This window comes from Pseudophryne corroboree, unplaced genomic scaffold, assembly GCF_028390025.1.
Source record: "Pseudophryne corroboree isolate aPseCor3 unplaced genomic scaffold, aPseCor3.hap2 scaffold_2190, whole genome shotgun sequence".
NCBI classification, from domain to species: Eukaryota; Metazoa; Chordata; class Amphibia; order Anura; family Myobatrachidae; genus Pseudophryne; species Pseudophryne corroboree.
In genome coordinates, this window is record NW_026968837.1 from 1 (window position 1) to 66,782 (window position 66,782).

The window sequence follows — 66,782 nt, forward strand, 5'->3', positions numbered from 1 at the left end:
AGTGTCCACGCCAGTGCGCACACGGTCCACCCCCTACGGCCACGCTCCCCTTCATCAGCGGCCTCGTGATCCGGAAGGGTGGTGTGTGTGTGACTGACCTTAGGATGAAACCGGACCCTCCGCTGCAGTGACCCAGCAACCAGGGCACGGGAGTATACAGCGCCGCTGGGAGTGATGAAGCTGCAGTAAAGATGTCTATTAGACCTAGCCTGCTGCAGCCCTTGTAGATTCTCATAAAACAAGTTCTTCTTTTCTTGTCAAAATTTATAGCTAAGAATAGGCTGCCTGAGGCAGGCCCCTGTTAAGTGGCCTGCTACTGAAGGCACCAACTACAAACTGAGCTCCCTGTTCATGGAAGCGGGGTTATAGAGGAGAATGCACTGAGCATCTTGGGAACAGTCAAAAGCTTTGAGCCGGTTGGTGCCTCAGATCAAGATCCTACTCTACACCCCAATGTGAATCCTTGTGGAGTCCAGTGTACCCCACAGAAGAAATTAATGTGTCACACCCATTGGCAGCAACCTTAGAATAGCTGCTGACGGGCACAATTGAGAAAGGAAGGGGGGGGGGGGGGGGACATTTGAATCCAGCACATAAATGCAATTCAAATATGTAATTTGTACCTTCCTATTTTAAAATATAATGGATGAACCTCACCCTGTGATAACAATCTTCATGATCAAGAGATCTCATATGCAAAATAAGTATGAGTTGGGATAGGGCTGGGGAGGGTGGCTGCTCGGGCAGCCCCTCCCCCGTCAAGTTAAGGAGATTCAACTGAGGAAGCACAAGGGAACTCTCGTCTGGGGACAACAACTGCAGGGAGACCACATCTTTTCAGATGAACATGGGAGGGCGGAAGGCTGCCTAATACTGAAGCACCATCAAATATCAAACCATATGCAACATCTAGTACAAGCCTTCCTGGGGGAAGGTCTGCAGCAGACGGATTTGCATACAGTGATGTTATTCAAGCAGTGGGCCAAAGTTGGCTGGAACCCTCATCTGCATATGAAAAGAGAAAAGGGGCGTGCAGGGCATGGCGGCCTTTTGCAGTGCTTGGATGACCCCTAGTTCTCATTAAACACCCCCACCCTCCTTTGGTGTGGGGCTCATGTTGGCCATGCCCCATCCCCTGAAGCATTCAAGCTGATTTCTTGCAGCAGCTGGGCACTGTAACAGCTCCAGAGCTGTTCTGTAAGGCAAGTAAAAGGGTGTGGGCCCTGCAGCACCACCTGTAGTTTGCATTGTGCGTTGGAAGGCACAAAGTAAGCAGACGGGAGGAGAAGTCAGGATAGTGCGCAAGGGCATCCTTTTCTCTTAGTCCGTAGAGGATGCTGGGGTCACATTAAGAACCATGGGGTATAGACGGGATCCGCAAGAGACATGGGCACTTTAAGACTATCAAAGGGTGTGAACTGGCTCCTCCCTCTATGCCCCTCCTCCAGACTCCAGTTATAGGAACTGTGCCCATGGAGACGGACATTTCGAGGAAAGGATTTATTGTTAAACTAAGGTGAGCATCTTACCAGCTCACACCTTAAGCATGCCGCAGAACGTGGCATTCAACAGAACACAAGCCAACGGCATGAACAATTGCAGCAAAAAGCTGACCAGAACCATAACACAACATGTGTATAACCACAAGTAATAACTGCAGACACAGTATGGACTGGGACGGGTGCCCAGCATCCTCTACAGACTAAGAGAAAAGGATTTACCGGAAGGTATTAAAATCCTATTTTCTCATACGACCTAGAGGATGCTGGGGTCACATTAAGAACCATGGGGTTATACCAAAGCTCTTGAACGGGTGGAAGAGTGCGTACGACTCTGCAGCACCGAATGACCCAACTTGAAGTTATCATCGGCCAAGGTATCAAACTTGTAAAACTTAGCAAAAGTGTTTACTAAATAGCTGCTCGGCAAAGTTGCAATGCCGAGACTCCCCGACCAGCTGCCCAGGATGAACCCACCTTTCTAGTAGAATGGGTCTTCACCTAATTCAGTAACGGCAATCCTGCCATGGAATGAGCATGCTGAATCTTACCACAGATCCAGCGCATAATGGTCTACATGGAAGCAGGACACCCAATCCTGTTGGGAGCATACAGGACAAACAGAGCCTCTGTTTTCCTAATCTGAACCGTTCTGGTGACATAAATTTTCAAAGTTCTGACCACAGCCAGAGACTTTGACTCAACGAAGGTGTCAGTGGCCAAAGGCACCATGTGGAAAGATGAACCACCTTCGGCAGAAATTGTTGACGTGTCCTCAATTCTGCTCTATCTTCATGAAAGATCAAATAAAGGCTCTTGTGATACTGCATGGTTTGTACTGTTTTCCATGTGCTCCCAGATCTTTCAAGCAAGTAGCATGGTCAAGAAAGTTCTGTTTGAAAAGAAACAAACATTTACTGTCATTGTTATGCAAATAAACTTACATTAAAGCTAACAAGAAAGCAAACTCGTTCTGTCTTTAAACTGATAAAAGAAACCCCAATAATATGGGCATACCTCCCAACTTTGTCGGCTCGCAAAGAGGGACACACGCGCGGCGAAGTCGCGCGCGCTCCCAAAAAGGGTGTGGCCTAAGTAAAAGGGGGCGTGGCTTCGCGGGAGGACCCGCGATCGCGAGTCACGCCCCCGTTTTCGGCACTGAGCGGGCATGCCCAGCGCTCTGTGAGCCGCTGGCATGCCACCTCTCCCTCTGACTTCAGTGAATAGACGCTGTGCGCATGCGCACAGCGTCTATTCACCGCTGCTCTGCTAAGCAGGGCAGCGACAGACAGAGCCTCCCAATTGTCCTCCCCACCGCGGGACACTGCGGCCCGCAGGTGGGACAGCGGGACAGTCCCCAAAAAACGGGACTGTCCCGCGAAAATCGGGACAGTTGGGAGGTATGATATGGGGCATGCAAAAATTGAGATAAAACTCAGTTTTGCTCCTCTCCACGGAAATCTTTAGTAAAAGGCGAAAGATTTGTTCGTTCTGAAGAGAAACCAGAGCATGACCAAGATTCCACCTGTCGCCTGAGTGCCATGCCAGCAGTCCTCATTCAGCTCAAAGTGAGCACCCAATTTGAAAGAAAGAAAGCAGATTTCTCACCAGGCTTCCCCTTGCTATAAACATGGTTTGTACTCTTTTCCATGTGCTCCCAGATCTTTCAAGCAATTAGTATGGTCAAGAAAGTTCTGCTTGAAAAGAAACAGACATTTATTGTCATTGTTATGCAAATAAACTTACATTAAAGCTAACAAGAAAGCACACTCGTTCTGTCTTTAAACTGATAAAAGAAACCCCAATAATATGGGGCATGCAAAAATTGAGATAAAATTCAGTTTTGCTCCTCTCCACGGATAATCTTTAATAAAAGGCGAAAGATTTGTTCGTTCTGAAGAGAAACCAGAGCATGACCAAGATTCCACCTGTCGCCTGAGTGCTGTGCCAGCAGTCCTCATTCAGATCAAAGTGAGTGCCCAATTTGAAAGAAAGCAGATTTCTCACCTGGCTTCTCCTTGCTATAAGCATGGTTTGTACTGTATTCCATGTGCTCCCAGATCTTTAAAGCAAGTAGCATGGTCAAGAAAGTTCTGTTTGAACATAAATAAACATTTACTGTCATTTCTATGCAAATGAGCTTACATTAAAGCACACTCATTCTATCTTTAAACCGGTAAAAGAAACCCCAAAAAGATGGGGCATGCAAAAATTGAGATAAAACTCGGTTTTGCTCCTCTCCACGGAAATCTTTAGTAAGAGGCGAAAGATTTGTTCGTTCTGAAGAGAAACCAGAGCATGACCAAGATTTTTATATGAAAATATGTGTTCTCCCTGCAGTTGTTGTCCCCAGATGAGAGTTCCCTTGTGCTGCCTCAGCTGAATCTCCTTTACTTGACAGAGATGTGCCTGAGCAGCGGCCCTCCCCAGCCCTATCCCAAATCATACTTATTTTGCATAGGCGATACCATGGTCATGAAGATTGTTCTCCCAGGGTGAGGTTCATTCATTGCATTCTGGGTATGCTGACCCCTGTGATTTCCCCAAATGTGGGAAACTCGACTGCATTATTTGTGGTAGTGGGGGACTGTGTTTGTGCTTTCCTCTGGTCAGCTCTGGTAAAAGTCTGATTTATTTGTCTCAGATCTTCCTCTAGCCTTGTTCTTCTTTCGAGAGTTCCCTTGTGCTGCCTCAGTTGGATCTCTTTCACTTGACAGGGGGGTGCCCGAGTAGCGACCCTCCCCAGCTCTAGCCCAACTCCTACTTACCTGCCAGGTGAGATACTATGATCATGAAGGTGCTTCTCCCAGGGCAAGGCTCACCCATTGCACTCTGGGTGTGGTGCCCCTGCGATTTCCCCAAATGTGGGAAGCTTGACTGCATAATTTGTGTTTCCCCTGGTCGGCTCTCGTATAATTCAGATCTCTTTGTCTCAGGTCTCTCTCCAGCCTAGTTTGCTGTCTGTTTCCACTTCTTTTTTCATGAGCCCCTCCCTTTTATACCCTTGTGCACTATCCTGACTTCTCCTCTTGTCTGCTTACTTTGTGCCTTCCAATGCACAATGCAAACTACTGGTAGTGCTGCAGGGCCCACACCCTTTTACTTGCCGTACAGAGCAGCTCTGGAGCTGTTACAGTGCCCAGCTGCTGCAAGAAATCAGCTTGAATGCTTCAGGGGCTGGGGCATAGCCAACATGAGCCCCACACCGAAGGAGGGTGGAGGTGTTTAATGCGAACTAGGGGTCATCCAAGTGCCGCAAAAGGCCGCTATGCCCTGCACGCCCCTTTTCTCTTTTCATATGCAGACGAGGGTTGAAGCCAACTTTGACCCACTGCTTGGATGACATCACCGTATGCAAATCCATCTGCTGCAGGCCTTCCCCCAGGAATGCTTGCACTAGTTGTTGCATTTGGTTTGTTGTTTGGGGGTGCTTCATTATTAGGCAGCCTTCTGCCCTCCCATGTTCATCTGAAAATATGTGTTCTCCCTGCAGTTGTTGTCCCCAGATGAGAGTTCCCTTGTGCTGCCTCAGTTGAATCTCCTTTACTTGACAGAGATGTGCCTGAGCAGCGGCCCTCCCCAGCCCTTTCCCAAATCATACTTATTTTGCATAGGAGATACCATGGTCATGAAGATTGTTCTCCCAGGGTGAGGTTCATTCATTGCATTCTGGGTATGCTGACCCCTGTGATTTCCCCAAATGTGGGAAACTCGACTGCATTATTTGTGGTAGTGGGGGACTGTGTTTGTGCTTTCCTCTGGTCAGCTCTGGTAAAAGTCAGATTTATTTGTCTCAGATCTTCCTCTAGCCTTGTTCTTCTTTCGAGAGTTCCCTTGTGCTGCCTCAGTTGAATCTCCTTCACTTGACAGGGGGGTACCCGAGCAGCGACCCTCCCCAGCTCTAGCCCAACTTCTACTTACCTGGCAGGTGAGATACTATGATCATGTAGGTGCTTCTCCCAGGGCAAGGCTCACCCATTGCACTCTGGGTGTGCTGCTCCTGCGATTTCCCCAAATGTGGGAAACTTGACTGCATAATTTGTGTTTCCCCTGGTCTGCTCTCGTATAATTCAGATCTCTTTGTCTCAGGTCTCTCTCCAGCCTAGTTTGCTGTCTGTTTCAACTTCTCTTTTCTTGAGCCGCTCCCTTCTATGCCCTTGCGCACTATCCTGACTTCTCCCGTCTGCTTACTTTGTGCCTTCCAATGCACAATGCAAACTACAGGTAGTGCTGCAGGGCCCACACCCTTTTACTTGCCGTTCAGAGCAGCTCTGGAGCTGTTACAGTGCCCAGCTGCTGCAAGAAATCAGCTTGAATGCTTCAGGGGCTGGGGCATAGCCAACATGAGCCCCACACCGAAGGAGGGTGGAGGTGTTTAATGCGAACTAGGGGTCATCCAAGCGCCGCAAAAGGCCGCCATGCCCTGCACGCCCCTTTTCTCTTTTCATATGCAGACGAGGGTTGAAGCCAACTTTGACCCACTGCTTGGATGACATCACCATATGCAAATCCATCTGCTGCAGGCCTTCCCCCAGGAATGCTTGTACTAGTTGTTGCATTTGGTTTGTTGTTTGGGGGTGCTTCAGTATTAGGCTGCCTTCTGCCCTCCCATGTTTATCTGAAAATATGTGTTCTCCCTGCATTTGTTGTCCCCAGATGAGAGTTCCCTTGTGCTGCCTCAGTTGAATCTCCTTTACTTGACAGAGATGTGCCTGAGCAGCGGCCCTCCCCAGCCCTATCCCAAATCATACTTATTTTGCATAGGCGATACCATGGTCATGAAGATTGTTCTCCCAGGGTGAGGTTCATTCATTGCATTCTGGGTATGCTGACCCCTGTGATTTCCCCAAATGTGGGAAACTCAACTGCATTATTTGTGGTAGTGGGGGACTGTGTTTGTGCTTTCCTCTGGACAGCTCTGGTAAAAGTCAGATTTATTTGTCTCAGATCTTCCTCTAGCCTTGTTCTTCTTTCGAGAGTTCCCTTGTGCTGCCTCAGTTGGATCTCTTTCACTTGACAGGGGGGTGCCCGAGCAGCGACCCTCCCCAGCTCTAGCCCAACTCCTACTTACTTGCCAGGTGAGATACTATGATCATGAAGGTGCTTCTCCCAGGGCAAGGCTCACCCATTGCACTCTGGGTGTGGTGCCCCTGCGATTTCCCCAAATGTGGGAAGCTTGACTGCATAATTTGTGTTTCCCCTGGTCGGCTCTCGTATAATTCAGATCTCTTTGTCTCAGGTCTCTCTCCAGCCTAGTTTGCTGTCTGTTTCCACTTCTTTTTTCATGAGCCCCTCCCTTTTATACCCTTGTGCACTATCCTGACTTCTCCTCCTGTCTGCTTACTTTGTGCCTTCCAATGCACAATGCAAACTACAGGTAGTGCTGTAGGGCCCACACCCTTTTACTTGCCGTACAGAGCAGCTCTGGAGCTGTTACAGTGCCCAGCTACTGCAAGAAATCAGCTTGAATGCTTCAGGGGCTGGGGCACAGCCAACATGAGCCCCACACCGAAGGAGGGTGGAGGTGTTTAATGTGAACTAGGGGTCATCCAAGCGCCGCAAAAGGCCGCCATGCCCTGCACGCCCCTTTTCTCTTTTCATATGCAGACGAGGGTTGAAGCCAACTTTGACCCACTGCTTGGATGACATCACCGTATGCAAATCCATCTGCTGCAGGCCTTCCCCCAGGAATGCTTGCACTAGTTGTTGCATTTGGTTTGTTGTTTGGGGGTGCTTCAGTATTAGGCAGCCTTCTGCCCTCCCATGTTCATCTGAAAATATGTGTTCTCCCTGCAGTTGTTGTCCCCAGATGAGAGTTCCCTTGTGCTGCCTCAGTGGAATCTCCTTTACTTGACAGAGATGTGCCTGAGCAGCGGCCCTCCCCAGCCCTATCCCAAATCATACTTATTTTGCATAGGAGATACCATGGTCATGAAGATTGTTCTCCCAGGGTGAGGTTCATTCATTGCATTCTGGGTATGCTGACCCCTGTGATTTCCAAAATGTGGGAAACTCGACTGCATTATTTGTGGTAGTGGGGGACTGTGTTTGTGCTTTCCTCTGGTCAGCTCTGGTAAAAGTCAGATTTATTTGTCTCAGATCTTCCTCTAGCCTTGTTCTTCTTTCGAGAGTTTCCTTGTGCTGCCTCAGTTGGATCTCTTTCACTTGACAGAGGGGTGCCCGAGCAGCGACCCTCCCCAGCTCTAGCCCAACTCCTACTTACCTGCCAGGTGAGATACTATGATCATGAAGGTGCTTCTCCCAGGGCAAGGCTCACCCATTGCACTCTGATTTCCCCAAATGTGGGAAGCTTGACTGCATAATTTGTGTTTCCCCTGGTCGGCTCTCGTATAATTCAGATCTCTTTGTCTCAGGTCTCTCTCCAGCCTAGTTTGCTGTCTGTTTCCACTTCTTTTTTCATGAGCCCCTCCCTTTTATACCCTTGTGCACTATCCTGACTTCTCCTCCTGTCTGCTTACTTTGTGCCTTCCAATGCACAATGCAAACTACAGGTAGTGCTGCAGGGCCCACACCCTTTTACTTGCCGTACAGAGCAGCTCTGGAGCTGTTACAGTGCCCAGCTGCTGCAAGAAATCAGCTTGAATGCTTCAGGGGCTGGGGCATAGCCAACATGAGCCCCACACCGAAGGAGGGTGGAGGTGTTTAATGCGAACTAGGGGTCATCCAAGCGCCGCAAAAGGCCGCCATGCCCTGCACGCCCCTTTTCTCTTTTCATATGCAGACGAGGGTTGAAGCCAACTTTGACCCACTGCTTGGATGACATCACCGTATGCAAATCCATCTGCTGCAGGCCTTCCCCCAGGAATGCTTGCACTAGTTGTTGCATTTGGTTTGTTGTTTGGGGGTGCTTCAGTATTAGGCAGCCTTCTGCCCTCCCATGTTCATCTGAAAATATGTGTTCTCCCTGCAGTTGTTGTCCCCAGATGAGAGTTCCCTTGTGCTGCCTCAGTTGAATCTCCTTTACTTGACAGAGATGTGCCTGAGCAGCGGCCCTCCCCAGCCCTATCCCAAATCATGCTTATTTTGCATAGGAGATACCATGGTCATGAAGATTGTTCTCCCACGGTGAGGTTCATTCATTGCATTCTGGGTATGCTGACCCCTGTGATTTCCCCAAATGTGGGAAACTCGACTGCTTTATTTGTGGTAGTGGGGGACTGTGTTTGTGCTTTCCTCTGGTCAGCTCTGGTAAAAGTCAGATTTCTTTGTCTCAGATCTTCCTTTAGCCTTGTTCTTCTTTCGAGAGTTCCCTTGTGCTGCCTCAGTTGGATCTCCTTCACTTGACAGGGGGGTACCCGAGCAGCGACCCTCCCCAGCTCTAGCCCAACTTCTACTTACCTGGCAGGTGAGATACTATGATCATGTAGGTGCTTCTCCCAGGGCAAGGCTCACCCATTGCACTCTGGGTGTGCTGCTCCTGCGATTTCCCCAAATGTGGGAAACTTGACTGCATAATTTGTGTTTCCCCTGGTCGGCTCTCGTATAATTCAGATCTCTTTGTCTCAGGTCTCTCTCCAGCCTAGTTTGCTGTCTGTTTCAACTTCTCTTTTCTTGAGCCGCTCCCTTCTATGCCCTTGCGCACTATCCTGACTTCTCCCGTCTGCTTACTTTGTGCCTTCCAATGCACAATGCAAACTACAGGTAGTGCTGCAGGGCCCACACCCTTTTACTTGCCGTTCAGAGCAGCTCTGGAGCTGTTACAGTGCCCAGCTGCTGCAATAAATCAGCTTGAATGCTTCAGGGGATGGGGCATGGCCAACATGAGCCCCACACCAAAGGAGGGTGGGGTGTTTAATGCGAACTAGGGGTCATCCAAGCACCGCAAAAGGCCGCCATGCCCTGCACGCCCCTTTTCTCTTTTCATATGCAGATGAGGGTTGAAGCCAACTTTGACCCACTGCTTGGATGACATCACCGTATGCAAATCCGTCTTCTGCAGAACTTCCCCCAGGAATGCTTGCACTAGTTGTTGCATTTGGTTTGTTGTTTGGGGGTGCTTCAGTATTAGGCAGCCTTCTGCCCTCCCATGTTCATCTGAAAATATGTGTTCTCCCTGCAGTTGTTGTCCCCAGATGAGAGTTCCCTTGTGCTGCCTCAGTTGAATCTCCTTTACTTGACAGAGATGTGCATGAGCAGCGGCCCTCCCCAGCCCTATCCCAAATCATACTTATTTTGCATAGGAGATACCATGGTCATGAAGATTACTCTCCCAGGGTGAGGTTCATTCATTGCATTCTGGGTATGCTGACCCCTGTGATTTCCCCAAATGTGGGAAACGCGACTGCTTTATTTGTTGGTAGTGGGGGACTGTGTTTGTGTTTTCCTCTGATCTCTGGTAAAAGTCAGATTTCTTTGTTTCAGATCTTCCTCTAGCCTTGTTCTTCTTTCGAGAGTTTCCTTGTGCTGCCTCAGTTGGATCTCCTTCACTTGACAGGGGGGTGCCCGAGCAGCGACCCTCCCCAGCTCTAGCCCAACTCCTACTTACCTGCCAGGTGAGATACTATGATCATGAAGGTGCTTCTCCCAGGGCAAGGCTCACCCATTGCACTCTGGGTGTGCTGCCCCTGCGATTTCCCCAAATGTGGGAAACTTGACTGCATAATTTGTGTTTCCCCTGGTCAGGTCTCGTATAATTCAGATCTCTTTGTCTCTGGTCTCTCTCCAGCCTAGTTTGCTGTCTGTTTCCACTTCTCTTTTCTTGAGCCGCTCCCTTCTATGCCCTTGCGCACTATCCTGACTTCTCCTCCTTTCTGCTTACTTTGTGCCTTCCAACGCACAATGCGAACTACAGGTAGTGCTGCAGGGCCCACACCCTTTTACTTGCCTTACAGAGCAGCTCTGGAGCTGTTACAGTGCCCAGCTGCTGCAAGAAATCAGCTTGAATGCTTCAGGGGCTGGGGCATAGCCAACATGAGCCCTACACCGAAGGAGGGTGGAGGTGTTTAATGCAAACTAGGGGTCAGCCAAGTGCCACAAAAGGCCACCATGCCCTGCACGCCCCTTTTCTCTTTTCATATGCAGACGAGGGTTGAAGCCAACTTTGACCCACTGCTTGGATGACATCACCATATGCAAATCTATCTGCTGCAGGCCTTCCCCCAGGAATGCTTGCACTAGTTGTTGCATTTGGTTTGTTGTTTGGGGGTGCTTCAGTATTAGGCAGCCTTCTGCCCTCCCATGTTCATCTGAAAATATGTGTTCTCCCTGCAGTTGTTGTCCCCAGATGAGAGTTCCCTTGTGCTGCCTCAGTTGAATCTCCTTTACTTGACAGAGATGTGCCTGAGCAGCGGCCCTCCCCAGCCATATCCCAAATCATACTTATTTTGCATAGGAGATACCATTGTTATGAAGATTGTTCTCCCAGGGTGCGGTTCATTCATTGCACTCTGGGTATGCTGACCCCTGTGATTTCCCCAAATGTGGGAAACTCGACTGCATTATTTGTGGTAGTGGTGGACTGTGTTTGTGCTTTCCTCTGGTCAGCTCTGGTAAAAGTCAGATTTCTTTGTCTCAGATCTTCCTCTAGCCTTGTTCTTCTTTCGAGAGTTCCTTTGTGCTGCCTCAGTTGGATCTCCTTCACTTGACAGGGGGGTGCCCGAGCAGCGACCCTCCCCAGCTCTAGCCCAACTCCTACTTACCTGCCAGGTGAGATACTATGATCATGAAGGTGCTTCTCCCAGGGCAAGGCTCACCCATTGCACTCTGGGTGTGCTGCTCCTGCGATTTCCCCAAATGTGGGAAACTTGACTGCATAATTTGTGTTTCCCCTGGTCAGGTCTCGTATAATTCAGATCTCTTTGTCTCAGGTCTCTCTCCAGCCTAGTTTGCTGTCTGTTTCCACTTCTCTTTTCTTCAGCAGCTCCCTTCTATGCCCTTGCGCACTATCCTGACTTCTCCTCCTTTCTGCTTACTTTGTGCCTTCCAACGCACAATGCGAACTACAGGTAGTGCTGCAGGGCCCACAACCTTTTACTTGCCTTACAGAGCAGCTCTGGAGCTGTTACAGTGCCCAGCTGCTGCAAGAAATCAGCTTGAATGCTTCAGGGGCTGGGGCATAGCCAACATGAGCCCCACACCGAAGGAGGGTGGAGGTGTTTAATGCAAACTAGGGGTCAGCCAAGTGCCGCAAAAGGCCACCATGCCCTGCACGCCCCTTTTCTCTTTTCATATGCAGACGAGGGTTGAAGCCAACTTTGACCCACTGCTTGGATGACATCACCATATGCAAATCTATCTGCTGCAGGCCTTCCCCCAGGAATGCTTGCACTAGTTGTTGCATTTGGTTTGTTGTTTGGGGGTGCTTCAGTATTAGGCAGCCTTCTGCCCTCCCATGTTCATCTGAAAATATGTGTTCTCCCTGCAGTTGTTGTCCCCAGATGAGAGTTCCCTTGTGCTGCCTCAGTTGAATCTCCTTTACTTGACAGAGATGTGCCTGAGCAGCGGCCCTCCCCAGCCATATCCCAAATCATACTTATTTTGCATAGGAGATACCATTGTTATGAAGATTGTTCTCCCAGGGTGCGGTTCATTCATTGCACTCTGGGTATGCTGACCCCTGTGATTTCCCCAAATGTGGGAAACTCGACTGCATTATTTGTGGTAGTGGTGGACTGTGTTTGTGCTTTCCTCTGGTCAGCTCTGGTAAAAGTCAAATTTCTTTGTCTCAGATCTTCCTCTAGCCTTGTTCTTCTTTCGAGAGTTCCTTTGTGCTGCCTCAGTTGGATCTCCTTCACTTGACAGGGGGGTGTCCGAGCAGCGACCCTCCCCAGCTCTAGCCCAACTCCTACTTACCTGCCAGGTGAGATACTATGATCATGAAGGTGCTTCTCCCAGGGCAAGGCTCACCCATTGCACTCTGGGTGTGCTGCCCCTGCAATTTCCCCAAATGTGGGAAACTTGACTGCATAATTTGTGTTTCCCCTGGTCGGCTCTCGTATAATTCAGATCTCTTTGTCTCAGGTCTCTCTCCAGCCTAGTTTGCTGTCTGTTTCCACTTCTCTTTTCTTGAGCCCCTCCCTTCTATACCCTTGTGCACTATCCTGACTTCTCCTCCCGTCTGCTTACTTTGTGCCTTCCAATGCACAATGCAAACTACAGGTAGTGCTGCAGGGCCCACACCCTTTTACTTGCCTTACAGAGCAGCTCTGGAGCTGTTACAGTGCCCAGCTGCTGCAAGAAATCAGCTTGAATGCTTCATGGGATGGGGCATGGCCAACATGAGCCCCACACCAAAGGAGGGTGGGGGTGTTTAATGCGATCTAGGGGTCATCCAAGCAGCGCAAAAGGCCGCCATGCCCTGCACGCCCCTTTTCTCTTTTCATATGCAGATGAGGGTTGAAGCCAACTTTGACCCACTGCTTGGATAACATCACCATATGCAAATCCATCTGCTGCAGGCCTTCCCCCAGGAATGCTTGCACTAGTTGTTGCATTTGGTTTGTTGTTTGGGGGTGCTTCAGTATTAGGCAGCCTTCTGCCCTCCCATGTTCATCTGAAAATATGTGTTCTCCCTGCAGTTGTTGTCCCCAGATGAGAGTTCCCTTGTGCTGCCTCAGTTGAATTAACTTTACTTGACAGAGATGTGCCTGAGCAGCGGCCCTCCCCAGCCCTATCCCAAATCATACTTATTTTGCATAGGAGACACCATGGTCATGAAGATTGTTCACCCAGGGTGAGGTTCATTCATTGCATTCTGGGTATGCTGACCCCTGTGATTTCCCCAAATGTGGGAAACTCGCCTGCATTATTTGTGGTAGTGGGGGACTGTGTTTGTGTTTTCCGCTGGTCAGCTCTGGTAAAAGTCAGATTTCTTTGTCTCAGATCTTCCTCTAGCCTTGTTCTTCTTTCGAGAGTTCCATTGTGCTGCCTCAGTTGGATCTCCTTCACTTGACAGGGGGGTGCCCGAGCAGCGACCCTCCCCAGCTCTAGCCCAACTCCTACTTACCTGCCAGGTGAGATACTATGATCTTGAAGGTGCTTCTCCCAGGGCAAGGCTCACCCATTGCACTCTGGCTGTGCTGCCCCTGCGATTTCCCCAAATGTGGGAAACTTGACTGCATAATTTGTGTTTCCCCTGGTCGGCTCTCGTATAATTCAGATCTCTTTGTCTCTCTCCAGCCTAGTTTGCTGTCTGTTTCCACTTCTCTTTTCTTGAGCCGCTCCCTTCTATGCCCTTGCGCACTATCCTGACTTCTCCCGTCTGATTACTTTGTGCCTTCCAACGCACAATGCGAACTACAGGTAGTGCTGCAGGGCCCACACCCTTTTATTTGCCTTACAGAGCAGCTCTGGAGCTGTTACAGTGCCCAGCTGCTGCAAGAAATCAGCTTGAATGCTTCAGGGGCTGGGGCATAGTCAACATGAGCCCCACACCGAAGGAGGGTGGAGGTGTTTAATGCGAACTAGGGGTCATCCAAGCGCCGCAAAAGGCCGCCATGCCCTGCATAACCCTTTTCTCTTTTCATATGCAGATGAGGGTTCCAGCCAACTTTGGCCCACTGCTTGGATGACATCACCGTATGCAAATTCGTCTCCTGCAGACCTTCCCCCAGGAATGCTTGTACTAGTTATTGCATATGGTTTGATATTTGATGGTGCTTCAGTATTAGGCAGCCTTCCGCCCTCCCATGTTCATCTGAAAAGATGTGGTCTCCCTGCAGTTGTTGTCCCCAGACGAGAGTTCCCTTGTGCTTCCTCAGTTGAATCTCCTTAACTTGACGGGGGAGGGGCTGCCCGAGCAGCCACCCTCCCCAGCCCTATCCCAACTCATACTTATTTTGCATATGAGATCTCTATATCATGAAGATTGTTCTCACAGGGTGAGGTTCATCCATTATATTTTAAAATAGGAAGGTTCAAATTACATATTTGAATTGCATCTATGTGCTGGATTCAAATGTCCCCCCCCTTCCTTTCTCAATTGTGCCCGTCAGCAGCTATTCTAAGGTTGCTGCCAATGGGTGTGACACATTAATTTCTTCTGTGGGGTACACTGGACTCCACAAGGATTCACATTGGGGTGTAGAGTAGGATCTTGATCTGAGGCACCAACCGGCTCAAAGCTTTTGACTGTTCCCAAGATGCTCAGCGCATTCTCCTCTATAACCCCGCTTCCATGAACAGGGAGCTCAGTTTGTAGTTGTTGCCTTCAGTAGCAGGCCACTTAACAGGGGCCTGCCTCAAGCAGCCTATTCTTAGCTATTAATTTTGACAAGAAAAGAAGAACTTTTTTTATGAGAATCTACAAGGGCTGCAGCAGGCTAGGTCTAATAGACATCTTTACTGCAGCTTCATCACTCCCAGCGGCACTGTATACTCCCGTGCCCTGGTTGCTGGGTCACTGCAGCGGAGGCTCCGGTTTCTTCCTAAGGTCAGTCACACACAATGTAACACCCCGGTATAACAAGTGTGTAAACTATGTGGAACAGGTCAGGGATACCTTGATGGACTATTCCTCCTTCAGCAGCAGCTCTTCTCTATTCCTGGCAGAGAGGCAAGGTTTCCCCAGACACAAAGAAAGGCAGGCAGGGCTTTGTATGAAAGAATAAATGGTTTACCACATAACTCAGAAAAGGAACTGATTACAGTAGGGAAGGGAAAGATTTGATTCAAGCAACTTAAACACAGACACCATATACACTTTAAGTCATTACACAAATGGTAATATAACTAAATCTGAGATTAATACTATGTTGCTTAGTAATAGAAATCAACTTATGCAGACAATATTTAAGTCCCAGATAACATTGGTGTCACTGCAGGGAGTCTCTATGTGCACGTTGGGGCCCGGTTATGTTGTTACATAGTTATATGCAGCTATTGTCTCCTTTAGCTGTGAACAAAATATTGTAGCTCTGTGTAGTAAAGATGATTGTTTAAAACAAACTGGAGCTGCTTCCCATGTAAATCGCTGCATAGGTATAGTAAATATAGGATAATGTCCTTTGCAGTGGAGTAGGTTTCAGTATAAATATGGATTTATCTCACCCAGTCAATAGATGTTTCTGAGGCAGTTTCCCCTCAGATGTAGGCCAGTCAGCATTGGTATAAAGGCTTTATACTCTCCTGTCTCTGACACTTGCTGTGCACTCTCTTGGCTGAGAGTGTCATGGCGTTCTTACTTGTTAATTGCTGCACTTCCACTGCTGTATTTTGCACTACTGCTTACTCTCTCATGCAATTTTCAGCTTATTTGTCTCCCCTCTCTCAGCTGCTCATCTCTGCGTAATGGCGTCGCCAGCTCTTTCCTCACCATGGCTCCAACTGACTTCTCAAACTGCTGTTCAATTTTCTTTTAAATAAACTTTATTTAAAATGGCACAGGCAACTACACTGTTGTCAAAAATGTCCTTGTTGTTATGGGATATCACACGTGCCCCCCCCCCAAAACATGCGTGTCCTCACGCATTTTGGTTTTATCCCTATATAAACTTCTCACTATATCCAGTCACATTCATTAGTGAACACAGATTATGTCTGAAACATTAACATTTATCAACATTTTTAACATCAGTATCTGATAGGTATAATTCCTTTTGTGCTATAGTACATTAACACATGCTCCTGGAGCAATCGGTTGAAATCTGGACAGTATATGGTCTTGAAAAGTTTGTCTAGGAAACCTCAACCCCCCTGCCATGGATGAGTATTGAACTCTTTCTAAACTGTCTTTGGGACATGCTGTACAAAACTGCAGCTGACTATGGTGGTTTTCTGTTTTGCAAGCCCTAGTCTTCTTGCCTCCTTGTCGGTGACAAACCACCTTAGTCTGCTGTAAATACATTTTATGAGCCTCTTCCATTCCATCTTGGGATTCAGTATCACAGCTGGTTTGGGACAATGGATTCTGGAGAGAAAGAGGCAGCAAGGTTCTTCTTACAGAACAGGTTGGACAGTTTCGGCACCATCTCTTGATGTCTTCCCTCATTTCAACCCAAAAGAACTTTTTCCAGATGCTTGTTTCCATCCTTTTGCACCCAGGGTGACCTGACTTGTCGTGATATTCTTCAAGCACATAACAAGCACTTTGTCTTGGAATTACAAGTTGACTGATCCTATAATGAGTATTAGGATCCACACTACATCGAACCAACTGTCCTTTCTCTTCAAACAGCCTTTCTCGCTGTCTCAACAACTTCAGGAGTTCTGGCGAGGATTCTTGCCTTTGTCGCTTGGTCAGGTATTTCCCAATCTTCAGTAAGGCTTTGAGGTGTCTTATCATCTGACTTTTATCTTGCAGGTGGTCAAAACTGGTTCCTTGAATAGGTTGCTCACAGTTTCTAGAACTGGATGCTATATTATTCATGCCTAACATTGAAGCATTCTTTCGGATAATCTGGACACTGGAGATGGGCATTTCTATCATTATTTGGCTAGCCTTATTTTTTTCATGTTCCTCTCTTACAGATAATCCTGTTATCATTCTTCCCTTTTGTTTGGCTATCCCAGGTTGAAGGCCTTGTTTCTCCTGGAGCTTGTCAGTTTGAAACTCTCCTTGGAGTGCTGCTACGAGCTCCTCACAGCAGTTCCGCAACACATTCATGCCCACTATCACTGGAGGCAATCCATCATCTTGGGCAGTGGTGATGATGAAGCCTTGCTGTGGTAGCACTGTTCGTCCGATTTGAATTTCAGCTTCCGAGTATCCTTTGCAAGGGATGCAGTGCCCATTGCTTGCAATCGGGTTTATCAATGTGGAAGTTGACGGAAACATCTGTTCCTCAGTCCAATGCTGCTCAAACTGTGTTGCTTGTATTGTGGTCACTTGTGATCCAGTGTCTAAGAGAGCGGGCATTGAGACTCCATTGATGCAAACTTGAACCACCGGGCTTTGGCTAACATAACGGGTTAACCACATGAATTTGGAGTTTAAATGATCTGGCTGCTCAAATTCTCTCTTAATTTGTCCGCTTCCTTCACAGCTTTGAAAAATGGGTCGCCTTTGGGAGGCAAAGTGGTTGGAAAAAAGTGTCTCCCTGTTTCTATGTAGGTCCCATTGGGAACTGTTCAGTGGTCTCCTCTCCTGGCACCATTCCATTTCTTCATGGAGCAGTGCCTGCTGTCTCTTCAGAATCTGCAGGTCTCTGCGCATCTCTGTCACACCACGTGTCAGTTCAGCCAGCAGACTTCGTAACTCACTAGAAGAGTCAAATATGCATGTCTTTGAACATGGCACTGTCACTCCTTTTACTGTAGGTGGGTAAGTAGCTCCTTTAAAACTTGACTCCTGGGCATCAGAATTCTCTTGATACCGTGGCATCTCTGGAATAGACTCTTGTGGAACAGCCCCTGAAGTAAGACTGGAGCCTAGAACTTTAATCGCAGCCTCTTTAAAATCCAGGAATGTGCTTCCAGGCTTCTGCAATCTCAATAGTCGCAGCTGAGTTTTACAAATTCGCCCCTTGCACCTTCAGTGAACTGGTCCAATAACATTTTCTCTTTGTCATGCACTTGCTCAGGGTCTGCTTGCTGAACATCTCTGAGTGCTTCCTGCAAGCTGAGGGCATAGCCCCGTAGTGACTCTCCTGGTTGTTGCTTTCGAGCAAAGAAGTGCATTTTAAGTTCTGACACTGTCCTTGTGTCAAATGTGGTAGCAAGCCTGTTGAGGATCTGGTCCACAGTCTTCTTCTCTTCAGTAGGCCAGGAAGTAACCTCTCTAAGTGCAAGCCCTTTCAACTGTCCCATCAAGATCTCCACCTTTTGCTGCTCTTTCAGCGGGTACAGACGAAACAAAGACTGCAGTAGTATCCTCATCAGTTTATTTTTGTCAATTACCATTTTAATAATCAGGTAAAGAAAATTAAGTGGATTTTTGAAAGAAAACAATACTGTCAATATACTATTAAAACAAATTAAAATGGTAAAAGTTATTGTACTTTAAGTAAAAATAAAAGAGCAAAAATATCAATCCCAGTTTTGGATTACTTTAATTAACAAAAAAAAAATGCATATAGCAGAGGATAGTTTCAATCTGCCTACCTCTGGGCTATGGACCCAGCATGCTTCCATTACAGTACTCTGCTGCACATGTAATTGCAAGAGATCCTGAAGCACTCACTCATCATGGGAAAGTACCAATGTGTTTCTTCATTGGTTGATGGAAGAAACATCTTACAAAAACTCTCCAGATTATTGACTATTTAAAGTTTTTCTTGGAAACGTTCTAGATGAATGCTTATCAGCCTTTGTCAGTATGTACTTTTGCAAAGTGTCGCTGTGGCGCAATCAGTTAGTGTGTACGGCTATTAACCAAAAGGTTGGTGGTTCAATCCCACCCAGGGACGTAATTGACCTTGTTATCAGATTTTGGTGATCTTTAAGTAGACAAGTCAAAATTGCAAACCCCCTCTTATGGTGTAGGGTACCTGGCCTTCTCTGATGTAATCAGAGTTAGATTTAATTAAGTGATTTTATAAAAAAAACAGCTAGGAAGCACAATTTAGCAGTGGGTTGCAGAGAAAAAGAAAAATGCTGGCAGAAAAATCCAATTGAGTGATTAAACAGCTCTTCATTTTCTGGCTTTATTTTTATGATAACAAATTTGTTCTCTGAAAAGTGTCCACAAAGCCAAGTATCTGATTAACATCTTTGTAGGGATGGTTTTTCACCTATTACTAAATTAAACTTGCTTCATTGGAAAGGCAGCAAGATGTATCCTCATTTCAATATCTACGGAAATAATACAGGTTGACACCATGAAACATTAACGCCACTGCATCTTTGCTGTTTTCTCATGTGGAAGTCTGTTTAATGTGAAAACAAGGTGATCTCTAATTAGCACACAGGTAAGGAATTAAGAAAATCTTTATTTAAGGGTGAAGATGTTTCTCACAAAATCGTTGCCCCAATGCATCATTGAAATCCAAGCTGGAAAGATGATTTTAATATATTACTTGAACATTTTATATTGCTCTTCTGGTGATAATGTAGTTTGTTTTTGTCAATTACCATTTTAATAATCGGGTAAAGAAAATTAAGTGGATTTTTGAAAGAAAACAATACTGTCAATATACTATTAAAACAAATTAAAATGGTAAAAGTTATTGTACTTTAAGTAAAAATAAAAGAGCAAAAATATCAATCCCAGTTTTGGATTACTTTAATTAACAAAAAAAAAAATGCATATAGCAGAGGATAGTTTCAATCTGCCTACCTCTGGGTTATGGACCCAGCATGCTTCCATTACAGTACTCTGCTGCACATGTAAGTGCAAGAGATCCTGAAGCACTCACTCATCATGGGAAAGTACCAATGTGTTTCTTCATTGGTTGATGGAAGAAACATCTTACAAAAACTCTCCACATTATTGACTTTTTAAAATGTTTCTAGGAATCGTTCTAGATGAATGCTTATTAGCCTTTGTCAGTATGGACTTTTGCAAAGTGTTGCTGTGGTGCAATCAGTTACTGCGTAAGGCTATTAACCAAAAGGTTGGTGGTTCAATCCCACCCAGGGACGTAATTGACCTTGTTATCAGATTTTGGTGATCTTTATGTAGACAAGTCAAAATTTCGAAAACCCCTGTTATGGTGTAGGGTACCTGGCCTTCTCTGATGTAATCAGAGTTAGATTTGATTCAGTGATTTTATAAAAACAGCTAGGAAGCACAATTTAGCAGTGGGTTGCAGAGAAAAAGAAATATGCTGGCAAAAAAATCCAATTGAGTGATTAAATAGCTCTTCATTTTCTGGCTTTATTTTTATGCTAACAAATTTGTTCTCTGAAAAGTGTCCACAAAGCCAAGTATCTGATTAACATCTTTGTAGGGATGGTTTTTCACCTATTACTAAATTAAACTTGCTTCATTGGAAAGGCAGCAAGGTGCATCCTCATTTCAATATCTACTGAAATAATACAGGTTGACACCAGGAAACATTAACGCCACTGCATCCTTGCTGCTTTCTCATGTGGAAGTCTGTTTAATGTGAAAACAAGGTGATATCTAATTAGCACACAGGTAAGGAATTAAGAAAATCTTTATTTAAGGGTGAAGATGTTTCTCACAAAATCGTTGCCCCAATGCATCATTGAAATTCAAGCTGGAAAGATGATTTTAATATATCATTTGTACATTTTGTATTGCTCTTCTGGTGACAATGTAGTTTGTTTTTGTCAATTACCATTTTAATAATCGGGTAAAGAAAATTAATTGGATTTTTGAAAGAAAACAATACTGTCAATATACTATTAAAACAAATTAAAATGGTAAAAGTTATTGTACTTTAAGTAAAAATAAAAGAGCAAAAATATCAATCCCAGTTTTGGATTACTTTAATTAACAAAAAAAAATGCATATAGCAGAGGATAGTTTCAATCTGCCTACCTCTGGGTTATGGACCCAGCATGCTTCCATTACAGTACTCTGCTGCACATGTAAGTGCAAGAGATCCTGAAGCACTCACTCATCATGGGAAAGTACCAATGTGTTTCTTCATTGGTTGATGGAAGAAACATCTTACAAAAACTCTCCACATTATTGACTTTTTAAAATGTTTCTAGGAATCGTTCTAGATGAATGCTTATTAGCCTTTGTCAGTATGGACTTTTGCAAAGTGTTGCTGTGGCGCAATCAGTTACTGTGTAAGGCTAATAACCAAAAGGTTGGTGGTTCAATCCCACCCAGGGACGTAATTGACCTTGTTATCAGATTTTGGTGATCTTTATGTAGACAAGTCAAAATTTCAAACCCCCTCTTATGGTGTAGGGTACCTGGCCTTCTCTGATGTAATCAGAGTTAGATTTGATTCAGTGATTTTATAAAAACAGCTAGGAAGCACAATTTAGCAGTGGGTTGCAGAGAAAAAGAAATATGCTGGCAAAAAAATCCAATTGAGTGATTAAACAGCTCTTCATTTTCTGGCTTTATTTTTATGCTAACAAATTTGTTCTCTGAAAAGTGTCCACAAAGCCAAGTTTCTGATTAACACCTTTGTAGGGATGGTTTTTCACCTATTACTAAATTAAACTTGCTTCATTGGAAAGGCTGCAAGATGCATCCTCATTTGAATATCTACTGAAATAATACAGGTTGACACCAGGAAACATTAACGCCACTGCATCCTTGCTGCTTTCTCATGTGGAAGTCTGTTTAATGTGAAAACAAGGTGATATCTAATTAGCACACAGGTAAGGAATTAAGAAAATCTTTATTTAAGGGTGAAGATGTTTCTCACAAAATCGTTGCCCCAATGCATCATTGAAATTCAAGCTGGAAATATTATTTTAATATATCACTTGTACATTTTGTATTGCTCTTCTGGTGACAATGTAGTTTGTTTTTGTCAATTACCATTTTAATAATCGGGTAAAGAAAATTAAGTGGATTTTTGAAAGAAAACAATACTGTCAATATACTATTAAAACAAATGAAAATGGTAAAAGTTATTGTACTTTAAGTAAAAATAAAAGAGCAAAAATATCAATCCCAGTTTTGGATTACTTTAATTAACAAAAAAAAACGCATATAGCAGAGGATAGTTTCAATCTGCCTACCTCTGGGCTATGGACCCAGCATGCTTCCATTCCAGTACTCTGCTGCACATGTAATTGCAAGAGATCCTGAAGTACTCACTCATCATGGGAAAGTACCAATGTGTTTCTTCATTGGTTGATGGAAGAAACATCTTACAAAAACTCTCCAGATTATTGACTACTTAAAGTTTTTCTAGGAAACGTTCTAGATGAATGCTTATTAGCCTTTGTCAGTATGTACTTTTGCAAAGTGTCGCTGTGGCGCAATCAGTTAGTGTGTACGGCTATTAACCAAAAGGTTGGTAGTTCAATCCCACCCAGGGATGTAATTGACCTTGTTATCAGATTTTGGTGATCTTTAAGTAGACAAGTCAAAATTTCAAAAACCCCTGTTATGGTATTGGGTACCTGGCCTTCTCTGATGTAATCAGAGTTAGATTTGATTCAGTGATTTTATAAAAACAGCTAGGAAGCACAATTTAGCAGTGGTTTGCAGAGAAAAAGAAATATGCTGGCAAAAAAAATCCAATTGAGTGATTTAACAGCTCTTCATTTTCTGGCTTTATTTTTATGCTAACAAATTTGTTCTCTGAAAAGTGTCCACAAAGCCAAGTATCTGATTAACATCTTTGTAGGGATGGTTTTTCACCTATTACTAAATTAAACTTGCTTCATTGGAAAGGCAGCAAGATGCATCCTCATTTCAATATCTACTGAAATAATACAGGTTGACACCAGGAAACATTAACGCCACTGCATCCTTGCTGCTTTCTCATGTGGAAGTCTGTTTAATGTGAAAACAAGGTGATATCTAATTAGCACACAGGTAAGGAATTAAGAAAATCTTTATTTAAGGGTGAAGATGTTTCTCACAAAATCGTTGCCCCAATGCATCATTGAAATTCAAGCTGGAAAGATGATTTTAATATATCACTTGTACATTTTGTATTGCTCTTCTGGTGACAATGTAGTTTGTTTTTGTCAATTACCATTTTAATAATAGGGTAAAGAAAATTAAGTGGATTTTTGAAAGAAAACAATACTGTCAATATACTATTAAAACAAATTAAAATGGTAAAAGTTATTGTACTTTAAGTAAAAATAAAAGAGCAAAAATATCAATCCCAGTTTTGGATTACTTTAATTAACAAAAAAAAATGCATATAGCAGAGGATAGTTTCAATCTGCCTACCTCTGGGTTAAGGGGCCCAGCATGCTTCCATTGCAGTACTCTGCTGCACATGTAAGTGCAAGAGAACCTGAAGCACTCACTCATCATGGGAAAGTACCAATGCGTTTCTTCATTGGTTGATGGAAGAAACATCTTACAAAAACTCTCCAGATTATTGACTTTTTAAAGTTTTCTAGGAAACGTTCTAGATGAATGCTTATTAGCCTTTGTCAGTATGTACTTTTGCAAAGTGTCTCTGTGGTGCAATCGGTTAGTGTGTTTGGTTATTAACCAAAGGGTTGGTGGTTCAATCCCACCCAGGGATGTTATTGACCTTGTCATCAGATTTTGGTGATCTTTAAGTAGACAAGTCAAAATTTCAAACCCCCTCTTATGGTGTAGGGTACCTGGCCTACTCTGATGTAATCAGAGTTAGATTTGATTAAGTGATTTTATAAAAAAACAGCTAGGAAGCACAATTTAGCAGTGGTTTGCAGAGAAAATGAAATATGCTGGCAGAAAAATCCAATTGAGTGATTAAACAGCTCTTCATTTTCTGGCTTTATTTTTATGCTAACTAATTTGTTCTCTGAAAAGTGTCCACAAAGCCAAGTATCGGATTAACATCTTTGTAGGGATGGTTTTTCACCTATTACTAAATTAAACTTGCTTCATTGGAAAGGCAGCAAGATGCATCCTCATTTCAATATCTACTGAAATAATACAGGTTGACACCAGGAAACATTAACGCCACTGCATCCTTGCTGCTTTCTCATGTGGAAGTCTGTTTAATGTGAAAACAAGGTGATATCTAATTAGCACACAGGTAAGGAATTAAGAAAATCTTTATTTAAGGGTAAGATGTTTCTCACAAAATCGTTGCCCCAATGCATCATTGAAATTCAAGCTGGAAAGATGATTTTAATATATCATTTGTACATTTTGTATTGCTCTTCTGGTGACAATGTAGTTTGTTTTTGTCAATTACCATTTTAATAATCGGGTAAAGAAAATTAATTGGATTTTTGAAAGAAAACAATACTGTCAATATACTATTAAAACAAATTAAAATGGTAAAAGTTATTGTACTTTAAGTAAAAATAAAAGAGCAAAAATATCAATCCCTGTTTTGGATTACTTTAATTAACAAAAAAAAATGCATATAGCAGAGGATAGTTTCAATCTGCCTACCTCTGGGTTATGGACCCAGCATGCTTCCATTACAGTACTCTGCTGCACATGTAAGTGCAAGAGATCCTGAAGCACTCACTCATCATGGGAAAGTACCAATGTGTTTCTTCATTGGTTGATGGAAGAAACATCTTACAAAAACTCTCCACATTATTGACTTTTTAAAATGTTTCTAGGAATCGTTCTAGATGAATGCTTATTAGCCTTTGTCAGTATGGACTTTTGCAAAGTGTTGCTGTGGCGCAATCAGTTACTGTGTAAGGCTATTAACCAAAAGGTTGGTGGTTCAATCCCACCCAGGGACGTAATTGACCTTGTTATCAGATTTTGGTGATCTTTATGTAGACAAGTCAAAATTTCAAACCCACTCTTATGGTGTAGGGTACCTGGCCTTCTCTGATGTAATCAGAGTTAGATTTGATTCAGTGATTTTATAAAAACAGCTAGGAAGCACAATTTAGCAGTGGGTTGCAGAGAAAAAGAAATATGCTGGCAAAAAAATCCAATTGAGTGATTAAACAGCTCTTCATTTTCTGGCTTTATTTTTATGCTAACAAATTTGTTCTCTGAAAAGTGTCCACAAAGCCAAGTTTCTGATTAACACCTTTGTAGGGATGGTTTTTCACCTATTACTAAATTAAACTTGCTTCATTGGAAAGGCAGCAAGATGCATCCTCATTTGAATATCTACTGAAATAATACAGGTTGACACCAGGAAACATTAACGCCACTGCATCCTTGCTGCTTTCTCATGTGGAAGTCTGTTTAATGTGAAAACAAGGTGATATCTAATTAGCACACAGGTAAGGAATTAAGAAAATCTTTATTTAAGGGTGAAGATGTTTCTCACAAAATCGTTGCCCCAATGCATCATTGAAATTCAAGCTGGAAAGATGATTTTAATATATCACTTGTACATTTTGTATTGCTCTTCTGGTGACAATGTAGTTTGTTTTTGTCAATTACCATTTTAATAATCGGGTAAAGAAAATTAAGTGGATTTTTGAAAGAAAACAATACTGTCAATATACTATTAAAACAAATGAAAATGGTAAAAGTTATTGTACTTTAAGTAAAAATAAAAGAGCAAAAATATCAATCCCAGTTTTGGATAACTTTAATTAACAAAAAAAAACGCATATAGCAGAGGATAGTTTCAATCTGCCTACCTCTGGGCTATGGACCCAGCATGCTTCCATTACAGTACTCTGCTGCACATGTAATTGCAAGAGATCCTGAAGTACTCACTCATCATGGGAAAGTACCAATGTGTTTCTTCATTGGTTGATGGAAGAAACATCTTACAAAAACTCTCCAGATTATTGACTACTTAAAGTTTTTCTAGGAAACGTTCTAGATGAATGCTTATTAGCCTTTGTCAGTATGTACTTTTGCAAAGTGTCGCTGTGGCGCAATCAGTTAGTGTGTACGGCTATTAACCAAAAGGTTGGTGGTTCAATCCCACCCAGGGATGTAATTGACCTTGTTATCAGATTTTGGTGATCTTTAAGTAGACAAGTCAAAATTTCAAAAACCCCTGTTATGGTGTAGGGTACCTGGCCTTCTCTGATGTAATCAGAGTTAGATTTTATTCAGTGATTTTATAAAAACAGCTAGGAAGCACAATTTAGCAGTGGTTTGCAGAGAAAAAGAAATATGCTGGCAAAAAAATCCAATTGAGTGATTAAACAGCTCTTCATTTTCTGGCTTTATTTTTATGCTAACAAATTTGTTCTCTGAAAAGTGTCCACAAAGCCAAGTATCTGATTAACATCTTTGTAGGGATGGTTTTTCACCTATTACTAAATTAAACTTGCTTCATTGGAAAGGCAGCAAGATGCATCCTCATTTCAATATCTACTGAAATAATACAGGTTGACACCAGGAAACATTAACGCCACTGCATCCTTGCTGCTTTCTCATGTGGAAGTCTGTTTAATGTGAAAACAAGGTGATATCTAATTAGCACACAGGTAAGGAATTAAGAAAATCTTTATTTAAGGGTGAAGATGTTTCTCACAAAATCGTTGCCCCAATGCATCATTGAAATTCAAGCTGGAAAGATGATTTTAATATATCACTTGTACATTTTGTATTGCTCTTCTGGTGACAATGTAGTTTGTTTTTGTCAATTACCATTTTAATAATAGGGTAAAGAAAATTAAGTGGATTTTTGAAAGAAAACAATACTGTCAATATACTATTAAAACAAATTAAAATGGTAAAAGTTATTGTACTTTAAGTAAAAATAAAAGAGCAAAAATATCAATCCCAGTTTTGGATTACTTTAACAAAAAAAAAATGCATATAGCAGAGGATAGTTTCAATCTGCCTACCTCTGGGTTAAGGGGCCCAGCATGCTTCCATTGCAGTACTCTGCTGCACATGTAAGTGCAAGAGATCCTGAAGCACTCACTCATCATGGGAAAGTACCAATGCGTTTCTTCATTGGTTGATGGAAGAAACATCTTACAAAAACTCTCCAGATTATTGACTTTTTAAAGTTTTCTAGGAAACGTTCTAGATGAATGCTTATTAGCCTTTGTCAGTATGTACTTTTGCAAAGTGTCTCTGTGGTGCAATCGGTTAGTGTGTTTGGTTATTAACCAAAGGGTTGGTGGTTCAATCCCACCCAGGGATGTTATTGACCTTGTCATCAGATTTTGGTGATCTTTAAGTAGACAAGTCAAAATTTCAAACCCCCTCTTATGGTGTAGGGTACCTGGCCTACTCTGATGTAATCAGAGTTAGATTTGATTAAGTGATTTTATCAAAAAACAGCTAGGAAGCACAATTTAGCAGTGGTTTGCAGAGAAAATGAAATATGCTGGCAGAAAAATCCAATTGAGTGATTAAACAGCTCTTCATTTTCTGGCTTTATTTTTATGCTAACTAATTTGTTCTCTGAAAAGTGTCCACAAAGCCAAGTATCGGATTAACATCTTTGTAGGGATGGTTTTTCACCTATTACTAAATTAAACTTGCTTCATTGGAAAGGCAGCAAGATGCATCCTCATTTCAATATCTACTGAAATAATACAGGTTGACACCAGGAAACATTAACGCCACTGCATCCTTGCTGCTTTCTCATGTGGAAGTCTGTTTAATGTGAAAACAAGGTGATATCTAATTAGCACACAGGTAAGGAATTAAGAAAATCTTTATTTAAGGGTAAGATGTTTCTCACAAAATCGTTGCCCCAATGCATCATTGAAATTCAAGCTGGAAAGATGATTTTAATATATCACTTGTACATTTTGTATTGCTCTTCTGGTGACAATGTAGTTTGTTTTTGTCAATTACCATTTTAATAATCGGGTAAAGAAAATTAAGTGGATTTTTGAAAGAAAACAATACTGTCAATATACTATTAAAACAAATTAAAATGGTAAAAGTTATTGTACTTTAAGTAAAAATAAAAGAGCAAAAATATCAATACCAGTTTTGGATTACTTTAATTAACAAAAAAAATGCATATAGCAGAGGATAGTTTCAATCTGCCTACCTCTGGGTTATGGACCCAGCATGCTTCCATTACAGTCCTCTGCTGCACATGTAAGTGCAAGAGATCCTGAAGCACTCACTCATCATGGGAAAGTACCAATGTGTTTCTTCATTGGTTGATGGAAGAAACATCTTACAAAAACTCTCCACATTATTGACTTTTTAAAATGTTTCTAGGAATCGTTCTAGATGAATGCTTATTAGCCTTTGTCAGTATGGACTTTTGCAAAGTGTTGCTGTGGCGCAATCAGTTACTGTGTAAGGCTATTAACCAAAAGGTTGGTGGTTCAATCCCACCCAGGGATGTAATTGACCTTGTTATCAGATTTTGGTGATCTTTATGTAGACAAGTCAAAATTTCGAAAACCCCTGTTATGGTGTAGGGTACCTGGCCTTCTCTGATGTAATCAGAGTTAGATTTGATTCAGTGATTTTATAAAAACAGCTAGGAAGCACAATTTAGCAGTGGGTTGCAGAGAAAAAGAAATATGCTGGCAAAAAAATCCAATTGACTGATTAAACAGCTCTTCATTTTCTGGCTTTATTTTTATGCTAACAAATTTGTTCTCTGAAAAGTGTCCACAAAGCCAAGTATCTGATTAACATCTTTGTAGGGATGGTTTTTCACCTATTACTAAATTAAACTTGCTTCATTGGAAAGGCAGCAAGATGCATCCTCATTTCAATATCTACTGAAATAATACAGGTTGACACCAGGAAACATTAACGCCACTGCATCCTTGCTGCTTTCTCATGTGGAAGTCTGTTTAATGTGAAAACAAGGTGATATCTAATTAGCACACAGGTAAGGAATTAAGAAAATCTTTATTTAAGGGTAAGATGTTTCTCACAAAATCGTTGCCCCAATGCATCATTGAAATTCAAGCTGGAAAGATGATTTTAATATATCACTTGTACATTTTGTATTGCTCTTCTGGTGACAATGTAGTTTGTTTTTGTCAATTACCATTTTAATAATCGGGTAAAGAAAATTAAGTGGATTTTTGAAAGAAAACAATACTGTCAATATACTATTAAAACAAATTAAAATGGTAAAAGTTATTGTACTTTAAGTAAAAATAAAAGAGCAAAAATATCAATACCAGTTTTGGATTACTTTAATTAACAAAAAAAATGCATATAGCAGAGGATAGTTTCAATCTGCCTACCTCTGGGTTATGGACCCAGCATGCTTCCATTACAGTCCTCTGCTGCACATGTAAGTGCAAGAGATCCTGAAGCACTCACTCATCATGGGAAAGTACCAATGTGTTTCTTCATTGGTTGATGGAAGAAACATCTTACAAAAACTCTCCACATTATTGACTTTTTAAAATGTTTCTAGGAATCGTTCTAGATGAATGCTTATTAGCCTTTGTCAGTATGGACTTTTGCAAAGTGTTGCTGTGGCGCAATCAGTTACTGTGTAAGGCTATTAACCAAAAGGTTGGTGGTTCAATCCCACCCAGGGATGTAATTGACCTTGTTATCAGATTTTGGTGATCTTTATGTAGACAAGTCAAAATTTCGAAAACCCCTGTTATGGTGTAGGGTACCTGGCCTTCTCTGATGTAATCAGAGTTAGATTTGATTCAGTGATTTTATAAAAACAGCTAGGAAGCACAATTTAGCAGTGGGTTGCAGAGAAAAAGAAATATGCTGGCAAAAAAATCCAATTGAGTGATTAAATAGCTCTTCATTTTCTGGCTTTATTTTTATGCTAACAAATTTGTTCTCTGAAAAGTGTCCACAAAGCCAAGTATCTGATTAACATCTTTGTAGGGATGGTTTTTCACCTATTACTAAATTAAACTTGCTTCATTGGAAAGGCAGCAAGATGCATCCTCATTTCAATATCTACTGAAATAATACAGGTTGACACCAGGAAACATTAACGCCACTGCATCCTTGCTGCTTTCTCATGTGGAAGTCTGTTTAATGTGAAAACAAGGTGATATCTAATTAGCACACAGGTAAGGAATTAAGAAAATCTTTATTTAAGGGTGAAGATGTTTCTCACAAAATCGTTGCCCCAATGCATCATTGAAATTCAAGCTGGAAAGATGATTTTAATATATCATTTGTACATTTTGTATTGCTCTTCTGGTGACAATGTAGTTTGTTTTTGTCAATTACCATTTTAATAATCGGGTAAAGAAAATTAATTGGATTTTTGAAAGAAAACAATACTGTCAATATACTATTAAAACAAATTAAAATGGTAAAAGTTATTGTACTTTAAGTAAAAATAAAAGAGCAAAAATATCAATCCCAGTTTTGGATTACTTTAATTAACAAAAAAAATGCATATAGCAGAGGATAGTTTCAATCTGCCTACCTCTGGGTTATGGACCCAGCATGCTTCCATTACAGTACTCTGCTGCACATGTAAGTGCAAGAGATCCTGAAGCACTCACTCATCATGGGAAAGTACCAATGTGTTTCTTCATTGGTTGATGGAAGAAACATCTTACAAAAACTCTCCACATTATTGACTTTTTAAAATGTTTCTAGGAATCGTTCTAGATGAATGCTTATTAGCCTTTGTCAGTATGGACTTTCGCAAAGTGTTGCTGTGGCGCAATCAGTTACTGTGTAAGACTATTAACCAAAAGGTTGGTGGTTCAATCCCACCCAGGGACGTAATTGACCTTGTTATCAGATTTTGGTGATCTTTATGTAGACAAGTCAAAATTTCAAACCCCCTCTTATGGTGTAGGGTACCTGGCCTTCTCTGATGTAATCAGAGTTAGATTTGATTCAGTGATTTTATAAAAACAGCTAGGAAGCACAATTTAGCAGTGGTTTGCAGAGAAAAAGAAATATGCTGGCAAAAAAATCCAATTGAGTGATTAAACAGCTCTTAATTTTCTGGCTTTATTTTTATGCTAACAAATTTGTTCTCTGAAAAGTGTCCACAAAGCCAAGTTTCTGATTAACACCTTTGTAGGGATGGTTTTTCACCTATTACTAAATTAAACTTGCTTCATTGGAAAGGCAGCAAGATGCATCCTCATTTGAATATCTACTGAAATAATACAGGTTGACACCAGGAAACATTAACGCCACTGCATCCTTGCTGCTTTCTCATGTGGAAGTCTGTTTAATGTGAAAACAAGGTGATATCTAATTAGCACACAGGTAAGGAATTAAGAAAATCTTTATTTAAGGGTGAAGATGTTTCTCACAAAATCGTTGCCCCAATGCATCATTGAAATTCAAGCTGGAAAGATGATTTTAATATAACACTTGTACATTTTGTATTGCTCTTCTGGTGACAATGTAGTTTGTTTTTGTCAATTACCATTTTAATAATCGGGTAAAGAAAATTAAGTGGATTTTTGAAAGAAAACAATACTGTCAATATACTATTAAAACAAATGAAAATGGTAAAAGTTATTGTACTTTAAGTAAAAATAAAAGAGCAAAAATATCAATCCCAGTTTTGGATTACTTTAATTAACAAAAAAAAACGCATATAGCAGAGGATAGTTTCAATCTGCCTACCACTGGGCTATGGACCCAGCATGCTTCCATTACAGTACTCTGCTGCACATGTAATTGCAAGAGATCCTGAAGTACTTACTCATCATGGGAAAGTACCAATGTGTTTCTTCATTGGTTGATGGAAGAAACATCTTACAAAAACTCTCCAGATTATTGACTATTTAAAGTTTTTCTAGGAAACGTTCTAGATGAATGCTTATTAGCCTTTGTCAGTATGTACTTTTGCAAAGTGTCGCTGTGGCGCAATCAGTTAGTGTGTACGGCTATTAACCAAAAGGTTGGTGGTTCAATCCCACCCAGGGATGTAATTGACCTTGTTATCAGATTTTGGTGATCTTTAAGTAGACAAGTCAAAATTTCAAAAACCCCTGTTATGGTGTAGGGTACCTGGCCTTCTCTGATGTAATCAGAGTTAGATTTGATTCAGTGATTTTATAAAAACAGCTAGGAAGCACAATTTAGCAGTGGTTTGCAGAGAAAAAGAAATATGCTGGCAAAAAAATCCAATTGAGTGATTAAATAGCTCTTCATTTTCTGGCTTTATTTTTATGCTAACAAATTTGTTCTCTGAAAAGTGTCCACAAAGCCAAGTATCTGATTAACATCTTTGTAGGGATGGTTTTTCACCTATTACTAAATTAAACTTGCTTCATTGGAAAGGCAGCAAGATGCATCCTCATTTCAATATCTACTGAAATAATACAGGTTGACACCAGGAAACATTAACGCCACTGCATCCTTGCTGCTTTCTCATGTGGAAGTCTGTTTAATGTGAAAACAAGGTGATATCTAATTAGCACACAGGTAAGGAATTAAGAAAATCTTTATTTAAGGGTGAAGATGTTTCTCACAAAATCGTTGCCCCAATGCATCATTGAAATTCAAGCTGGAAAGATGATTTTAATATATCATTTGTACATTTTGTATTGCTCTTCTGGTGACAATGTAGTTTGTTTTTGTCAATTACCATTTTAATAATCGGGTAAAGAAAATTAATTGGATTTTTGAAAGAAAACAATACTGTCAATATACTATTAAAACAAATTAAAATGGTAAAAGTTATTGTACTTTAAGTAAAAATAAAAGAGCAAAAATATCAATCCCAGTTTTGGATTACTTTAATTAACAAAAAAAAATGCATATAGCAGAGGATAGTTTCAATCTGCCTACCTCTGGGTTATGGACCCAGCATGCTTCCATTACAGTACTCTGCTGCACATGTAAGTGCAAGAGATCCTGAAGCACTCACTCATCATGGGAAAGTACCAATGTGTTTCTTCATTGGTTGATGGAAGAAACATCTTACAAAAACTCTCCACATTATTGACTTTTTAAAATGTTTCTAGGAATCGTTCTAGATGAATGCTTATTAGCCTTTGTCAGTAAGGACTTTTGCAAAGTGTTGCTGTGGCGCAATCAGTTACTGTGTAAGGCTATTAACCAAAAGGTTGGTGGTTCAATCCCACCCAGGGACGTAATTGACCTTGTTATCAGATTTTGGTGATCTTTATGTAGACAAGTCAAAATTTCAAACCCCCTCTTATGGTGTAGGGTACCTGGCCTTCTCTGATGTAATCAGAGTTAGATTTGATTCAGTGATTTTATAAAAACAGCTAGGAAGCACAATTTAGCAGTGGGTTGCAGAGAAAAAGAAATATGCTGGCAAAAAAATCCAATTGAGTGATTAAACAGCTCTTCATTTTCTGGCTTTATTTTTATGCTAACAAATTTGTTCTCTGAAAAGTGTCCACAAAGCCAAGTTTCTGATTAACACCTTTGTAGGGATGGTTTTTCACCTATTACTAAATTAAACTTGCTTCATTGGAAAGGCAGCAAGATGCATCCTCATTTGAATATCTACTGAAATAATACAGGTTGACACCAGGAAACATTAACGCCACTGCATCCTTGCTGCTTTCTCATGTGGAAGTCTGTTTAATGTGAAAACAAGGTGATATCTAATTAGCACACAGGTAAGGAATTAAGAAAATCTTTATTTAAGGGTGAAGATGTTTCTCACAAAATCGTTGCCCCAATGCATCATTGAAATTCAAGCTGGAAAGATGATTTTAATATATCACTTGTACATTTTGTATTGCTCTTCTGGTGACAATGTAGTTTGTTTTTGTCAATTACCATTTTAATAATCGGGTAAAGAAAATTAAGTGGATTTTTGAAAGAAAACAATACTGTCAATATACTATTAAAACAAATGAAAATGGTAAAAGTTATTGTACTTTAAGTAAAAATAAAAGAGCAAAAATATCAATCCCAGTTTTGGATTACTTTAATTAACAAAAAAAAACGCATATAGCAGAGGATAGTTTCAATCTGCCTACCTCTGGGCTATGGACCCAGCATGCTTCCATTACAGTACTCTGCTGCACATGTAATTGCAAGAGATCCTGAAGTACTCACTCATCATGGGAAAGTACCAATGTGTTTCTTCATTGGTTGATGGAAGAAACATCTTACAAAAACTCTCCAGATTATTGACTAAAGTTTTTCTAGGAAACGTTCTAGATGAATGCTTATTAGCCTTTGTCAGTATGTACTTTTGCAAAGTGTCGCTGTGGCGCAATCAGTTAGTGTGTACGGCTATTAACCAAAAGGTTGGTGGTTCAATCCCACCCAGGGATGTAATTGACCTTGTTATCAGATTTTGGTGATCTTTAAGTAGACAAGTCAAAATTTCAAAAACCCCTGTTATGGTGTAGGGTACCTGGCCTTCTCTGATGTAATCAGAGTTAGATTTGATTCAGTGATTTTATAAAAACAGCTAGGAAGCACAATTTAGCAGTGGTTTGCAGAGAAAAAGAAATATGCTGGCAAAAAAATCCAATTGAGTGATTAAACAGCTCTTCATTTTCTGGCTTTATTTTTATGCTAACAAATTTGTTCTCTGAAAAGTGTCCACAAAGCCAAGTATCTGATTAACATCTTTGTAGGGATGGTTTTTCACCTATTACTAAATTAAACTTGCTTCATTGGAAAGGCAGCAAGATGCATCCTCATTTCAATATCTACTGAAATAATACAGGTTGACACCAGGAAACATTAACGCCACTGCATCCTTGCTGCTTTCTCATGTGGAAGTCTGTTTAATGTGAAAACAAGGTGATATCTAATTAGCACACAGGTAAGGAATTAAGAAAATCTTTATTTAAGGGTGAAGATGTTTCTCACAAAATCATTGCCCCAATGCATCATTGAAATTCAAGCTGGAAAGATGATTTTAATATATCACTTGTACATTTTGTATTGCTCTTCTGGTGACAATGTAGTTTGTTTTTGTCAATTACCATTTTAATAATAGGGTAAAGAAAATTAAGTGGATTTTTGAAAGAAAACAATACTGTCAATATACTATTAAAACAAATTAAAATGGTAAAAGTTATTGTACTTTAAGTAAAAATAAAAGAGCAAAAATATCAATCCCAGTTTTGGATTACTTTAATTAACAAAAAAAAAATGCATATAGCAGAGGATAGTTTCAATCTGCCTACCTCTGGGTTAAGGGGCCCAGCATGCTTCCATTGCAGTACTCTGCTGCACATGTAAGTGCAAGAGATCCTGAAGCACTCACTCATCATGGGAAAGTACCAATGCGTTTCTTCATTGGTTGATGGAAGAAACATCTTACAAAAACTCTCCAGATTATTGACTTTTTAAAGTTTTCTAGGAAACGTTCTAGATGAATGCTTATTAGCCTTTGTCAGTATGTACTTTTGCAAAGTGTCTCTGTGGTGTAATCGGTTAGTGTGTTTGGTTATTAACCAAAGGGTTGGTGGTTCAATCCCACCCAGGGATGTTATTGACCTTGTCATCAGATTTTGGTGATCTTTAAGTAGACAAGTCAAAATTTCAAACCCCCTCTTATGGTGTAGGGTACCTGGCCTACTCTGATGTAATCAGAGTTAGATTTGATTAAGTGATTTTATCAAAAAACAGCTAGGAAGCACAATTTAGCAGTGGTTTGCAGAGAAAATGAAATATGCTGGCAGAAAAATCCAATTGAGTGATTAAACAGCTCTTCATTTTCTGGCTTTATTTTTATGCTAACTAATTTGTTCTCTGAAAAGTGTCCACAAAGCCAAGTATCGGATTAACATCTTTGTAGGGATGGTTTTTCACCTATTACTAAATTAAACTTGCTTCATTGGAAAGGCAGCAAGATGCATCCTCATTTCAATATCTACTGAAATAATACAGGTTGACACCAGGAAACATTAACGCCACTGCATCCTTGCTGCTTTCTCATGTGGAAGTCTGTTTAATGTGAAAATAAGGTGATATCTAATTAGCACACAGGTAAGGAATTAAGAAAATCTTTATTTAAGGGTAAGATGTTTCTCACAAAATCATTGCCCCAATGCATCATTGAAATTCAAGCTGGAAAGATGATTTTAATATATCACTTGTACATTTTGTATTGCTCTTCTGGTGACAATGTAGTTTGTTTTTGTCAATTACCATTTTAATAATCGGGTAAAGAAAATTAAGTGGATTTTTGAAAGAAAACAATACTGTCTATATACTATTAAAACAAATTAAAAAGGTAAAAGTTATTGTACTTTAAGTAAAATAAAAAGAGCAAAAATATCAATCCCAGTTTTGGATTACTTTAATTAACAAAAAAAATGCATATAGCAGAGGATAATTTCAATCTGCCTACCTCTGGGTTATGGACCCAGCATGCTTCCATTACAGTACTCTGCTGCACATGTAAGTGCAAGAGATCCTGAAGCACTCACTCATCATGGGAAAGTACCAATGTGTTTCTTCATTGGTTGATGGAAGAAACATCTTACAAAAACTCTCCAGATTATTGACTATTTAAAGTTTTTCTAGGAAACGTTCTAGATGAATGCTTATTAGCCTTTGTCAGTATGTACTTTCACAAAGTGTCGCTGTAGCGCAATCAGTTAGTGTGTACGGCTATTAACCAAAAAGTTGGTGGTTCAATCCCACCCAGGGACGTAATTGACCTTGTGATCAGATTTTGGTGATATTTAAGTAGACAAGTCAAAATTTCAAACCCTCTCTTATGGTGTAGGGTACCTGGCCTACTCTGATGTAATCAGTTAGATTTGATTAAGTGATTTTATGAAAAAAACAGCTAGGAAGCACAATTTAGCAGTGGGTTGCAGAGAAAAAGAAATATGCTGGCAGAAAAATCCAATTGAGTGATTAAACAGCTCTTCATTTTCTGGCTTTATTTTTATGCTAACAAATTTGTTCTCTGAAAAGAGTCCACAAAGCCAAGTATCTGATTAACACCTTTGTAGGGATGGTTTTTCACCTATTACTAAATTAAACTTGCTTCATTGGAAAGGCAGCAAGTGATGTCATCCAAGCAGTGGGTCAAAGTTGGCTTCATCCCTCGTCTGCTTATGAAAAGAGAAAAGGGATATGCAGGGCATGGCGGCCTTTTGCGACGCTTGGATGACCCCTAGTTCGCATTAAACACCCCCACCCTCCTTCGGTGTGGGGCTCATGTTGGCCATGCCCCAGCCCCTAAAGCATTCAAGCTGATTTCTTGCAGCAGCTGGGTACTGTAACAGCTCCAGAGCTGCTCTGTAAGGCAAGTAAAAGGGTGTGGGCCCTGCAGCACTACCTGTAGTTTGCATTGTGCATTGGAAGGCACAAAGTAAGCAGACGGGAGGAGAAGTCAGGATAGTGCACAAGGTTATAGAAGGGATGGGCTCAAGAAAAGAGAAGTGGAAACAGACAGCATACTAGGCTGGAGAGAGACCTGAGACAAAGAGATCTGAATTATACGAGAGCCGTCCAGGGGAAACACAAATTATGCAGTCAAGTTTCCCACATTTGGGGAAATCGCAAGGGGCAGCACACCCAGAGTGCAATGGGTGAGCCTTGCCCTGGGAGAAGCACCTTCATGATCATAGTATCTCACCTGGCAGGTTAGTAGGAGTTGGGCTAGAGCTGGGGAGGGTCGCTGCTCGGGCACTACCTTTCAAGTGAAGGAGATCCAACTGAGGCAGCACAAGGGAACTCTCAAAAGAAGAACAAGGCTAGAGGAAGATCTGAGACAAAGAAATCTGACTTTTACCAGAGCTGACCAGAGGAAAGCACAAACACAGTCCACCACTACCACAAATAATGCAGTCGAGTTTCCCACATTTGGGGAAATCACAGGGGTCAGCATACCCAGAATGCAATGAATGAACCTCACCCTGGGAGAACAATCTTCATGACAATAGTATCTCCTATGCAAAATAAGTATGATTTGGGATAGGGCTGGGGAGGGCCGTTGCTCAGGCACATCTCTGTCAAGTAAAGGAGATTCAACTGAGGCAGCACAAGGGAACTCTCATCTGGGGACAACAACTGCAGGGAGAACACATATTTTCAGATGAACATGGGGTGGCAGAAGGCTGCCTAATACTGAAGCACCCCCAAACAACAAACCAAATGCAACAACTAGTGCAAGCATTCCTGGGGGATGGCCTGCAGCAGATGGATTTGAATATGGTGATGTCATCCAAGCAGTGGGTCAAAGTTGGCTTCAACCCTCGTCTGCATATGAAAAGAGAAAAGGAGCGTGCAGGGCATGGAGGCCTTTTGTGGTGCTTGGATGACCCCTAGTTCGCATTAAGCACCCCCACCCTCCTTCGGTGTGGGGCTCATGTTGGCCATTCCCCAGCCCCTGAAGCATTCAAGCTGATTTCTTGCAGCAGCTGGGCACTGTAACAGCTCCAGAGCTGCTCTGTAAAGCAAGTAAAAGGGTGTGGGCCCTGCAGCACTACCCGTAGTTTGCATTGTGCATTGGGAGGCACAAAGTAAGCAGACGGGAGGAGAAGTCAGGATAGTGCACAAGGGTATAGAAGGGAGGGGCTCAAGAAAAAAGAAGTGGAACCAGACAGCAAACTAGGCTGGAGAGAGACCTGAGACAAAGAGATCTGAATTACATGAGAGCCGACCAGGGAAAACTCAAATTATGCAGTCAAGTTTCCCACATTTGGGGAAATCGCAGGGGCAGCACACCCAGAGTGCAATGGGTGAGCCTTGCCCTGGGAGAAGCAACTTCATGATCATAGTATCTCACCTGGCAGGTAAGTAGGAGTTGGGCTAGAGCTGGGGAGGGTCGCTGCTCGGGCACCCCCCTGTCAAGTGAAGGAGATCCAACTGAGGCAGCACAAGGGAACTCTCGAAAGAAGACAAAGGCTAGAGGAAGATCTGAGACAAAGAAATCTGACTTTTACCAGAGCTGACCAGAGGAAAGCACAAACACAGTCCCCCACTACCACAAATAATGCAGTCGAGTTTCCCACATTTGGGGAAATCACAGGGGTCAGCATACCCAGAATGCAATGAATGAACCTAACCCTGGGAGAACAATCTTCATGACCATGGTATCTCCTATGCAAAATAAGTATGATTTGGGATAGGGCTGGGGAGGGCCGTTGCTCAGGCACATCTCTGTCAAGTAAGTTGCATTTGATTTGTTGTTTGGGGGTGCTTCAGTATTAGGCAGCCTTCTGCCCTACCATGTTCATCTGAAAATATGTGTTCTCCCTGCAGTTGTTGTCCCCAGATGAGAGTTCCCTTGTGCTGCCTCAGTTGAATCTCCTTTTGGAGAAGACCTCAATAAGATTGTAGCTGATCTGGCTACTGCTAAAACAGCTTGCCTACCTAGTATGACTCCTACCACGCAGAAGGCTAAAAGTACTTTTCTTGGCCCTTTCATCCTCCAGGTAAAGCGTACCCAAGGTCAGGCATACCCAAAGCAAGCTCATGTTTCCAGACCTGCCAAGCCCAGACTGAAGCAATCCTGGGCTGCCCATCAGCCTGCTTCCAAAACGGACAAGCCTGCCGCATGACGGTGCAGGCCTCCCTCTGGGGGATCCCAGGGTGGGGGGCCCGACTTCTAGGTTTGGCAAAGAAAGGTATAATTCTAAGCTAGAGAATTCTGTTTGGAGCTCACCTTGTACTTTGTGAAGAAATAATCAGCATTGTGGCTGAGCAGATACATGTAGTGTGTGGCTGCAAACTGCATGGATCTGCTGCGTTGTAATGCTGATTCTTTTTTTTTGCAAAGTACCAATAGCTTCATATAATGTTCACAATTTTTATGCAGGATCAAATAGCTCAATAGGTAGGGTGTTTGATTAGAATTCAACAGGTTATAGGTTTGAATCCTGGGTATGGTAGTTTGAGATGTGTTATTTAATAAAGTATGTTGTTCTGACTGCCGGCATCCTATCACCTGGGATATCATACTAAATAAATGGAGTTGAGAAAAAATTTTTTTTTTTTTTTAACTAGGGACAATTTCCAGATACTTCTCTTTATAACTGAGATTGCCCCCTGGAACTTCACATCAGTTGACAACTATGCATGAGTGGGCAGTGCTTGCCCTGGATCTGTCCACCCATTTATGTGCCGCCATAAAATAAAGCATGACTAACAGTTATCCTGGGCGTACACTACACAATTATCTGTCAGGCTATCTATCCAGTCTGGATGGATGGAATGAAAATCTGGTAATGTATAGGAGCAAATGTCAATTAACCATTTGCTCCCAAACACTAGAAAAGTGGTCAAAAATGGTCATTACACAAATTGGTTAAACCCAAAATTTAACCAATTTGTTTAGGGGACCATTTTTGTCCATTTTTTAGTGTTTGAGAGTAAATCGTTGATGGTCATTTGCTCACATAGATAACCGGATTTCTATTCCAACCAGCCAGTGTTGGAGAGATGGTCTGCCAGATTACATAATGCATACCAGAGCCATAACTAGACTTTTTGGTGCCCTGTGACAGAGAATTATATGCCCTCCCCCCCATTTTTGCAATATGGACAAAAGGCGCATGCCTTGTGGGGAAGGGGCATAACAAGATTGGTCTCAGAGAAAGCACATGAGATATGAAGATATATCTAGTATACTTGACACTCAATGGTTTGTGGTATTGCAGGGGTGCCCTCCTTAAATGCATATACAGTCACACATGGCATGTTTGTGTAAATGGCATATCAGCAGTCAGCACTAACTGGTGACATGCCATTTGTACAAGTAAGCCATGTGTGACTAATATATAAACATACTTTATTAAATAACACCTCAAACTATCATACCCAGGATTCAAACCTATAACCTGTTAAATTCTAATCAAACACCCTACCCATTGAGCTACTTGATCCTGCATCTATTCTAACCTCCAAAAACAGATTCAGTTGCATTTTCCAGCGTGTTTTGTTTGCGCCTTTGCAAATGTCTTACATCGACAAACTTATTTAGTACTATTTTGCAAATAGGGTTACATTGTCGCAACATTGTGTTCCCTAATTGCTTGATTTTTTAAATGCAAAAATTGATAAAGACACCTGATAATTGCTCTGTGGAGTCTTCTTTTGTGTCTACTTCTTATCTACATTTAATTCCCTACCTATAATCAAGGCATTTTTAAATGCTGGGTGCTGCCAGGACGTGAGGCCTACCTAGTCTTTAGATCTGAATTTGAATGTACTTGTGAACTAACTTAATTTCCTACTTCTAAACTCATTCCTAAATTCACTACTTACATTAATCCTGTAGTTGGGCATTTTGAGCCTTCAATTGTGGGCATTGTTTTGTGTCCAGACCAGCAGCTGGTGGTGTGCATTTGCTGGAAAGGCATCGAAGACCTCCGATATGCTGCATCTCCTGATGTGTGTCTGCCTCAAGTGGCTGTCAGCAAATGCATGCTAGACACCCCATTCCAAGCTGATTGTGACATCACGGAACATGCATCATAGAACAGGCATGCTAGAACATGGGTCTTCAACCTGCGACCCTCCAGCTGCTGTGGAACTACATATCCCAGCATGCCCTGCCTCAGTTTTAGCATACCTTAATAGCAAAACTGTGGCAGGGCATGCTGGGATGTGTAGTTTCACAGCAGCTGGAGGGCCACAGGATGAAGACCCATGTGCTAGAACCAAACCGCAGGTACATTGAATGCTAGCAAGCTGAATGTTTAAATCCTTTTTGTTCCGCAGCATTCCAATGCGGAAGATTCCATGGAACCAGAGATTATTCCATTGAGAAGGACATGCTGCCTGGATGACTGCACTGTGCAAATTAAATCACGGAGCCAGTTGGCTTGTGGGTGGCTCTGGTGACTGGGTGGTTGGGTGGGCGGTGTGTCGGAGGTGGAGCACATGCAAATGAATGTGTATCATCCAGCTAGTGAGAGAGAAAACTCATGCAGGAGTGTGCCTGCTTGTCAGTGAGTTATGCACCTTGCCAGACGTCAAATCTACATGGAGCAACTGGAGGGGACAAGAGCAGGTTTGGAAAATATAGACAGAAGAGCATATATGCTGGCGCATTCTCCATGATTGTGTCAGCTTATGTTTTGGTGCACTGCACTTTCCTCCACTAAGTTTTAGCCATTTTGTTTAAACGCAAGTGTAGTTGCTTCTCGCTCTTTTGGCTGTGATATTGTATTGTGGTTGAAGAGTCTGCTGGAGGGATTGTTTTCTTCATTGGCGAGAGACTGAAGATATTCCAGGATGGAAGGCTTGGGAACACTATCCGTTTTTCAGTTGTGGAAGAGTTGAAAGACCGGATTGGACTACATTCTATAGTAAAGGGTATCTTTGTATTTATTAATCCTCCCTTTATATGTGTCTGTCTTTCAATAAAGCTTTGGGCTTGTGATTCCGTCACCCTCTTACACTCCACACCCATAGCCTTATTAACTATTGTATTGTTTAAATGTATAGTGCAGTTCATGATTTATAGTGTAGGCTGACCTGTGCTGTAGTTCTTGAACTGTACTATACCGACAGCATTTGTATTGTGTTTTGGCTGTGCTGCAACACAGTACTTATGTGTGTAATGTTTATGTATGTTTTTTTGCTTCTTTATGTCAATAAAGACTGCTTTTTCAATCCAATATCTGAAAACAATCAATGTTTATCTTTGATGGCAATAGAAGTGGTATGATATTTGCTGCTTTTGAAAGGCAATATCTGATATGTCCCCTATCTGGGAACCATATATTAAATGGCTTTTCAGAAAAGGGAGATGGGAGAAGAGCTTTCAGTACTTGTAGGACCGATGCACATTTCCTATTCTAGCCTCCAAAAACAGATTCAGTTGCATTTTCCAGCGTGTTTTGGATGCGCCTTTGCAAATGTCTTACATCGACAAACTTATTTAGTACTATTTTGCAAATAGGGTTACATTGTTGCAACATTGTGTTCCCTAATTGCTTGATTTTTTAAATGCAACAATTGATAAAAACACCTGATAACTGCTCTGCGGAGTCTTATTTTGTGTCTACTTCTTATCTACATTTAATTCCGTACCTCTAATCAAGGCATTTTTAAATGCTGGCGGCTGCCAGGACGTGAGGCCTACCTAGACTTTAGATCTGAATTTGAATGTACTTGTGAACTAACTTAATTTCCTACTTCTAAATTCATTCCTAAATTCACTACTTACATGAATCCTGTAGTTGGGCATTTTGGGACTTCGATTGTGGGCATTGTTTTGTGTCCAGACCAGCAGCAGGTGGTGTGCATTTGCTGGAAAGGCATCAAAGACCTCCGATATGCTGCATCTCCTGATGTGTGTCTCCCTCAAGTGGCTGTCAGCAAATGCCTGCTAGACACCTCATTCCAAGCTGATTGTGACATCACGGAACATGCATCATAGAACAGGCATGCTAAAACATGGGTCTTCAACCTGCGACCCTCCAGCTGCTGTGGAACTACACATCCCAGCATGCCCTGCCTCAGTTTTAGCATACCTTATAGCAAAACTGTGGCAGGGCGTGCTGGGATGTGTAGTTTCACAGCAGCTGGAGGGCCACAGGATGAAGACCCATGTGCTAGAGCCAAGCCGCAGGTACATTGAATGCTAGCAAGCTGAATATTTAAATCCTTTTTGTTCCGCAGCATTCCAATGCGGAAGATTCCATGGAACCAGAGATCCTTCCATTGAGAAGGACATGCTGCCTGGATGACTACACTGTGCAAATTAAATCACGGAGCCAGTTGGTTTGTGGGTGGCTCTGGTGACTGGGTGGTTGGGTGGGTGGTGTGTCGGAGGTGGAGCACATGCAAATGATTGTGTATCATCCAGCTAGTGAGAGTGAAAACTCATGCAGGAGTGTGCCTGCTTGTCAGTGGGTTATGCACCTTGCCAGACGTTAAATCTACATAGAGCAGCTGGAGGGGACAAGAGCATGTTTGCAAAATATAGATAGAAGAGCATATATGCTGGCGCATTCTCCATGATTGTGTCAGCTTATGTTTTGGTGCACTGCACTTTCCTCCACTAAGTTTTAGCCATTTTTGTTAAGCTCAAGTGTAGTTGCTTCTCGGCCTTTTGGCTGTGATCTTGTATTGTGGTTGAAGGGTCTGCTGGAGGGAGGGATTGCTTTCTTCATTGGCGAAAGACCAAAGATATTCCAGGATGGAAGGCTTGGGAACACTATCTGTTTTTCAGTTGTGGAAGAGCACAGAGGTCGGATTGGACTACATTCTATAGTAAAGGATGTCTTTCTATTTATTAAACCTCCCCTTATATGTGTCAGTCTTTCAATAAAGCTTCGGGCTTGTGATTCCCTCACCCTCTTACACTCCACACCCATAGCCTTATTAACTGTTGTATTATTGTACAGTTTAAATGTATAGTGCAGTTCATGATTTATAGTGTAGGCTGGCCTGTGCTGTAGTTCTTGAACTGTACTATACCATCAGCATTTCTATTGTGTTTTGGCTGTGCCGCAACGCGGTACTTATGTGTGTAATGTTTATGTATGTTTTTTTGCTTCTTTATGTGCATCGGTCCTACAAGTAATGAAAGCTCTTCTCCCATCTCCCTTTTCTGAAAAGCCATTTAATATATGGTTCCCAGATAGGGGACATATCAGATATTGCCTTTCAAAAGCATCAAATATCATACCACTTTTATTGCCATCAAAGATAAACATTGATTGTTTTCAGATATTGGCTTGAAAAAGCAGTCTTTATTGACATAAAAAAAAAACATACATAAACATTGCACACATAAATACAGTGTTGCAGCACAGCCAAAACACAATACAAATGCTGACGGTATAGTACAGTTCAAGAACTACAGCACAGGCCAGTCTACACTATAAATCATGAACTGCACTATACATTTAAAGTATACAATAATACAACAGTTAATAAGGCTATGGGTGTGGAGTGTAAGAGGGTGAGGGATTCACAAAACCGAAGCTTTATTGTAACACAGACACATATAAGGGGAGGGTCAATAAATAGAAAGATATCCTTTACTATAGAATGTAGTCCAATCCGACCTCTGTGCTCTTCCACAACTGAAAAACAGATAGTGTTCCCAAGCCTTCCATCCTGGAATATCTTTGGTCTTTCGCCAATGAAGAAAACAATCCCTCCCTCCAGCAGACCCTTCAACCACGATACAAGATCACAGCCAAAAGGCCGAGAAGCAACTACACTTGAGCTTAACAAAAATGGCTAAAACTTAGTGGAGGAAAGTGCAGTGCACCAAAACATAAGCTGACACAATCATGGAGAATGCGCCAGCATATATGCTCTTCTATCTATATTTTGCAAACCTGCTCTTGTCCCCTCCAGCTGCTCTATGTAGATTTAACGTCTGGCAAGGTGCATAACCCACTGACAAGCAGGAACACTCCTGCATGAGTTTTCTCTCTCACTAGCTGGATGATACACAATCATTTGCATGCGCTCCACTTCCAACACACCACCCACCCAACCACCCAGTCACCAGAGCCACCCACAAGCCAACTGGCTCCGTGATTTAATTTGCACAGTGTAGTCATCCAGGCAGCATGTCCTTCTCAATGGAAGGATCTCTGGTTCCATGGAATCTTCCGCATTGGAATGCTGCGGAACAAAAAGGATTTAAATATTCAGCTTGCTAGCATTCAATGTACCTGCGGCTTGGCTCTAGCACATGGGTCTTCATCCTGTGGCCCTCCAGCTGCTGTGAAACTACACATCCCAGCATGCCCTGCCACAGTTTTGCTATTAAGGTATGCTAAAACTGAGGCAGGGCATGCTGGGATGTGTAGTTCCACAGCAGCTGGAGGGTCGCAGGTTGAAGACCCATGTTTTAGCATGCCTGTTCTATGATGCATGTTCCATGATGTCACAATCAGCTTGGAATGGGGTGTCTAGCAGGCATTTGCTGACAGCCACTTGAGGGAGACACACATCAGGAGATGCAGCATATCGGAGGTCTTCGATGCCTTTCCAGCAAATGCACACCACCTGCTGCTGGTCTGGACACAAAACAATGCCCACAATCGAAGTCCCAAAATGCCCAACTACAGGATTCATGTAAGTAGTGAATTTAGGAATGAATTTAGAAGTAGGAAATTAAGTTAGTTCACAAGTACATTCAAATTCAGATCTAAAGACTAAACACAAAACACAAAATAAGACTCCACAGAGCAATTATCAGGTGTCTTTATTAATTGTTGCATTTAAAAAATCAAGCAATTAGGGAGCACAATGTTGCGACAATGTAACCCTATTTGCAAAATAGTACTAAATAAGTTTGTCGATGTAAGACATTTGCAAAGGCGCAAACAAAACACGCTGGAAAATGCAACTGAATCTGTTTTTGGAGGTTAGAAAAGATGCAGGATCAAGTAGCTCCATGGGTAGGGTGTTTGATTAGAATTCAACAGGTTATAGGTTTGAATCCTGGGTATGATAGTTTGAGGTGTTATTTAATAAAGCATGTTTATATATTAGTCACACATGGCTTACTTGTACAAATGGCATGTCACCAGTTAGTGCTGACTGCTGATATGCCATTTGCACTAAAACAAATTAAAATGGTAAAAGTTATTGTACTTTAAGTAAAAATAAAAGCTAAAATATCAATCCCAGTTTTGGATTACTTTAATGAACAAAAAAAAAATGCATATAGCAAAGGATAGTTTCAATCTGCCTACCTCTGGGTTATGGACCCAGCATGCTTCCATTACAGTACTCTGCTGCACATGTAAGTGCAAGAGATCCTGAAGCACTCACTCATCATGGGAAAGTACCAATGTGTTTCTTCATTGGTTGATGGAAGAAACATCTTACAAAAACTCTCCACATTATTGACTTTTTAAAATGTTTCTAGGAATCGTTCTAGATGAATGCTTATTAGCCTTTGTCAGTATGGACTTTTACAAAGTGTTGCTGTGGCGCAATCAGTTACTGTGTAAGGCTATTAACCAAAAGGTTGGTGGTTCAATCCCACCCAGGGACGTAATTGACCTTGTTATCAGATTTTGGTGATCTTTATGTAGACAAGTGAAAATTTCAAACCCCCTCTTATGGTGTAGGGTACCTGGCCTTCTCTGATGTAATCAGAGTTAGATTTGATTCAGTGATTTTATAAAAACAGCTAGGAAGCACAATTTAGCAGTGGGTTGCAGAGAAAAAGAAATATGCTGGCAAAAAAATCCAATTGAGTGATTAAACAGCTTTTCATTTTCTGGCTTTATTTTTATGCTAACAAATTTGTTCTCTGAAAAGTGTCCACAAAGCCAAGTTTCTGATTAACACATTTGTAGGGATGGTTTTTAACCTATTACTAAATTAAACTTGCTTCATTGGAAAGGCAGCAAGATGCATCCTCATTTCAATATCTACTGAAATAATACAGGTTGACACCAGGAAACATTAACGCCACTGCATCCTTTGTGCTTTCTCATGTGGAAGTCTGTTTAATGTGAAAACAAGGTGATATCTAATTAGCACACAGGTAAGGAATTAAGAAAATCTTTATTTAAGGGTGAAGATGTTTCTCACAAAATCGTTGCCCCAATGCATCATTGAAATTCAAGCTGGAAAGATGATTTTAATATATCACTTGTACATTTTGTATTGCTCTTCTGGTGACAATGTAGTTTGTTTTTGTCAATTACCATTTTAATAATCGGGTAAAGAAAATTAAGTGGATTTTTGAAAGAAAACAATACTGTCAATATACTATTAAAACAAATGAAAATGGTAAAAGTTATTGTACTTTAAGTAAAAATAAAAGAGCAAAAATATCAATCCCAGTTTTGGATTACTTTAATTAACAAAAAAAAAACGCATATAGCAGAGGATAGTTTCAATCTGCCTACCTCTGGGCTATGGACCCAGCATGCTTCCATTACAGTACTCTGCTGCACATGTAATTGCAAGAGATCCTGAAGCACTCACTCATCATGGGAAAGTACCAATGTGTTTCTTCATTGGTTGATGGAAGAAACATCTTACAAAAACTCTCCAGATTATTGACTATTTAAAGTTTTTCTAGGAAACGTTCTAGATGAATGCTTATTAGCCTTTGTCAGTATGTACTTTTGCAAAGTGTCGCTGTGGCGCAATCAGTTAGTGTGTACAGCTATTAACCAAAAGGTTGGTGGTTCAATCCCACCCAGGGATGTAATTGACCTTGTTATCAGATTTTGGTGATCTTTAAGTAGACAAGTCAAAATTTCAAAAACCCCTGTTATGGTGTAGGGTACCTGGCCTTCTCTGATGTAATCAGAGTTAGATTTGATTCAGTGATTTTATAAAAACAGCTAGGAAGCACAATTTAGCAGTGGTTTGCAGAGAAAAAGAAATATGCTGGCAAAAAAATCAAATTGAGTGATTAAACAGCTCTTCATTTTCTGGCTTTATTTTTATGCTAACAAATTTGTTCTCTGAAAAGTGTCCACAAAGCCAAGTATCTGATTAACATCTTTGTAGGGATGGTTTTTCACCTATTACTAAATTAAACTTGCTTCATTGGAAAGGCAGCAAGATGCATCCTCATTTCAATATCTACTGAAATAATACAGGTTGACACCAGGAAACATTAACGCCACTGCATCCTTGCTGCTTTCTCATGTGGAAGTCTGTTTAATGTGAAAACAAGGTGATATCTAATTAGCACACAGGTAAGGAATTAAGAAAATCTTTATTTAAGGGTGAAGATGTTTCTCACAAAATCGTTGCCCCAATGCATCATTGAAATTCAAGCTGGAAAGATGATTTTAATATATCACTTGTACATTTTGTATTGCTCTTCTGGTGACAATGTAGTTTGTTTTTGTCAATTACCATTTTAATAATAGGGTAAAGAAAATTAAGTGGATTTTTGAAAGAAAACAATACTGTCAATATACTATTAAAACAAATTAAAATGGTAAAAGTTATTGTACTTTAAGTAAAAATAAAAGAGCAAAAATATCAATCCCAGTTTTGGATTACTTTAATTAACAAAAAAAAAATGCATATAGCAGAGGATAGTTTCAATCTGCCTACCTCTGGGTTAAGGGGCCCAGCATGCTTCCATTGCAGTACTCTGCTGCACATGTAAGTGCAAGAGATCCTGAAGCACTCACTCATCATGGGAAAGTACCAATGCGTTTCTTCATTGGTTGATGGAAGAAACATTTTACAAAAACTCTCCAGATTATTGACTTTTTAAAGTTTTCTAGGAAACGTTCTAGATGAATGCTTATTAACCTTTGTCAGTATGTACTTTTGCAAAGTGTCTCGGTGGTGCAATCGGTTAGTGTGTTTGGTTATTAACCAAAGGGTTGGTGGTTCAATACCACCCAGGGATGTTATTGACCTTGTCATCAGATTTTGGTGATCTTTAAGTAGACAAGTCAAAATTTCAAACCCCCTCTTATGGTGTAGGGTACCTGGCCTTCTCTGATGTAATCAGAGTTAGATTTGATTAAGTGATTTTATAAAAGAACAGCTAGGAAGCACAACTTAGCAGTGGGTTGCAGAGAAAAAGAAATACGCTTGCAGAAAAATCCAATTGAGTGATTAAACAGCTCTTCATTTTCTGGCTTTATTTTTATGCTAACTAATTTGTTCTCTGAAAAGTGTCCACAAAGCCAAGTATCTGATTAACACCTTTGTAGGGATGGTTTTTCACCTATTACTAAATTAAACTTGCTTCATTGGAAAGGCAGCAAGTGATGTCATCCAAGCAGTGGGTCAAAGTTTGCTTCAACCCTCGTCTGCTTATGAAAAGAGAAAAGGGATATGCAGGGCATGGCGGCCTTTTGCGACGCTTGGATGACCCCTAGTTCGCATTAAACACCCCCACCCTCCTTCGGTGTGGGGCTCATGTTGGCCATGCCCCAGCCCCTGAAGCATTCAAGCTGATTTCTTGCAGCAGCTGGGTACTGTAACAGCTCCAGAGCTGCTCTGTAAGGCAAGTAAAAGGGTGTGGGCCCTGCAGCACTACCTGTAGTTTGCATTGTGCATTGGAAGGCACAAAGTAAGCAGACGGGAGGAGAAGTCAGGATAGTGCACAAGGTTATAGAAGGGAGGGGCTCAAGAAAAGAGAAGTGGAAACAGACAGCATACTAGGCTGGAGAGAGACCTGAGACAAAGAGATCTGAATTATACGAGAGCCGTCCAGGGGAAACACAAATTATGCAGTCAAGTTTCCCACATTTGGGGAAATCGCAAGGGGCAGCACACCCAGAGTGCAATGGGTGAGCCTTGCCCTGGGAGAAGCACCTTCATGATCATAGTATCTCACCTGGCAGGTTAGTAGGAGTTGGGCTAGAGCTGGGGAGGGTCGCTGCTCGGGCACTACCTTTCAAGTGAAGGAGATCCAACTGAGGCAGCACAAGGGAACTCTCAAAAGAAGAACAAGGCTAGAGGAAGATCTGAGACAAAGAAATCTGACTTTACCAGAGCTGACCAGAGGAAAGCACAAACACAGTCCACCACTACCACAAATAATGCAGTCGAGTTTCCCACATTTGGGGAAATCACAGGGGTCAGCATACACAGAATGCAATGAATGAACCTCACCCTGGGAAAACAATCTTCATGACAATAGTATCTCCTATGCAAAATAAGTATGATTTGGGATAGGGCTGGGGAGGGCCGCTGCTCAGGCACATCTCTGTCAAGTAAAGGAGATTCAACTGAGGCAGCACAAGGGAACTCTCATCTGGGGACAACAACTGCAGGGAGAACACATATTTTCAGATGAACATGGGGTGGCAGAAGGCTGCCTAATACTGAAGCACCCCCAAACAACAAACCAAATGCAACAACTAGTGCAAGCATTCCTGGGGGATGGCCTGCAGCAGATGGATTTGAATATGGTGATGTCATCCAAGCAGTGGGTCAAAGTTGGCTTCAACCCTTGTCTGCATATGAAAAGAGAAAAGGAGCGTGCAGGGCATGGAGGCCTTTTGTGGTGCTTGGATGACCCCTAGTTCGCATTAAGCACCCCCACCCTCCTTCGGTGTGGGGCTCATGTTGGCCATTCCCCAGCCCCTGAAGCATTCAAGCTGATTTCTTGCAGCAGCTGGGCACTGTAACAGCTCCAGAGCTGCTCTGTAAAGCAAGTAAAAGGGTGTGGGCCCTGCAGCACTACCCGTAGTTTGCATTGTGCATTGGGAGGCACAAAGTAAGCAGACGGGAGGAGAAGTCAGGATAGTGCACAAGGGTATAGAAGGGAGGGGCTCAAGAAAAAAGAAGTGGAACCAGACAGCAAACTAGGCTGGAGAGAGACCTGAGACAAAGAGATCTGAATTACATGAGAGCCGACCAGGGAAAACTCAAATTATGCAGTCAAGTTTCCCACATTTGGGGAAATCGCAGGGGCAGCACACCCAGAGTGCAATGGGTGAGCCTTGCCCTGGGAGAAGCAACTTCATGATCATAGTATCTCACCTGGCAGGTAAGTAGGAGTTGGGCTAGAGCTGGGGAGGGTCGCTGCTCGGGCACCCCCCTGTCAAGTGAAGGAGATCCAACTGAGGCAGCACAAGGGAACTCTCGAAAGAAGAACAAGGCTAGAGGAAGATCTGAGACAAAGAAATCTGAATTTTACCAGAGCTGACCAGAGGAAAGCACAAATACAGTCCCCCACTACCACAAATAATGCAGTCGAGTTTCCCACATTTGGGGAAATCACAGGGGTCAGCATACCCAGAATGCAATGAATGAACCTCACCCTGGGAAAACAATCTTCATGACAATAGTATCTCCTATGCAAAATAAGTATGATTTGGGATAGGGCTGGGGAGGGCCGCTGCTCAGGCACATCTCTGTCAAGTAAAGGAGATTCAACTGAGGCAGCACAAGGGAACTCTCATCTGGGGACAACAACTGCAGGGAGAACACATATTTTCAGATGAACATGGGGTGGCAGAAGGCTGCCTAATACTGAAGCACCCCCAAACAACAAACCAAATGCAACAACTAGTGCAAGCATTCCTGGGGGATGGCCTGCAGCAGATGGATTTGAATATGGTGATGTCATCCAAGCAGTGGGTCAAAGTTGGCTTCAACCCTTGTCTGCATATGAAAAGAGAAAAGGAGCGTGCAGGGCATGGAGGCCTTTTGTGGTGCTTGGATGACCCCTAGTTCGCATTAAGCACCCCCACCCTCCTTCGGTGTGGGGCTCATGTTGGCCATTCCCCAGCCCCTGAAGCATTCAAGCTGATTTCTTGCAGCAGCTGGGCACTGTAACAGCTCCAGAGCTGCTCTGTAAAGCAAGTAAAAGGGTGTGGGCCCTGCAGCACTACCCGTAGTTTGCATTGTGCATTGGGAGGCACAAAGTAAGCAGACGGGAGGAGAAGTCAGGATAGTGCACAAGGGTATAGAAGGGAGGGGCTCAAGAAAAAAGAAGTGGAACCAGACAGCAAACTAGGCTGGAGAGAGACCTGAGACAAAGAGATCTGAATTACATGAGAGCCGACCAGGGAAAACTCAAATTATGCAGTCAAGTTTCCCACATTTGGGGAAATCGCAGGGGCAGCACACCCAGAGTGCAATGGGTGAGCCTTGCCCTGGGAGAAGCAACTTCATGATCATAGTATCTCACCTGGCAGGTAAGTAGGAGTTGGGCTAGAGCTGGGGAGGGTCGCTGCTCGGGCACCCCCCTGTCAAGTGAAGGAGATCCAACTGAGGCAGCACAAGGGAACTCTCGAAAGAAGAACAAGGCTAGAGGAAGATCTGAGACAAAGAAATCTGAATTTTACCAGAGCTGACCAGAGGAAAGCACAAATACAGTCCCCCACTACCACAAATAATGCAGTCGAGTTTCCCACATTTGGGGAAATCACAGGGGTCAGCATACCCAGAATGCAATGAATGAACCTAACCCTGGGAGAACAATCTTCATGACCATGGTATCTCCTATGCAAAATAAGTATGATTTGGGATAGGGCTGGGGAGGGCCGTTGCTCAGGCACATCTCTGTCAAGTAAGTTGCATTTGATTTGTTGTTTGGGGGTGCTTCAGTATTAGGCAGCCTTCTGCCCTACCATGTTCATCTGAAAATATGTGTTCTCCCTGCAGTTGTTGTCCCCAGATGAGAGTTCCCTTGTGCTGCCTCAGTTGAATCTCCTTTTGGAGAAGACCTCAATAAGATTGTAGCTGATCTGGCTACTGCTAAAACAGCTTGCCTACCTAGTATGACTCCTACCACGCAGAAGGCTAAAAGTACTTTTCTTGGCCCTTTCATCCTCCAGGTAAAGCGTACCCAAGGTCAGGCATACCCAAAGCAAGCTCATGTTTCCAGACCTGCCAAGCCCAGACTGAAGCAATCCTGGGCTGCCCATCAGCCTGCTTCCAAAACGGACAAGCCTGCCGCATGACGGTGCAGGCCTCCCTCTGGGGGATCCCAGGGTGGGGGGCCCGACTTCTAGGTTTGGCAAAGAAAGGTATAATTCTAAGCTAGAGAATTCTGTTTGGAGCTCACCTTGTACTTTGTGAAGAAATAATCAGCATTGTGGCTGAGCAGATACATGTAGTGTGTGGCTGCAAACTGCATGGATCTGCTGCGTTGTAATGCTGATTCTTTTTTTTTGCAAAGTACCAATAGCTTCATATAATGTTCACAATTTTTATGCAGGATCAAATAGCTCAATAGGTAGGGTGTTTGATTAGAATTCAACAGGTTATAGGTTTGAATCCTGGGTATGGTAGTTTGAGATGTGTTATTTAATAAAGTATGTTGTTCTGACTGCCGGCATCCTATCACCTGGGATATCATACTAAATAAATGGAGTTGATCAAATTTTTTTTTTTTTTTTTAACTAGGGACAATTTCCAGATACTTCCCTTTATAACTGAGATTGCCCCCTGGAACTTCACATCAGTTGACAACTATGCATGAGTGGGCAGTGCTTGCCCTGGATCTGTCCACCCATTTATGTGCCGCCATAAAATAAAGCATGACTAACAGTTATCCTGGGCGTACACTACACAATTATCTGTCAGGCTATCTATCCAGTCTGGATGGTTGGAATGAAAATCTGGTAATGTATAGGAGCAAATGTCAATTAACCATTTGCTCCCAAACACTAGAAAAGTGGTCAAAAATGGTCATTACACAAATTGGTTAAACCCAAAATTTAACCAATTTGTTTAGGGGACCATTTTTGTCCATTTTTTAGTGTTTGAGAGTAAATCGTTGATGGTCATTTGCTCACATAGATAACCGGATTTCTATTCCAACCAGCCAGTGTTGGAGAGATGGTCTGCCAGATTACATAATGCATACCAGAGCCATAACTAGACTTTTTGGTGCCCTGTGACAGAGAATTATATGCCCTCCCCCCCATTTTTGCAATATGGACAAAAGGCGCATGCCTTGTGGGGAAGGGGCATAACAAGATTGGTCTCAGAGAAAGCACATGAGATATGAAGATATATCTAGTATACTTGACACTCAATGGTTTGTGGTATTGCAGGGGTGCCCTCCTTAAATGCATATACAGTCACACATGGCATGTTTGTGTAAATGGCATATCAGCAGTCAGCACTAACTGGTGACATGCCATTTGTACAAGTAAGCCATGTGTGACTAATATATAAACATACTTTATTAAATAACACCTCAAACTATCATACCCAGGATTCAAACCTAAAACCTGTTAAATTCTAATCAAACACCCTACCCATTGAGCTACTTGATCCTGCATCTATTCTAACCTCCAAAAACAGATTCAGTTGCATTTTCCAGCGTGTTTTGTTTGCGCCTTTGCAAATGTCTTACATCGACAAACTTATTTAGTACTATTTTGCAAATAGGGTTACATTGTCGCAACATTGTGTTCCCTAATTGCTTGATTTTTTAAATGCAAAAATTGATAAAGACACCTGATAATTGCTCTGTGGAGTCTTCTTTTGTGTCTACTTCTTATCTACATTTAATTCCCTACCTATAATCAAGGCATTTTTAAATGCTGGGTGCTGCCAGGACGTGAGGCCTACCTAGTCTTTAGATCTGAATTTGAATGTACTTGTGAACTAACTTAATTTCCTACTTCTAAATTCATTCCTAAATTCACTACTTACATTAATCCTGTAGTTGGGCATTTTGAGCCTTCAATTGTGGGCATTGTTTTGTGTCCAGACCAGCAGCTGGTGGTGTGCATTTGCTGGAAAGGCATCGAAGACCTCCGATATGCTGCATCCCCTGATGTGTGTCTGCCTCAAGTGGCTGTCAGCAAATGCATGCTAGACACCCCATTCCAAGCTGATTGTGACATCACGGAACATGCATCATAGAACAGGCATGCTAGAACATGGGTCTTCAACCTGCGACCCTCCAGCTGCTGTGGAACTACATATCCCAGCATGCCCTGCCTCAGTTTTAGCATACCTTAAAAGCAAAACTGTGGCAGGGCATGCTGGGATGTGTAGTTTCACAGCAGCTGGAGGGCCACAGGATGAAGACCCATGTGCTAGAACCAAACCGCAGGTACATTGAATGCTAGCAAGCTGAATGTTTAAATCCTTTTTGTTCCGCAGCATTCCAATGCGGAAGATTCCATGGAACCAGAGATTATTCCATTGAGAAGGACATGCTGCCTGGATGACTGCACTGTGCAAATTAAATCACGGAGCCAGTTGGCTTGTGGGTGGCTCTGGTGACTGGGTGGTTGGGTGGGCGGTGTGTCGGAGGTGGAGCACATGCAAATGAATGTGTATCATCCAGCTAGTGAGAGAGAAAACTCATGTAGGAGTGTGCCTGCTTGTCAGTGAGTTATGCACCTTGCCAGACGTCAAATCTACATGGAGCAACTGGAGGGGACAAGAGCAGGTTTGGAAAATATAGACAGAAGAGCATATATGCTGGCGCATTCTCCATGATTGTGTCAGCTTATGTTTTGGTGCACTGCACTTTCCTCCACTAAGTTTTAGCCATTTTGTTTAAACGCAAGTGTAGTTGCTTCTCGCTCTTTTGGCTGTGATATTGTATTGTGGTTGAAGAGTCTGCTGGAGGGATTGTTTTCTTCATTGGCGAGAGACTGAAGATATTCCAGGATGGAAGGCTTGGGAACACTATCCGTTTTTCAGTTGTGGAAGAGTTGAAAGACCGGATTGGACTACATTCTATAGTAAAGGGTATCTTTGTATTTATTAATCCTCCCTTTATATGTGTCTGTCTTTCAATAAAGCTTTGGGCTTGTGATTCCGTCACCCTCTTACACTCCACACCCATAGCCTTATTAACTATTGTATTGTTTAAATGTATAGTGCAGTTCATGATTTATAGTGTAGGCTGACCTGTGCTGTAGTTCTTGAACTGTACTATACCGACAGCATTTGTATTGTGTTTTGGCTGTGCTGCAACACAGTACTTATGTGTGTAATGTTTATGTATGTTTTTTTGCTTCTTTATGTCAATAAAGACTGCTTTTTCAATCCAATATCTGAAAACAATCAATGTTTATCTTTGATGGCAATAGAAGTGGTATGATATTTGCTGCTTTTGAAAGGCAATATCTGATATGTCCCCTATCTGGGAACCATATATTAAATGGCTTTTCAGAAAAGGGAGATGGGAGAAGAGCTTTCAGTACTTGTAGGACCGATGCACATTTCCTATTCTAGCCTCCAAAAACAGATTCAGTTGCATTTTCCAGCGTGTTTTGGATGCGCCTTTGCAAATGTCTTACATCGACAAACTTATTTAGTACTATTTTGCAAATAGGGTTACATTGTTGCAACATTGTGTTCCCTAATTGCTTGATTTTTTAAATGCAACAATTGATAAAAACACCTGATAACTGCTCTGCGGAGTCTTATTTTGTGTCTACTTCTTATCTACATTTAATTCCGTACCTCTAATCAAGGCATTTTTAAATGCTGGCGACTGCCAGGACGTGTGGACTAACTAGACTTTAGATCTGAATTTGAATGTACTTGTGAACTAACTTAATTTCCTACTTCTAAATTCATTCCTAAATTCACTACTTACATGAATCCTGTAGTTGGGCATTTTGGGACTTCGATTGTGGGCATTGTTTTGTGTCCAGACCAGCAGCAGGTGGTGTGCATTTGCTGGAAAGGCATCGAAGACCTCCGATATGCTGCATCTCCTGATGTGTGTCTCCCTCAAGTGGCTGTCAGCAAATGCCTGCTAGACACCCCATTCCAAGCTGATTGTGACATCACGGAACATGCATCATAGAACAGGCATGCTAAAACATGGGTCTTCAACCTGCGACCCTCCAGCTGCTGTGGAACTACACATCCCAGCATGCCCTGCCTCAGTTTTAGCATACCTTATAGCAAAACTGTGGCAGGGCATGCTGGGATGTGTAGTTTCACAGCAGCTGGAGGGCCACAGGATGAAGACCCATGTGCTAGAGCCAAGCCGCAGGTACATTGAATGCTAGCAAGCTGAATATTTAAATCCTTTTTGTTCCGCAGCATTCCAATGCGGAAGATTCCATGGAACCAGAGATCCTTCCATTGAGAAGGACATGCTGCCTGGATGACTACACTGTGCAAATTAAATCACGGAGCCAGTTGGTTTGTGGGTGGCTCTGGTGACTGGGTGGTTGGGTGGGTGGTGTGTCGGAGGTGGAGCACATGCAAATGATTGTGTATCATCCAGCTAGTGAGAGTGAAAACTCATGCAGGAGTGTGCCTGCTTGTCAGTGGGTTATGCACCTTGCCAGACGTTAAATCTACATAGAGCAGCTGGAGGGGACAAGAGCAGGTTTGCAAAATATAGATAGAAGAGCATATATGCTGGCGCATTCTCCATGATTGTGTCAGCTTATGTTTTGGTGCACTGCACTTTCCTCCACTAAGTTTTAGCCATTTTTGTTAAGCTCAAGTGTAGTTGCTTCTCGGCCTTTTGGCTGTGATCTTGTATTGTGGTTGAAGGGTCTGCTGGAGGGAGGGATTGCTTTCTTCATTGGCGAAAGACCAAAGATATTCCAGGATGGAAGGCTTGGGAACACTATCCGTTTTTCAATTGTGGAAGAGTTGAAAGACCGGATTGGACTACATTCTATAGTAAAGGATGTCTTTCTATTTATTAATCCTCCCCTTATATGTGTCAGTCTTTCAATAAAGCTTCGGGCTTGTGATTCCCTCACCCTCTTACACTCCACACCCATAGCCTTATTAACTGTTGTATTATTGTACAGTTTAAATGTATAGTGCAGTTCATGATTTATAGTGTAGGCTGGCCTGTGCTGTAGTTCTTGAACTGTACTATACCGTCAGCATTTCTATTGTGTTTTGGCATTGCCGCAACGCGGTACTTATGTGTGTAATGTTTATGTATGTTTTTTTGCTTCTTTATGTGCATCGGTCCTACAAGTACTGAAAGCTCTTCTCCCATCTCCCTTTTCTGAAAAGCCATTTAATATATGGTTCCCAGATAGGGGACATATCAGATATTGCCTTTCAAAAGCATCAAATATCATACCACTTTTATTGCCATCAAAGATAAACATTGATTGTTTTCAGATATTGGCTTGAAAAAGCAGTTTTTATTGACATTAAAAAACATACATAAACATTACACACATAAGTACAGTGTTGCAGCACAGCCAAAACACAATACAAATGCTGACGGTATAGTACAGTTCCAGAACTACAGCACAGGCCAGCCTACACTATAAATCATGAACTGCACTATACATTTAAACTATACAATAATACAACAGTTAATAAGGCTATGGGTGTGGAGTGTAAGAGGGTGAGGGATTCACAAAACCGAAGCTTTATTGTAACACAGACACATATAAGGGGAGGGTCAATAAATAGAAAGATATCCTTTACTATAGAATGTAGTCCAATCCGACCTCTGTGCTCTTCCACAACTGAAAAACAGATAGTGTTCCCAAGCCTTCCATCCTGGAATATCTTTGGTCTTTCGCCAATGAAGAAAACAATCCCTCCCTCCAGCAGACCCTTCAACCACGATACAAGATCACAGCCAAAAGGCCGAGAAGCAACTACACTTGAGCTTAACAAAAATGGCTAAAACTTAGTGGAGGAAAGTGCAGTGCACCAAAACATAAGCTGACACAATCATGGAGAATGCGCCAGCATATATGCTCTTCTATCTATATTTTGCAAACCTGCTCTTGTCCCCTCCAGCTGCTCTATGTAGATTTAACGTCTGGCAAGGTGCATAACCCACTGACAAGCAGGCACACTCCTGCATGAGTTTTCTCTCTCACTAGCTGGATGATACACAATCATTTGCATGCGCTCCACTTCCGACACACCACCCACCCAACCACCCAGTCACCAGAGCCACCCACAAGCCAACTGGCTCCGTGATTTAATTTGCACAGTGTAGTCATCCAGGCAGCATGTCCTTCTCAATGGAAGGATCTCTGGTTCCATGGAATCTTCCGCATTGGAATGCTGTGGAACAAAAAGGATTTAAATATTCAGCTTGCTAGCATTCAATGTACCTGCGGCTTGGCTCTAGCACATGGGTCTTCATCCTGTGGCCCTCCAGCTGCTGTGAAACTACACATCCCAGCATGCCCTGCCACAGTTTTGCTATTAAGGTATGCTAAAACTGAGGCAGGGCATGCTGGGATGTGTAGTTCCACAGCAGCTGGAGGGTCGCAGGTTGAAGACCCATGTTTTAGCATGCCTGTTCTATGATGCATGTTCCATGATGTCACAATCAGCTTGGAATGGGGTGTCTAGCAGGCATTTGCTGACAGCCACTTGAGGGAGACACACATCAGGAGATGCAGCATATCGGAGGTCTTCGATGCCTTTCCAGCAAATGCACACCACCTGCTGCTGGTCTGGACACAAAACAATGCCCACAATCGAAGTCCCAAAATGCCCAACTACAGGATTCATGTAAGTAGTGAATTTAGGAATGAATTTAGAAGTAGGAAATTAAGTTAGTTCACAAGTACATTCAAATTCAGATCTAAAGACTAAACACAAAACACAAAATAAGACTCCACAGAGCAATTATCAGGTGTCTTTATCAATTGTTGCATTTAAAAAATCAAGCAATTAGGGAACACAATGTTGCGACAATGTAACCCTATTTGCAAAATAGTACTAAATAAGTTTGTCGATGTAAGACATTTGCAAAGGCGCAAACAAAACACGCTGGAAAATGCAACTGAATCTGTTTTTGGAGGTTAGAAAAGATGCAGGATCAAGTAGCTCCATGGGTAGGGTGTTTGATTAGAATTCAACAGGTTATAGGTTTGAATCCAGGGTATGATAGTTTGAGGTGTTATTTAATAAAGTATGTTTATATATTAGTCACACATGGCTTACTTGTACAAATGGCATGTCACCAGTTAGTGCTGACTGCTGATATGCCTTTTGCACTAAAACAAATTAAAATGGTAAAAGTTATTGTACTTTAAGTAAAAATAAAAGCTAAAATATCAATCCCAGTTTTGGATTACTTTAATGAACAAAAAAAAAATGCATATAGCAAAGGATAGTTTCAATCTGCCTACCTCTGGGTTATGGGCCCAGCATGCTTCCATTGCAGTACTCTGCTGCACATGTAAGTGCAAGAGATCCTGAAGCACTCACTCATCATGCGAAAGTACCAATGTGTTTCTTCATTGGTTGCTGGAAGAAACATCTTACAAAAACTCTCCAGATTATTGACTTTTTAAAGTTTTTCTAGGAAACGTTCTAGATGAATGCTTATTAATCTTTGTCAGTATGGACTTTTTGCAAAGTGTCTCTGTGGCGCAATCGGTTAGTGTGTTCAGCTATTAATCAAAAGGTTGGTGGTTCAATCCCACCCAGGGACGTAATTGACCTTGTAATCAGATTTTGGTGATATTTAAGTAGACAAGTCAAAATTGCAAACCCCCTCTTATGGTGTAGGGTACCTGGCCTTCTCTGATGTAATCAGAGTTAGATTTGATTAAGTGATTTTATAAAAAAAACAGCTAGGAAGCACAATTTAGCAGTGGGTTGCAGAGAAAAAGAAAAATGCTGGCAGAAAAATCCAATTGAGTGATTAAACAGCTCTTCATTTTCTGGGTTTATTTTTATGATAACAAATTTGTTCTCTGAAAAGTGTCCACAAAGCCAAGTATCTGATTAACATCTTTGTAGGGATGTTTTTTCACCTATTACTAAATTAAACTTGCTTCATTGGAAAGGCAGCAAGATGCATCCTCATTTCAATATCTACGGAAATAATACAGGTTGACACCAGGAAACATTAACGCCACTGCATCTTTGCTGTTTTCTCATGTGGAAGTCTGTTTAATGTGAAAACAAGGTGATATCTAATTAGCACACAGGTAAGGAATTAAGAAAATCTTTATTTAAGGGTGAAGATGTTTCTCACAAAATCGTTGCCCCAATGCATCATTGAAATTCAAGCTGGAAAGATGATTTTAATATATCACTTGTACATTTTGTATTGCTCTTCTGGTGACAATGTAGTTTGTTTTTGTCAATTACCATTTTAATAATCGGGTAAAGAAAATTAATTGGATTTTTGAAAGAAAACAATACTGTCAATATACTATTAAAACAAATTAAAATGGTAAAAGTTATTGTACTTTAAGTAAAAATAAAAGAGCAAAAATATCAATCCCAGTTTTGGATTAATTTAATTAACAAAACAAAATGCATATAGCAGAGGATAGTTTCAATCTGCCTACCTCTGGGTTATGGACCCAGCATGCTTCCATTACAGTACTCTGCTGCACATGTAAGTGCAAGAGATCCTGAAGCACTCACTCGTCATGGGAAAGTACCAATGTGTTTCTTCATTGGTTGATGGAAGAAACATCTTACAAAAACTCTCCACATTATTGACTTTTTAAAATGTTTCTAGGAATCGTTCTAGATGAATGCTTATTAGCCTTTGTAAGTATGTACTTTTGCAAAGTGTCGCTGTGGCGCAATCAGTTAGTGTGTAAGGCTATTAACCAAAAGGTTGGTGGTTCAATCCTACCCAGGGACTTAATTGACCTTGTTATCAGATTTTGGTGATCTTTAAGTAGACAAGTCAAAATTTCAAACCCCCTGTTATGGTGTAGGGTACCTGGCCTTCTCTGATGTAATCAGAGTTAGATTTGATTCAGTGATTTTATAAAAACAGCTAGGAAGCACAATTTAGCAGTGGGTTGCAGAGAAAAAGAAATATGCTGGCAGAAAAATCCAATTGAGTGATTAAACAGCTCTTCATTTTCTGGCTTTATTTTTATGCTAACTAATTTGTTCTCTGAAAAGTGTCCACAAAGCCAAGTATCTGATTAACATATTTGTAGGGATGGTTTTTCACCTATTACTAAATTAAACTTGCTTCATTGGAAAGGCAGCAAGATGCATCCTCATTTCAATATCTACTGAAATAATACAGGTTGACACCAGGAAACATTAACGCCACTGCATCCTTGCTGCTTTCTCATGTGGAAGTCTGTTTAATGTGAAAACAAGGTGATATCTAATTAGCACACAGGTAAGGAATTAAGAAAATCTTTATTTAAGGGTGAAGATGTTTCTCACAAAATCGTTGCCCCAATGCATCATTGAAATTCAAGCTGGAAAGATGATTTTAATATATCACTTGTACATTTTGTATTGCTCTTCTGGTGACAATGTAGTTTGTTTTTGTCAATTACCATTTTAATAATCGGGTAAAGAAAATTAATTGGATTTTTGAAAGAAAACAATACTGTCAATATACTATTAAAAAAAATTAAAATGGTAAAAGTTATTGTACTTTAAGTAAAAATAAAAGCTAAAATATCAATCCCAGTTTTGGATTACTTTAATGAACAAAAAAAAATGCATATAGCAAAGGATAGTTTCAATCTGCCTACCTCTGGGTTATGGGCCCAGCATGCTTCCAGTGCAGTACTCTGCTGCACATGTAAGTGCAAGAGATCCTGAAGCACTCACTCATCATGCGAAAGTACCAATGTGTTTCTTCATTGGTTGCTGGAAGAAACATCTTACAAAAACTCTCCAGATTATTGACTTTTTAAAGTTTTTCTAGGAAACGTTCTAGATGAATGCTTATTAGTCTTTGTCAGTATGTACTTTTTGCAAAGTGTCTCTGTGGCGCAATCGGTTAGTGTGTTCAGCTATTAATCAAAAGGTTGGTGGTTCAATCCCACCCAGGGACGTAATTGACCTTGTGATCAGATTTTGGTGATATTTAAGTAGACAAGTCAAAATTTCGAAAACCCCTGTTATGGTGTAGGGTACCTGGCCTTCTCTGATGTAATCAGAGTTAGATTTGATTCAGTGATTTTATAAAAACAGCTAGGAAGCACAATTTAGCAGTGGGTTGCAGAGAAAAAGAAATATGCTGGCAAAAAAATCAAATTGACTGATTAAACAGCTCTTCATTTTCTGGCTTTATTTTTATGCTAACAAATTTGTTCTCTGAAAAGTGTCCACAAAGCCAAGTATCTGATTAACATCTTTGTAGGGATGGTTTTTCACCTATTACTAAATTAAACTTGCTTCATTGGAAAGGCAGCAAGATGCATCCTCATTTCAATATCTACTGAAATAATACAGGTTGACACCAGGAAACATTAACGCCACTGCATCCTTGCTGCTTTCTCATGTGGAAGTCTGTTTAATGTGAAAACAAGGTGATATCTAATTAGCACACAGGTAAGGAATTAAGAAAATCTTTATTTAAGGGTGAAGATGTTTCTCACAAAATCGTTGCCCCAATGCATCATTGAAATTCAAGCTGGAAAGATGATTTTAATATATCACTTGTACATTTTGTATTGCTCTTCTGGTGACAATGTAGTTTGCTTTTGTCAATTACCATTTTAATAATCGGGTAAAGAAAATTAATTGGATTTTTGAAAGAAAACAATACTGTCAATATACTATTAAAACAAATTAAAATGGTAAAAGTTATTGTACTTTAAGTAAAAATAAAAGAGCAAAAATATCAATCCCAGTTTTGGATTACTTTAATTAACAAAAAAAAAATGCATATAGCAGAGGATAGTTTCAATCTGCCTACCTCTGGGTTATGGACCCAGCATGCTTCCATTACAGTACTCTGCTGCACATGTAAGTGCAAGAGATCCTGAAGCACTCACTCATCATGGGAAAGTACCAATGTGTTTCTTCATTGGTTGATGGAAGAAACATCATACAAAAACTCTCCACATTATTGACTTTTTAAAATGTTTCTAGGAATCGTTCTAGATGAATGCTTATTAGCCTTTGTCAGAATGTACTTTTGCAAAGTGTCGCAGTGGCGCAATCAGTTAGTGTGTAAGGCTATTAACCAAAAGGTTGGTGGTTCAATCCCACCCAGGGACTTAATTGACCTTGTTATCAGATTTTGGTGATCTTTAAGTAGACAAGTCAAAATTTCAAACCCCCTGTTATGGTGTAGGGTACCTGGCCTTCTCTGATGTAATCAGAGTTAGATTTGATTCAGTGATTTTATAAAAACAGCTAGGAAGCACAATTTAGCAGTGGGTTGCAGAGAAAAAGAAAAATGCTGGCAGAAAAATCCAATTGAGTGATTAAACAGCTCTTCATTTTCTGGCTTTATTTTTATGCTAACTAATTTGTTCTCTGAAAAGTGTCCACAAAGCCAAGTATCTGATTAACATATTTGTAGGGATGGTTTTTCACCTATTACTAAATTAAACTTGCTTCATTGGAAAGGCAGCAAGATGCATCCTCATTTCAATATCTACTGAAATAATACAGGTTGACACCAGGAAACATTAACGCCACTGCATCCTTGCTGCTTTCTCATGTGGAAGTCTGTTTAATGTGAAAACAAGGTGATATCTAATTAGCACACAGGTAAGGAATTAAGAAAATCTTTATTTAAGGGTGAAGATGTTTCTCACAAAATCGTTGCCCCAATGCATCATTGAAATTCAAGCTGGAAAGATGATTTTAATATATCACTTGTACATTTTGTATTGCTCTTCTGGTGACAATGTAGTTTGTTTTTGTCAATTACCATTTTAATAATAGGGTAAAGAAAATTAAGTGGATTTTTGAAAGAAAACAATACTGTCAATATACTATTAAAACAAATTAAAATGGTAAAAGTTATTGTACTTTAAGTAAAAATAAAAGAGCAAAAATATCAATCCCAGTTTTGGATTACTTTAATTAACAAAAAAAATGCATATAGCAGAGGATAGTTTCAATCTGCCTACCTCTGGGTTATGGACCCAGCATGCTTCCATTACAGTACTCTGCTGCACATGTAAGTGCAAGAGATCCTGAAGCACTCACTCATCATGGGAAAGTACCAATGTGTTTCTTCATTGGTTGATGGAAGAAACATCTTACAAAAACTCTCCACATTATTGACTTTTTAAAATGTTTCTAGGAATCGTTCTAGATGAATGCTTATTAGCCTTTGTCAGTATATAGTTTTGCAAAGTGTCGCTGTGGCGCAATCAGTTAGTGTGTAAGGCTATTAACCAAAAGGTTGGTGGTTCAATCCCACCCAGGGACTTAATTGACCTTGTGATCAGATTTTGGTGATCTTTAAGTAGACAAGTCAAAATTTCAAACCCCCTGTTATGGTGTAGGGTACCTGGCCTTCTCTGATGTAATCAGAGTTAGATTTGATTCAGTGATTTTATAAAAACAGCTAGGAAGCACAATTTAGCAGTGGGTTGCAGAGAAAAAGAAATATGCTGGCAGAAAAATCCAATTGAGTGATTAAACAGCTCTTCATTTTCTGGCTTTATTTTTATGCTAACTAATTTGTTCTCTGAAAAGTGTCCACAAAGCCAAGTATCTGATTAACATATTTGTAGTGATGGTTTTTCACCTATTACTAAATTAAACTTGCTTCATTGGAAAGGCAGCAAGATGCATCCTCATTTCAATATCTACTGAAATAATACAGGTTGACACCAGGAAACATTAACGCCACTGCATCCTTGCTGCTTTCTCATGTGGAAGTCTGTTTAATGTGAAAACAAGGTGATATCTAATTAGCACACAGGTAAGGAATTAAGAAAATCTTTATTTAAGGGTGAAGATGTTTCTCACAAAATCGTTGCCCCAATGCATCATTGAAATTCAAGCTGGAAAGATGATTTTAATATATCACTTGTACATTTTGTATTGCTCTTCTGGTGACAATGTAGTTTGTTTTTGTCAATTACCATTTTAATAATCGGGTAAAGAAAATTAATTGGATTTTTGAAAGAAAACAATACTGTCAATATACTATTAAAAAAAATTAAAATGGTAAAAGTTATTGTACTTTAAGTAAAAATAAAAGCTAAAATATCAATCCCAGTTTTGGATTACTTTAATGAACAAAAAAAAATGCATATAGCAAAGGATAGTTTCAATCTGCCTACCTCTGGGTTATGGGCCCAGCATGCTTCCAGTGCAGTACTCTGCTGCACATGTAAGTGCAAGAGATCCTGAAGCACTCACTCATCATGCGAAAGTACCAATGTGTTTCTTCATTGGTTGCTGGAAGAAACATCTTACAAAAACTCTCCAGATTATTGACTTTTTAAAGTTTTTCTAGGAAACGTTCTAGATGAATGCTTATTAGTCTTTGTCAGTATGTACTTTTTGCAAAGTGTCTCTGTGGCGCAATCGGTTAGTGTGTTCAGCTATTAATCAAAAGGTTGGTGGTTCAATCCCACCCAGGGACGTAATTGACCTTGTGATCAGATTTTGGTGATATTTAAGTAGACAAGTCAAAATTTCGAAAACCCCTGTTATGGTGTAGGGTACCTGGCCTTCTCTGATGTAATCAGAGTTAGATTTGATTCAGTGATTTTATAAAAACAGCTAGGAAGCACAATTTAGCAGTGGGTTGCAGAGAAAAAGAAATATGCTGGCAAAAAAATCAAATTGACTGATTAAACAGCTCTTCATTTTCTGGCTTTATTTTTATGCTAACAAATTTGTTCTCTGAAAAGTGTCCACAAAGCCAAGTATCTGATTAACATCTTTGTAGGGATGGTTTTTCACCTATTACTAAATTAAACTTGCTTCATTGGAAAGGCAGCAAGATGCATCCTCATTTCAATATCTACTGAAATAATACAGGTTGACACCAGGAAACATTAACGCCACTGCATCCTTGCTGCTTTCTCATGTGGAAGTCTGTTTAATGTGAAAACAAGGTGATATCTAATTAGCACACAGGTAAGGAATTAAGAAAATCTTTATTTAAGGGTGAAGAT

General features: G+C 41.3%; 30 non-coding genes across 30 annotated transcripts; 17 read left to right on the forward strand and 13 right to left on the reverse strand.

The window, feature by feature from the left end:
- Window positions 1-2,897: 2,897 nt before the first annotated feature.
- LOC135007590 (U5 spliceosomal RNA) lies at window positions 2,898-3,010 on the reverse strand. The gene has a single exon (XR_010207527.1). It is a non-coding gene; the product is annotated as a U5 spliceosomal RNA (small nuclear RNA).
- A 286-nt stretch (window positions 3,011-3,296) lies between these two features.
- Window positions 3,297-3,413, reverse strand: LOC135007591 (U5 spliceosomal RNA). Its single transcript, XR_010207528.1, has one exon. It is a non-coding gene; the product is annotated as a U5 spliceosomal RNA (small nuclear RNA).
- A 270-nt stretch (window positions 3,414-3,683) lies between these two features.
- Window positions 3,684-3,799, reverse strand: LOC135007589 (U5 spliceosomal RNA). Its single transcript, XR_010207526.1, has one exon. It is a non-coding gene; the product is annotated as a U5 spliceosomal RNA (small nuclear RNA).
- Window positions 3,800-3,943: 144 nt separating this feature from the next.
- LOC135007563 (U1 spliceosomal RNA) lies at window positions 3,944-4,107 on the forward strand. Its single transcript, XR_010207502.1, has one exon. It is a non-coding gene; the product is annotated as a U1 spliceosomal RNA (small nuclear RNA).
- A 152-nt stretch (window positions 4,108-4,259) lies between these two features.
- Window positions 4,260-4,422, forward strand: LOC135007587 (U1 spliceosomal RNA). The gene has a single exon (XR_010207524.1). It is a non-coding gene; the product is annotated as a U1 spliceosomal RNA (small nuclear RNA).
- A 674-nt stretch (window positions 4,423-5,096) lies between these two features.
- Window positions 5,097-5,260, forward strand: LOC135007562 (U1 spliceosomal RNA). The gene has a single exon (XR_010207501.1). It is a non-coding gene; the product is annotated as a U1 spliceosomal RNA (small nuclear RNA).
- Window positions 5,261-5,412: 152 nt separating this feature from the next.
- LOC135007571 (U1 spliceosomal RNA) lies at window positions 5,413-5,575 on the forward strand. The gene has a single exon (XR_010207510.1). It is a non-coding gene; the product is annotated as a U1 spliceosomal RNA (small nuclear RNA).
- A 671-nt stretch (window positions 5,576-6,246) lies between these two features.
- On the forward strand, window positions 6,247-6,410 carry LOC135007592 (U1 spliceosomal RNA). Its single transcript, XR_010207529.1, has one exon. It is a non-coding gene; the product is annotated as a U1 spliceosomal RNA (small nuclear RNA).
- Window positions 6,411-6,562: 152 nt separating this feature from the next.
- Window positions 6,563-6,725, forward strand: LOC135007588 (U1 spliceosomal RNA). The gene has a single exon (XR_010207525.1). It is a non-coding gene; the product is annotated as a U1 spliceosomal RNA (small nuclear RNA).
- A 674-nt stretch (window positions 6,726-7,399) lies between these two features.
- On the forward strand, window positions 7,400-7,562 carry LOC135007565 (U1 spliceosomal RNA). Its single transcript, XR_010207504.1, has one exon. It is a non-coding gene; the product is annotated as a U1 spliceosomal RNA (small nuclear RNA).
- A 972-nt stretch (window positions 7,563-8,534) lies between these two features.
- On the forward strand, window positions 8,535-8,698 carry LOC135007569 (U1 spliceosomal RNA). The gene has a single exon (XR_010207508.1). It is a non-coding gene; the product is annotated as a U1 spliceosomal RNA (small nuclear RNA).
- Window positions 8,699-8,850: 152 nt separating this feature from the next.
- LOC135007572 (U1 spliceosomal RNA) lies at window positions 8,851-9,013 on the forward strand. The gene has a single exon (XR_010207511.1). It is a non-coding gene; the product is annotated as a U1 spliceosomal RNA (small nuclear RNA).
- Window positions 9,014-9,683: 670 nt separating this feature from the next.
- Window positions 9,684-9,848, forward strand: LOC135007580 (U1 spliceosomal RNA). The gene has a single exon (XR_010207518.1). It is a non-coding gene; the product is annotated as a U1 spliceosomal RNA (small nuclear RNA).
- A 149-nt stretch (window positions 9,849-9,997) lies between these two features.
- On the forward strand, window positions 9,998-10,160 carry LOC135007578 (U1 spliceosomal RNA). Its single transcript, XR_010207516.1, has one exon. It is a non-coding gene; the product is annotated as a U1 spliceosomal RNA (small nuclear RNA).
- A 674-nt stretch (window positions 10,161-10,834) lies between these two features.
- Window positions 10,835-10,998, forward strand: LOC135007567 (U1 spliceosomal RNA). Its single transcript, XR_010207506.1, has one exon. It is a non-coding gene; the product is annotated as a U1 spliceosomal RNA (small nuclear RNA).
- A 152-nt stretch (window positions 10,999-11,150) lies between these two features.
- LOC135007579 (U1 spliceosomal RNA) lies at window positions 11,151-11,313 on the forward strand. Its single transcript, XR_010207517.1, has one exon. It is a non-coding gene; the product is annotated as a U1 spliceosomal RNA (small nuclear RNA).
- A 674-nt stretch (window positions 11,314-11,987) lies between these two features.
- On the forward strand, window positions 11,988-12,151 carry LOC135007568 (U1 spliceosomal RNA). Its single transcript, XR_010207507.1, has one exon. It is a non-coding gene; the product is annotated as a U1 spliceosomal RNA (small nuclear RNA).
- A 152-nt stretch (window positions 12,152-12,303) lies between these two features.
- Window positions 12,304-12,466, forward strand: LOC135007577 (U1 spliceosomal RNA). The gene has a single exon (XR_010207515.1). It is a non-coding gene; the product is annotated as a U1 spliceosomal RNA (small nuclear RNA).
- A 674-nt stretch (window positions 12,467-13,140) lies between these two features.
- On the forward strand, window positions 13,141-13,304 carry LOC135007570 (U1 spliceosomal RNA). Its single transcript, XR_010207509.1, has one exon. It is a non-coding gene; the product is annotated as a U1 spliceosomal RNA (small nuclear RNA).
- A 152-nt stretch (window positions 13,305-13,456) lies between these two features.
- LOC135007585 (U1 spliceosomal RNA) lies at window positions 13,457-13,619 on the forward strand. The gene has a single exon (XR_010207522.1). It is a non-coding gene; the product is annotated as a U1 spliceosomal RNA (small nuclear RNA).
- Window positions 13,620-37,130: 23,511 nt separating this feature from the next.
- Window positions 37,131-37,294, reverse strand: LOC135007574 (U1 spliceosomal RNA). The gene has a single exon (XR_010207513.1). It is a non-coding gene; the product is annotated as a U1 spliceosomal RNA (small nuclear RNA).
- Window positions 37,295-37,445: 151 nt separating this feature from the next.
- On the reverse strand, window positions 37,446-37,609 carry LOC135007564 (U1 spliceosomal RNA). Its single transcript, XR_010207503.1, has one exon. It is a non-coding gene; the product is annotated as a U1 spliceosomal RNA (small nuclear RNA).
- A 674-nt stretch (window positions 37,610-38,283) lies between these two features.
- Window positions 38,284-38,446, reverse strand: LOC135007581 (U1 spliceosomal RNA). Its single transcript, XR_010207519.1, has one exon. It is a non-coding gene; the product is annotated as a U1 spliceosomal RNA (small nuclear RNA).
- A 152-nt stretch (window positions 38,447-38,598) lies between these two features.
- LOC135007593 (U1 spliceosomal RNA) lies at window positions 38,599-38,762 on the reverse strand. The gene has a single exon (XR_010207530.1). It is a non-coding gene; the product is annotated as a U1 spliceosomal RNA (small nuclear RNA).
- Window positions 38,763-49,754: 10,992 nt separating this feature from the next.
- Window positions 49,755-49,918, reverse strand: LOC135007575 (U1 spliceosomal RNA). The gene has a single exon (XR_010207514.1). It is a non-coding gene; the product is annotated as a U1 spliceosomal RNA (small nuclear RNA).
- Window positions 49,919-50,068: 150 nt separating this feature from the next.
- On the reverse strand, window positions 50,069-50,232 carry LOC135007566 (U1 spliceosomal RNA). The gene has a single exon (XR_010207505.1). It is a non-coding gene; the product is annotated as a U1 spliceosomal RNA (small nuclear RNA).
- Window positions 50,233-50,906: 674 nt separating this feature from the next.
- On the reverse strand, window positions 50,907-51,069 carry LOC135007583 (U1 spliceosomal RNA). The gene has a single exon (XR_010207520.1). It is a non-coding gene; the product is annotated as a U1 spliceosomal RNA (small nuclear RNA).
- A 152-nt stretch (window positions 51,070-51,221) lies between these two features.
- On the reverse strand, window positions 51,222-51,385 carry LOC135007586 (U1 spliceosomal RNA). Its single transcript, XR_010207523.1, has one exon. It is a non-coding gene; the product is annotated as a U1 spliceosomal RNA (small nuclear RNA).
- A 674-nt stretch (window positions 51,386-52,059) lies between these two features.
- LOC135007584 (U1 spliceosomal RNA) lies at window positions 52,060-52,222 on the reverse strand. Its single transcript, XR_010207521.1, has one exon. It is a non-coding gene; the product is annotated as a U1 spliceosomal RNA (small nuclear RNA).
- Window positions 52,223-52,374: 152 nt separating this feature from the next.
- On the reverse strand, window positions 52,375-52,538 carry LOC135007573 (U1 spliceosomal RNA). The gene has a single exon (XR_010207512.1). It is a non-coding gene; the product is annotated as a U1 spliceosomal RNA (small nuclear RNA).
- Window positions 52,539-66,782: the final 14,244 nt, after the last annotated feature.